Source organism: Rhea pennata, chromosome 3 (assembly GCF_028389875.1).
Source record: "Rhea pennata isolate bPtePen1 chromosome 3, bPtePen1.pri, whole genome shotgun sequence".
Lineage (NCBI taxonomy): Eukaryota > Metazoa > Chordata > Aves > Rheiformes > Rheidae > Rhea > Rhea pennata.
In genome coordinates, this window is record NC_084665.1 from 14,071,860 (window position 1) to 14,137,247 (window position 65,388).

Genomic DNA, 65,388 nt, shown 5'->3' on the forward strand with positions numbered 1-65,388 from the left:
CCAAACTTTATCCATTTGAAGTTGTCAGCTCCAGAATTATGTAGGATTAATGTATTACTCCAAAATAGCAACTATGTTTCACATCCGTGATCCAGTTTTTAATTATTTTGAATAAGTGCTACTCAAAATATCCTAAAACTAACATGGTGTTAAATCTGAGAAATTAGGAAGACAAATGGAAATAATTACTGCCTTCAGTGATGTCTCCTCTGGCATGTTCTACAGCAGTAGAATTTATCTGATTCCCTCAGTTCTTCCAAGTTCCGCTCAGCCATGCAAGACAGCTTGCCTTTCTGTCTGGATTACTGCTTGTCTCACAGGCACAAGAGACCAAATGATAAAATCTGTGATAAATGTGCTGCTCAGCTAGAAGCACTACCTGGGCCAAAGAAACAGAAGGTCCACTAAGGAAGAAACTGAATGGAAAAGAGCATTCCAAGTGGGCGGGAATCAAATGACAACTGAGGAGACCGTAAATTTTTATTTTAAATGTAGCTAGCTAGGTATAACTACATTTCCTGTATATAAAAAGCAAGCCAAAAGGCAAAACAAGAAAGGCTTTAAGGACAGTTGTGCTCTGGGCATGCAGCACCTTCAAAAATTAAAGAACATGCATGACATTTCTTATAATGTTTATAATACGAGAACAGTGATGGCTCTCTCCACATCAGAAGTCTGACTGTGAAACCACTTACCAAGCTACCAACCACATCCCAATCCTTTGGGATTCAACACAAGTTTAATTTAAAAACCTGCTACAGTCTGACTGCCAAGTGGTATGAGCAGGTGACTGTACTAAAACACGTTCAAGCCCCTTCATCTATGCTTCAAACACTCCTTATTGCTGTTTCACTAGGCCTAGGGAAATAGCTGTAAACATGTCAATATCACAGTCATTACCAGACTTTAACTGTACCCTTTTTAATTTTTTGTTAAAAATGTCATAAAGACACAATGAATACAAGTACTGCAGTTACATCAATACAAAAAAAGCAATACAAATTAAGCAGCTGAATACAAAAATACATTGAAATACATGAACACCACAATGTAACTTATAGCACTAATCAGAATTGTGTATGCGTGAAAAAATTAAATAAAAACCTTTTTTGTATTAGACAACTTAAGTATTCTCCACTTTAACAGTAACTTTCTTCTAGTTATGTACTGCACAATTTCTTCTATATACAGTATAGAATAAAATACTTTCAAAAGATATGACATTTGTACTCCTCAATATGTGATATAGGTATCTTTTACACTAAGAATATTGACTGCATGAATAAAAACCAATGTCTTACATCAACTGATCTGAAAAGGAGGATCAACATTTTCCTTTTAAATCATTTATGTATATTTCAGTTAGTAGGTTTGGCTTGATGCATCAGACAATCTTTGTCAAACAGTGTCTCTCACAGTAATGTACATAATATTGCTTGTGTCTATACAATCATACAAATGTGGCAATCATATCTAAATGTTGTTTATGAAAGACAGCTCACACATATACAGGTCTTTAGACTTTCTTAATGACGTATTTACAATGAAAGTGCTTTTATCAGCTCTAACACGATACATGTTTTTTCTACATGTCAATTATTAGTCTCCCTGAAATTGGAAAAGTATTATATAGAAAATACCACAGCTTTGCAAACACTATAGCATACTGTATAACTGCATGTGGTTCTGAGATTAGCAGCTGAAAAGTGTTGATAATTATAATTTAAAAATAAATAAAGCAAAGAGGTAAACCAGTTACAAAACAGCAGAAAACTGCAATATTCACAACAGTAAAAAGACTTAAAATCAATTGCTAACAAAATGGTGAAGCAGTTGGATCAAAAGTCTTGAAAACATCTTTTAATGACTTATCATCTGATTCCCCATTTGGATCATTATCCTGTGTTTGATTTACCTGTCCAGGTGGTCTAACCTGCCTTGGATCACTGTACTGTGGTCTGATTAATCCTGATAAAGCTTGGATAGGAAGATTATGCACTGCAGGTGCAGCACTGGAGTGTTTAGCCTGAGATTTACTGGTGCTATTTCCTTTATCTGAAGAGGCTTCTGTTGATCCTTCTGTATTTTTTTCCACATTAGAGGCAGCCTTTTGCAACAATGAATCTTCTGAGAGACTAGGCTCATTTTTACCAGAATTTTTCAAAATACTTTTTTTCTGGTTCTCTCCATTCTCGCCTGAATTAACTGGAGTTGTGTCCAATGATGAGCTGTGATCTCTTGGATCATACAAACTAATACCGCTAAGTATTGATCCAGGAGTTCCCAGTTTGACACCACTTGATGATAACTTGGGTGCATATGGAGGCAGAGTATCTGAGTCAGCTTTAGAAGCTGCAGCTTCTGAGGACTGTGATGAACTGGCAGCAGATCTGCTGAGGCGGGGGTCAAACTTCGGAGGGTGTGAATCCTTTGTGAGTCCATGATGTGCATCTGTACTAGACAGTCTGTGGAGTCTGGGATCAACATTTTTTTGTAAGCGAGGATCTCCTAATTTGCTTGAGCTACTGGCATGCGAGTCTGCAGGCTGATCCAAATAGCCACTCCTACCCGCTAAGTTATTTTTTGCTTTTGCAGCTAGTCTCGGGTCCACTGGCATTGCATTTGGATGGGGATCATTTTTTAAATTCCGCAGTTTATTAAGTCTCTGGTCAGCAATGAGTGGAGGAAGAGGTAAATTAATTGAAGAGACTGGGTCAGGTTTAGGCAAAGGTATTGGGAGCAAGTCTTCAGGAGCCCATACAATATGTTTAGCAAAGTTTGGTTTCATCAGGGTAACATCCATTTTAATGTGGCTGAACTGCCTCAATTGAGATCGGGGATCCCTTAATGTTACTCCAGGTAAAGGTTCCAACGGTATTAGGAAAGCTCGTTCTCTCAATTCTCTTTCTGAATCTTCATCATCATCCTCCATCCCTTTTTGCTTGACTTTAACACCAGTGTGCGCATGATGTAAATCCAGCTTTGCTCCCCCGAGAGATGAGCTGGCATGGCCACCTTCATTAATCTTTAACATTCTGGGATCTCGTGCAAGCCGTGGGTCCAAGGATGCGGATTCTGAAGGCTTTCTGGGGTTTGACCTTGGAGAGGCCCTAAGTCTTGGGTCAGCAGCCTGGGGTCCTGCGCCTTTTTCTTTTGCCAGCCTTGGGTCAGTAGGAATACCAAGCATGTGCTGGTCTGTGGAATGTTGTTGCCGACTCCTAAAATTTTCGCTTTGTTTCTTTAAGGTTTTTAGTATTGATTTAACACTGCTCCCTTCTTCCTCTTCACTACTAGAGTACCAGTTCACATTGTCATCTAAACAAACAAACAAACAAACCAATATATATATATATATATATATATATATATATATACAGGCAAATGATCACTGGGAAATGAGACAAAACATACATTGCTATAAAAGGGTAACTTCTCAATAAAATGGAAATTAGGTCTAATATTAAGCCATAGTTCACTACATTATAACAACCTTGATCTAAAACCAAAAAAAAAAAAAAAAAAATCAGTTTAAATGAAGAACTGAAGTAACAAAAAACCCTGCAGTTAGCTGTGATACTCCAGAACTCTACTGAATTCCCTCCATGTATGTATCTCAATATTAATCTGAGAAAATAACACACTTTCAAACAGTGATTTCTACCTATACTAGTAAAAACAAAAACAAACCACCCCTCACTTACAAAATATTTAAAATCTGAGTCTCAATGAAAGTGATTCGTTATTGTGCAGGAGGAAAAGAGATGGAATCTTATAGTTGCCTTAAAAAAATGGATAGATCACAAATGCTGAATTGCTGCTTCATTATGGTCCAAATCACAAGGTTTTGGGAAGGGGTCAAGATTCAGAAATGGTAATAAGAACATTTAATTTTACAGAATAAACTCCCAATTACCTCTGCAACTTATTGGAAAGCAATATAGTGGAAACCTCATTCATACAGCTGTGTGCTCAGGTCCACATCCTAAACTTATTCAGCCACCGACAGAGACCCTTGGTTTATTTTGGCTCAGTAAATGAGAAATGATGATGAAATGCACTAGAATTACCACTGCCTAATTCACATAATGTTTGCACAGTGCTAGCTGTATCACATAAATATTCAACAAAAGGCAGTGACAGGGTGAAGTTACAAGGAGGCAGCTAAGAGGAATGTTCTTCTGTTATGCTGCTTTGTGAAATTCCTCTATGTTGGAGGACCAGTCACTCCAAAGAACTGGTGAGAATCCTTCAGTAAGGGTAGGTAACTCTGGTTTTCTATGAAGCCTTCAAGGGCTGTGTTTCTGGATCTTGCTCATCATGCAAGTAGAGTAATATTGGTGGTATCATTGTAATCATTTGATACAGCAAATCTCTTTTGGTTACGTAAAAAATGCACTTTGGTCACAGCACAGAAGTACTTCCAGGAACCTCAGAAAAGAGTGCAGCAGGGAGCAGTCCAAGGAACAGACACATTCTGTCCGGCTGAAGCTGATCTGCAGGCTTGCTGCTCTCCATTCTCTACTTTACAGAGACACTCAGTTTAAACCTTGCAAAATTCAGATATTGCAGAGGAAAGATACTGCTCTAGAGAAGAGGAATGTGGAAAAAGATCAAGAGATGCCATGGAATAAACAGAATCTAAGATGATCTTATAGCACTGACAAGTCAGAAATAATAAACTTTTCTGTTTCAATCGGGGATTTTAAGAAATAACTGACTCAACAACAGAATCTTTTAAAAATACAAACTATGCAGAGATTATCTACAGATCTTTCTACTTTGAATGGAAGTGCATTAGCTAACCCCATACTAAAATCCTAGAATAAGCTGGGAAGGAAAGTGAGTATCGACAGCTGAAATCAGTATTTGAATTGGTGGTCATGCACACACAATAATTGTGAATGGTAACACAATGAAAATCCAAACCAATGGATTTGTTCTAGGCTAATATATGGTCAATATGAATGTTTCAAACTGTAACAACATTAATTTTACCTTCTTCTTTGCTCATTGCCCTCTGACCCTGGCTGCTGACAGAGTCTCCATCTTCCTGATGCTTTTGACTAAGTCTTACATAAAGGGCTTTCTGCATTGCTGGAAGAAAATCCGGCACATTAATGGCTGGTTTATGGCCCATTTTACTGATGCAGTCTGACTCACTTCCACCTGTATGTGACTCTTGAGCCATGAGGTGAGCCTGGTGATCTACAAATTCGCCATGCCATGTTCCATCTGCAGTACCAAAAAAAATCTTGTTAGCTGACATCCTATATAAGCCATTACAGCAGAGGAGTTAAAACACAAAACATCTAGATCAAACCAAATTAACTTGAATTATATTACACATGATAAGAAAGCATATACACTGAAGACATTTCAGGAGGAACGGCTTTCTCTCCAAAATTCTTTCAGTGCTCAGCTTTGGGGCTACAATGCCTTAATGCTGCACAACAGCAAAGCATCATGTCAAGGAACAATCACTTTGAGAAGTGCTTACCACCAGAGTTATTAGTTGGCTGGAAGTTATGTACGGCTTGATGAGAATAGTAATTGTCATAGAAATCAGCTGGGTTCTGAATAGGCTCATAATTCATATTCGGCTGTCGTTCACCAGGAATCTGCTGATATTGTGGCCCTGGAGGACAATGATTCTCTCTTGGCATATTCACCATATGTCCTTGAACTCCTGGGGCATTGTAAGATCCACCAAGACCTGGCGGTGTTAGAGGCGGACCACCTTGCTGTGCTTGCATAGGCAGACCAGTCTGATTCTGTGGTCCTAAAAAGCCTGGTGGAACACCCTGCATAGGAGGACTCTGTGGCATTCCTGGGCCTTGAGGCCCAGCGCATGGATGATGTCCAGGAGAACCTGGGTGCATCGGTGGTCCATTGTGTCCTTGTGATATGCCAGGTCCTGGCCCTGGACTTGAACTTGGATTATACATATGCTGAGAATGTGGGTCATTCCCTTGAAATGATGGTCTTGGTGGTGATGTGCTGTTATAGAAGGTTGGAGGCCTGTAGGCAAAAAAAATGGATCAAATTTTGCACCTACATAGATCAGCAGCCTATTATCTATCTCCTCATCTTCCTCCTTCTTACAAATGTCTGTTCCAACTTACTGGATCAAGATTTTCATATAAGTCTGCAAGGAGCAAAATCATTTTCAGCAATATTAACTACCTACATTACAAACACATCCCAACACATAACAGAACACATTTTTTTTCAGTATCAGCACATGGAAAACTGAACATCTGCTGAAACTAACAGTTTTAAACATCCTAAGGCCAACAATCTCCATCAGGAGTCTCCACTGCTTTCAGTCAAGAAAAAGCTAACCCTAAAAGATTCTAGAAGGAGAATGAACCAGAGCTAATGGAGTGAGATTTTAGAAGGTCAAGGCTCAGCAACAGTTGTAATTATTTACTTACTGAATGCTTTCCATAGCAGAAAATAGCCAATATTTGACCCATCATTAACTTAGCAATATACTCAGAAGTAAATGCTTTTGATGGAAATGCAGACAATTGTTCAAATAGCCATGCTTTCTTTTTACGGAAGACTACAGAAAGTACCAAAACTTACTTTTTTCCAATTTTGTGCGCTAAATCCACAGTAGGCTTCACAACTATTTCAAAGAGAGATGGGATTTTCTTATATTCTCCTGAAGGATCTTGAAAATTTTCTGCATCAGACTCAGAAAATGGATATTGCTCTGGTGGGGTTGGCAGAAGTCCAACGCCAGGTGGTGGCTTAGGGAGAGGAACTATGCCACGTTTTCTGAGTTCTTCCAATTCCTTTTCATCTTCATTTTGTGGTTCCTCCTCAGTATTCAAAACCTAGAACAAAAGAATGTAGAAAATCCTTTGTTAAATTTGAAGTGTATGCAATTCAACTTAATTATACTAAAATGAAAGAAGGAAAACTATCTGTTACAAAACTACCACCTATTGATACCAAACTTAGCTGAACTATAAATCCATTATTACTTTTGTCCTAGAGGATATTGATTCAGTAGTCAGGAAGAAAACTTATTTTCTACTAAGGGGTCAGGAAAGGACAATTTTACAAAGGTTCACTTCCTTTGACCAGTAATTTTAGGTAACAAAATTAATTATTCTAAAATTCATGATGTTTTCAGGGTTAAATTTGTGTCACTTTTCTGCTAAGTCTTGTTGCAGAGTAACTGGAGACATACAGGAACATCCCACCTAAGACACAGGTCAGGATTTGACGAATCATTCCTAAGAACCACCTTGTTTGTTTCTACATCCTGTGTGCAATTGTAATTCAGATGCCAATTTAACTTCTAGACAGCTAAAGCTAGGCATAAAGCCACACTTCTTGCTAAAGAGTTCATGAAAATTTCAAAAGAAAGGAGGCAAAAGAAAGTTCATGGGCAGAAACATGAGCTGTGAAAATAGATGAGTCTAATCAGGGAAAGAAAACTGATGGCAAGGAGAATTCACTGCATGGAATCTGGTCACAGACTTGTCGTGCTCAAGGAAAACAGGAACATTTAACATCTTTAGTATTTAGCATCAAAACATCATAGCACGAGGCTCCCACTGAAACTTCCAGCCTAACATTTCAGAAACAGATCTCATTTACAGACTACAAATTACCTTATCCAACAGCTCTTTTGTTTCTGCAGTCAGAGGTGCATGAGAAAATTTGCACTTATCTCCTTGATAGCATTTTGCTCCTGTATGGTAGAACTTGCAAGGGAATTCATGTAAGCAATCTATTAAGGATTTCTAACAAAGGTTGATCCGTAGTTTGCGATACTTAGTAAATTTACAATATTTAGCTTTCAGCTATCCTTCAGTTCCTCCTTGGTACTTAATCTTTCCAAAACAATGTTTTAAGAATTTTGTAAATTAATAACCAACTTACCTCTTAGTTTCATTTAATGTTCTCCCAATTAGCTACATTACTGTGACATTAACATTATTTTTGACTTGATCTTAACATTGTCATTAAAAAGTTGATAGTCTCAACTCTGGAATAAAACACACATCCTTTACAACAAACAACACTAGATCAAGGTTTTTTAAAAAGATATAAACGCATCTAACTCAAAGTTTTTTAATCTTTAAAAATGTTAAAAATCTGAAAACTAAATGAAACCAGTGATTTTATATTATTCTCTTCTCCAGAGTATCCAAACAGAAAAAAGAAAAAAAACTCATTATACTAAATCTACATATCCTCTGGTACTGTCTCTTATGGAAATAATAACCACCATTTAAATCAGTTACAAGTAAATATAGACTTTTAGTCTGGACTTCAGATTTCCTATTTATTTACTTAAAATTAAACCTGATGTAGTTCCAACTACATAAATGTGCACAAAAGAAGAAAAACAATAATGAAAAGTATTTGGGAAAAATCTCATTTGAGACCACATTCTGGTCAATAAAATTAAGGGATGGACTATATGTAAGAATATCTGCTTACTGCAGGTAAGATGGGAACAGAATACTGGAGTGGAAGACCAGAAAGGGAAGAAAATACAGCTCTCAGCATCTTGCGTAGGTATCTATAGCTTAGATATTTCCTTAGTTTACACAAAACAAATTGTCATTGTGCTCTTAAAAATAACTGCAGAAATACTACTGTGATGTTCCAAATTTTCATGTACAATTTAAATCCATCTGTTTTGCAACTTTTCCATCTGACAGACTTGCAAGCCTAACCTAGGTTTTAAGAGTCCAAATATGTATTCTTTGTCACAGACCATCACAGAAGCAGACATATCACAGTATCAGTTTACTTATTGATACATTCATGGCATATGAAGAATTACTTTAAAAAATGAGATAGAATCACATGCACATCTTTGAAAAACACCTTTTCAATCACACATATTACCTGTCTTTAGCTCTACAAGTCATTTTATAACAAATAGGTAAAAAGAAAAAAAAACTAAATGAAAGTCAAATTATTCTAAAATAAAATATAATAAGGTTTTAATTTGAGTATAGTTTTTGTTAAAGGATATTGTGCAAATAAATGCAGTTCTCTCCTTTGGTGCAGTAACCCTGTATGTAAAACTTGCAGATTTCCTTTTTCTTTTCTATCTCTGCATCATGATCAAATTTACACTGCTCTCCCTGTAAATGAGAAAACAATAGAAACATTATCAGTCTGAAATGTCAAATAATTCCATTTCATACTAAAGAGAAACATCCTCCTTAGCTGAATTTAAACTTTTTATCTTTATTAACACAGAATATCATAAGCATGTCCTTGAAAAACAACAAATGGGGGTCTGTCCATAGAGAAACAGTTCCTGAATCTGGATTCAAAAGAATAAATGCTGATGGTCCACACAAAACAAGCTGGTCTTATAGCACCAGTTCTCTTCTCTCTGTCCACCTAGGAAATAGCACTTAAAAAGGCATTAAAAAATTGTTATTAAAATTATTTTTCCAAACAACCAACTGCTATAACTGATCAGAAAACATGACTCTTTTTATAAGGGATTGAGGGAAAACTGGAAGAGTTCAAACAAACTATTAGACCTCTTTAACACAGGAAGAATAAATTCCAAACAATATGATGTTTTATACCAACCACATCATCTTACATATTAGAATTAGTTTTTCGGAAAGGTTTTGTACAATCTTTGTAATTACTTTCAGGAAAATACATACTAAGTGCTCTTACAGCTATTTGTTTTAAAACTGAAGGTGGCAGCAAATACTCATCTTACTGAACATAATGGACGTTAATACTAAAATATATAAAGCCATCAGTACATGCATTGCTTTCAATTTCCCCCTGGTTTGGGAAAAGCATACTAATTTTCACTTTTACTTTCACCATCTGAAAAAGAAACAGAAAATGGTCTATCACTAAATATGCAGAGAAACTAAAAATAAATGATGCACTTGCTTGTCAAGAAGCATGGAGTTTTTCTCAATTGCGTTTTATAACTGACTGGACTATTCTGACATCAGAGCTCCACAGCAGCATAAGCTTCAAAATGAAGCAACAGCAAAATTGTTATGCAAGAGCAGACTGTCTTGCTGGGGCTCTTGCTTGACAGCTAACTGCTCTAAATAGTGTTCTCTTCTTTCTGTTGCCTTCCATTTGCTGGCTGAAGGAAGATGACTTCAATTCTTTTACTCCCCCAATGCCACTTTATTTCAGAGAGATGAATAATTCTGCGTAGTTAAGTGATTCCTTCAATGTTTCAAAATTAGTAGTACCACATAACAAAAAATAAACTAATATATTCAGAAATCATTGCCTACTTACACATTCCATACTTGCAAGATTTGATACATATTTACAAATGATATATTGTCAGCTTACATCAGTACTGTATATACTAATAAGCAAACATAATCATTTTAATATAACTTGTTATCCTTTTAGATTTGTAACATAAAAGGATATTTTTACACAAGCACTTCTGCTGGCATTTATCTATAAACACATAAAACATCAGAAGCCACAAAACACTGAGCTTCATCACGCAAGTTTGCTTTGCATCAGCTGAACTAAAGAAAATGGCACATCTTGTCCTCTTCCTCACAGCAAGAAACAGGATCGAGAGACGCAGAGCATAATTACCTTAATACATCTCCCTTCAAGGAAATATTTACAAATTTGTTTGCCTTTATGTTCCACTGTGTGCTGATTTATGAATTCCTGACTCATATTAACCCATTTCTTCACTGGTTTGCCATCCTGCAAGAAAAATGAACATTCTATTGATGCTTACTTATTAAGTGCAGCTGCAAAATTATTATAGTGTGTTTAATACAATATTTACCCAAAACAGGATTAACTACACCATGATATAAGTTCTTAGTATTATTATACCCACACCCTAAAGTAAAGTAAAATACACATACATTTACTTAGCTATCTTAACATTGGGTCTCATACTCTTTTATAAATGCAACCAAACCAGAAACTTCTTACAATACAACAGGTACAAATTACCAAACGGAGAAAGTATCTAGCACTTCATTTTAATGTGCTCTAAAGCAAGACTGACTCATGGGCACCCAGTAAGCCAATGCCAGCCACTCCCTGATTAAGGGCTCTGCTGCATGCATGCTTTAGTAATTGCCCCTGTGGATGCCATCACCTCCACAGCTCTGATGTAAAATAAATAGCATTCAGTTACATGAGAGCCCAAATACAGCGTTATTTCTGAATGCTTTCTGGAACTCCACAGTGTTAACAGGTTGCGGTCCACAAAAACTCAGCTCTTAATCCTAACCAAGTAACTTGATAAACATGTTGATTAATGCCTAGCATTTTCACCTTAAAGACAAAGATCAGAAAGATGACATCTAGTTCCAGCATTCTTTATTCTGGTCTGAACGCTCCTTCGGTGTCCACCTTCCACTGCCCTTCTTGCCTCAGATTGAGAGAGGGTCACTACACTTGTGACACAACTGCTCCCTCATGTGAGGAGTGGGAAGATTTTAGACATATGCATGAGAATGGCAAACCATTGATGCTTCTGGGAAGAAAGCAGGCAAGCAAGGCTAAGCAGAAACTTAGGTGCTGCAGGTCTTGCTAGCATTCTCTTGGTCCTGAGGAAATTGTGAATTGTCATGGTAGATATGAGCACTTAGGCTCCTGGCTATCTTTACAGCTCCTTCACATGTCTACTGTGATCAAATCCCATGTTATACATATAACCATGTTACCACCAGGCATGTTGTGAAGTTCAGACAAATTAATTTACTTTTGTTATTACTTTAACAAATCTGCAATTGAATAGATAGAAGTATTGCTTGTGGCAGAGTCAGAAGATGAACTTTGATCAGCAGATTTCTGTATTTATCTTAACCACAAGGCAATATTTTGCCGATTCTTTCCCTCTGTGTGCCTCTCATGTAACTATTACGTCCAGATTATCTTTATTCTTCTTTTCCCCCTCATCCGAAGAAAAACAACTTGATTGCTTATAACATATGAAGAAAAAGCACAGAGGAAGCACAACTCAGTCATGATTCATCATGTAAGATTAATTATATACCTACTGAGGGCAAAGATTCTTCACTCTTATGATTTGATTCTCTTGTGGCATCTGCACTTAAGATAAGCTAGAGAAACTGTTGTAAACTCATTTAACTAGAGATAGAAGCAGCTGAGCTGAGTGTCAGTCTCTATATGGTTACTAAGCTTACACTACAAATGGGAGTTTGGAGAAGAGGAGTGAGTGAGAAGCCTGGTCAGAATGGCAGGGTGAGCAGCTTGTCTGGGACAGGTTTTGAGGGGCTCTGCTAGCTAGCGAGGAAGTCAAGGAAGTAGATAACCTTTAGTAAGCTGCTGTATGTGACACACAACAGAGAGTAGAAAAAAACGTCTTATTTGCAACACTTGGTGGTTGCCTACTTATACGATTACAGTGGGAAGTCAGGCTTTTCTGGGTTTCCATTTTTTACAAAAGTCCAGAGGGAATTAACCTCTGAGTAGGAACTTCTGAAATGGAGTGGATGTGGCTCTCCAAAGTAATCACACTGTGAAACATGAGCATCAGTATATCAAGCGTCTGGTCTCATTTTGCTTGGCAAATTAAACAATGTCATAAAACATTAACACTAAGAATTTGATTAGCAGATCTGTGTACACTGAGAAGCAAAATCTCCAAGCTAGAAATACCACTCCTGCATCAGTCGAGATCCATTCTCTAGCCTGAATACATCAAAACTGAGGAAATTGTAGTGCTACAGAAATGAAACTTTGAATCTAATACTTGATCTTCTTCAAGGTTAACACAAATATCATGTTAAAACAATCCCCCAAGTCTTCCTGGGAGCACTGTAAACCAATGACTGTTCTACTCCACAAAGTGCTTGAAACAACAGCTTTACAAAGGTTGAAATGCTCCAACTGTGTCATTCAGATCTCAGGGACTTAATTGTGCAGCTAAGGAATTTTGACATTTAACCCAACATACCAGGGAACTCAGCATCTGTGTTGCAGAATTCATTATTTTGCTGTAGCCAGGAGCCCAGCTTTTTGTTTTCTGTCTTCTAGCCCTGCTGGGACCTGCCTGCAGCTGCCTCTTCGTCTCCACCCTTCCCCACAACTTGGGAGATTTAGCTGGATGACAGGGCATGTTCTACAGAAACAGGAAGGAGGAGTTCTATAAACTAGGCATCGTAACAGATCAAAAGGCTTCCCTTTCCCCTACCACATAGAGGGCAGGGAGAGGAAAATCTGATCTGGACCACCCAGAAGCCCCAGACAGCTAGGCCATCTGGAGAACACAGGGAGAAAAAAAAAAAGAAAAAAAAATTAACATGGCTGAATTATACATTTTAATGAGAAGCCAGCCAGGCAAATTCTTGAATGTAGGAGGCAGGAGAAGCATCAATGTTTTAAGGAGATATATAAACTAACGTTTCCTTAGAATCTTAGCTCATCTGGTATATAGATTTAGATACAGTTTTAATTAAATAATTCTTTGGCCATGGATAGATTTGATCTGTTAATCATCAATTTTTTATTTTTTTCATTTATGTAGCTTACATTTGACTGAAGTGACAAATTTATGAACACAAGTGCTGATACTGAATGTTATGTTTTCTCTATATTTTGTGCAAACAACTATAAAATGAAAACAAAGGTCATATATTACCATTTCCACAGCCAAAGTTATGAAAAAAGTAGTAGAATTTTTCATGATTCAGATGAAAACAAGCAAAAGATGTGAAAATGGCCATTTAACTTGGCCCCCCCCCATCTGAACTAGTAGTAGCAAAATGTCATCTTTCAGAAATAAATTAAAATTCCGTTAAGTTGATTGAAATTAACATCCCATTCAAAACCAAAGCTCATAAACCACTTTCTGCTAGTCATACTCATTTCCAAGAAAAACAAGAAAATGTTGCATTAGTTTAAAAAAAAACTATACAAAACATGAAAAATATGTTTAAATACTTTTCTGTTAAAGCAAAATATCTGGTCATTTGCAAAAAAAACACATTAGGAATTTAACTTAATTCACATACCTCATGAAAGCCATCAGATCCTTTATTGCCTCCTCTTCCCCTTCCACGATCTTTACGCTTCAATTTCTTTTGCATTCCACGTCCTCGACCAACATGGTAATTATTACCCCTTTGAGAAATACCTGAAAAACAGAAAGAAACAGTTCAGATAACTAGTAAGAGGGAAGGTAGAGGATTACTTTCAGGACTATCCTCTCTTTAAATGATGTCAGAAACTATAGAAAATGGCCATCTATTCAAGTGATATCAAATACAGACAAATTTAATGGAAACAAAGTACTTCTTTCTGCAGTCTGAATCCCTAAATATTATCTTGAGTCATGAGTTGGCAAGTAAAACTACACTAGCCAATTATAATTCTGTGCAACTGCCTGCTTTTTGAAAAGCTCTTCAAATCACTCACAGACTGGCAAACTGAATATATAATTCATTTTGTTTAAAACAGCTTCTTACAATTAGAAGTGCAGGTGTGATTTCTAATCAGCACACGTACTTGAAATATTTTCAGGTGGTAATTTTCTAATAATGCTACATTTCAACTCTTGAATTTTTCAAGAAGACAACATCATGCTATTACCTCTGCAATATCCAAGTCATTGAAAGAATCCACACTGAAATAATTTATGGTTTGTAAAATGTGATGGTTGTGCACCCCCTTCCTTCCCCAGGCAGTCTGCAGTTATCAGTACAGGTAAGCATATTTTACAAAAACAATTCTCAAATCTTGGTGGTTTTAGTGCTCCTGAAAAGGACTACATGTACTCCATCCTCCCTGCCGCAGGACATGAATGACAGAATTACAGCTGAACTGCACTATGCTATTAGGTCTACTGATGCCATAGTAAAATTCATTCATGAGAAATCCACTAGATCACTGAGCCGAACTTAGCAATATATTTCAAAATAATTTCCAAAATAGAAGCATTTATCTATTGTTGAGGGAAAAGAAATGGTTTACTGAAGGGGAAAAAAAAAGTCTGTGTTACTTTTTGCCCTTTCTTCCCTTCAGAATATATTCCCTTTCTTCTCTCCCCAGTATTTAACTGCAGATTTTCTTCCCAAATAGCAGAGACCTAGTTCTAACAAAGCAAGACATCCTTTATAGCCTCCCATCATAGATAATCAAGTTATATCATTCAAAAATGTAACATTTTCATCTTATACCTAATTTAGCTTTTACTTGCACTCCTATTAAGGATGCAAAAATATTCTGAATAGAAGTGGTTTAAGAACCATCTGTAAGTTTTCTTCAATTATTATCAAGCAAGAAAGATTTAAGAAGGAAAAGAAAAAGACATTTAAAAACAGTCAGATGCAAATCCTTAGCTGGAGTGTGAAAAGAAGAAACAGAAGGTATTGATGTAGCTGTAGTAGAAAATGTGCAAGCAGGAGTACAGGCTGAGAAAGCACGCAAAATCATCAATCTGCTTTCTACTCCTTTGGAGTCAAGCGGTACAGTGCTGTCATGCCAGGATGAAGAAGCTTAGCTTCTCTGTCTGAAATGCACTACGTGATTAATAAGTCATCTTAGTACAAGTGATCCTTTGGCTTCCTCGGGGGGGGGGGGGGGGGGGGAGAAAGGAAGAAAAGAAAGCCTGCCACTGCAGATACAGGTAACCTGTGGCAATTAACTAGCTGTAACTTGGTAATTAACTGAACAAATGCTTTTGGAATCCAGTAACAACACGAATTTGCCACAGTGAAGGAGAAGCTGTCGATCTTATTTCAAAATGGGAAGAACATGAGGTCATATGAACACCATGACTGCAGAGAAGACAAGGTAGAGGGTAGACTTTTCTTCTGTTTGGTACTGCTATGTTGTAATTAACGCAACCTTTCCTCAGACACTTTGTTAGCTGAACTTCCTTTCAGGCTTATCTATCCTTGTGTAACAGTGTCTATTTGGGGAATAGACATCTTTAATTCAGAGCACTAACTCAATTCTCCCAGGTAAGAAATGGAAAGGAAACCACCGTAATTACTGGGCAATCACCCTCACTCCTCCTCATCCATTTAGGAAGTGATCTCCTTTTTTGTTTTTGTTTCTTAATGAATGCTTTGTTACTAAAGACAACTGATTAAGATTCTTCTATTCTCTCAGGATCTCACTGAACTCTCTTGTAATCCCCTTGGGTGTCAGGTCTCATAGGGAGCATAACATTCTCTAAAGTAATCTTGGATTGCTTAGCACTTTTAGCAGTTACTCTCCTGAATTAGACCAACGTCAAAGGTTCTTGACTGACTGTTTTTGCTTTTCTGATGCTATTGCTGTCATTGCTCAAACACATGCACTTTTGAAACTGCTTGGTTTGCTGTGACCATAATGAGGCATTCTCTTCTCTCAATCATTATGTTTCTTCATATTTGCTCCTTAACTCACTTCTATTTAAAAAAATCCATCTTCTCTCATCCCAAACTAAAGACAAACAATAGGAAAGGTCACGAATCACGGAAAAAATTATCACCCTCCCATTTCTAGACAGAATGCATAATTTGGTTTTTCACTCAGAAATGTTGCACATCATCTTCAAATAAACTTTGCCACTTGCAGAACCAGAAATACTGATTTTGCTACAGTTTGGTCACTTTCTGAACACCTAATTAACCAGCACAATTGGCACCTAGGTATATATATCTGGTTTCATTATCACAAACTGCAAGGAAGCTGAGGAAGCTCTCAGGTTAGCTGAGAATCTAAGAAATATGGCAAAAGAGCTTTGAATACTGAAGTGTTTAATGGCAACTGTTTGGAAGCTTCATCAGTTCCAAGTGGGTAATTATCCAGCTATGAGCAAGTGAGCAGTCACGGTCTCAACTGAAAACACTGGAGTAGAGCATCTCCTTTCCCATCAACTTAAAAACAAGAAACCAGTTAGAGATTTCTGCTGCCACTGCATCTGCTACAGGTGTGTCACTCTGCCAGGACAAGGCTGATTCTATTGAAAACACCTTGACTTCATCTCACATGACTTGCAGACAGAGATCCTTGCAATTTTATCAGGAAGCACATGAAAAATCCCTTTTGGTTCATTTAAAAAGATTCTGCTACTCTTTTGTCATTTTTTTTTCCTGAGTCAAAACAGAACACAACAAATCACCATGGTAGTAAATGAAGAGAGCTTATCTTTTTCACATACAGCATGAGCAAGTCACTATAAAGCCCTATGATTTCTAACTCAAACAGTTATACACATAAGACTTGATTCTTTGGTAGGGTTTTCTTTTTTCAAACACATATTCATTAGTGAACACTTGACCTTCTTCTTCAATATATACATGTGAACATATGATTTTATTCCCTACTGATGAACAGCATATCACCTAGTGATGGGGGACTGCTGGCTCATGGCTCACCCCTGGTAGCTTTCTTCATTCAGTTATCAACACAAAGATCCCAAAATGATGCATGACAGAACTGCTACCATCTCCTATTACTGCAGCTGCTTACTGAAGTTGGATACATTGTGGGGAGAGACCCAAGGAAGAGGGAAAAGGAAAGGTGAAGTGTCTAGAAGCCAATTAAAGGCACAAGAGTTACACCGAAAAATATATTGTATTACAGATGAAATAAATACTGTCACCAGGCAAAAGTAAAAAAAAAAAAAAAAAAAAGAAAAAAAGAAAAAAAAATCACCACAGAGCATGCAAGTGCACTGAAATACTGCACATTGCATGCTGCAATCGTTTTTACACTTTTTTCCCCATCATTACAATTGTATGATCCCATTCTGACACACAACAGAGTTAACCAACCAAACTATCTTACCTTTTTGGATTCCCTTCATTCCTTGTTTTTTCACCGGTTCTTTAGGAAATGGAGGTCCTAAATCAGAGTTGGAAGTCTCTTTAGATTGCCTATACTGTTTCAGCTGATCGGCAAAATCTTCATCTTTTTCTTCCTCGTTATAATTACCGAAGTTTTCGTCACTATAATGACCATATTCATCATACTCCTTACTTTTTACACTTTTTTTATGTTGCATTTTCTGTGAAGTCATGTAATTTCCTGATAAGTGTCCATGCTGCATAAAAGGAATTGCATTATTCAGAAGCAACTCAATATTTCAAACATCATCCCTCCCAAACTGCCAGTTATTTTTATGCAGTTTCATTGTCATGCTGTCTCCTGGATCTGCAGAAACAACTATCACAATTATACAGGGAAAATCAGTTATTCAGTAAAAATTAATATTTTTGTTTTGAATGGATCAAAATAGGAGAAAAGATCAGAAAGAAAAGAATCAGCATTTATACTCCGCCAAACTTTTCATAGGTTGACAAAGCATTTTAGTGCATGCAAAGTTATATACCCTAAGCACTATCTCATTACAGTTCTGAAATTTTTTTAAAAACAAGTAGGTATAGTAGTACTATACAAGTATAGTAGGTACTATAGCATGAGTAAAAAAATAAAATGTATTGCTTAGAGCATGTTCAGATCACAGAAAAATATTATGTATTCGATGCCTCAGAAATGTGCCTACAACACACACATAAGACATCAAACAGAGATATTTTCATAGTTAGAAAAATACACTAATTTAACTATGTCATATTAGGTGACACAAAATGCAAACACCTTTAAAATGCTTGACTTTCATACTTATTTCTGAAACTCTATACTGATACTACATGTTGGCAAGATTCTGTTATGCTTGTTTTGCAAGAATTTGAGAAATTACTTGGCATCTCTCAAGAAGCAAGGCAGATTAACCTGTGGAATCTTTGCAGTACATGTTGTTCAACAGTTTGAACAGTAACCATCAAAGTTAGTAGAATTAAAACAAGAATCAAATGTTTACATTAATAATGGAGTTATTACTTAGTAACAGCAGGCATAATTAAAATTTAACTTCTTATAAATATATGAATAGTTAATAGGAACTATGACTAAAGTACTTTTTATTTATTTATTTTTTTTAACTTCATGAGAATCACAGACATGGACAATGAAATCTGTTTCATCTCTCCAAGTTAGAATGAAATACTTGTTATAGCCATTGCTAAGCCAGCACTGTCATTTCTCCAGTTTCCGCAAACAGAATCTTCACTTCCTAATAGATTAGGCTGGCTTAAAGATTTTTGGAATGGCTTCTATCTTCACACTTTGTAATACCTCTAGGTACTCCCTCTTGCCTCTAGTCACCCTATTTCAACTTTAGAGAACAGCATTCAATTTTGCCCAGTGGTCTCATGAAGGCTACCTAGCAGCATGAACTGAGAAAAGCTGGAACAATTTCAGCTATTAGAAGGCAGAATCAACTCTAGATTTTCAAAGGTGGCCTTCTGAAAGCTGTTTCCTCTTAGTACAGCCTAAATCTAGTATAGGCAATAATAAAAACAGCTCAACTACTATCCAGTAAAATACAGCACCTCACTGACATTCATACCATGTTTGGAAATTTGCTCAAAGGAGATGAGAACTGTATGCATTTTCTGAAATCTGTGAGAATAGGCACAATGATCAAGGCAGCCTTCAAAAAGAGCATTATCTAGATTAACGTTTTTTAAATTGCAAATAAAGAAAGATCTGAGAAATCTGTTTTAAAAGTATTACCTGAGTGAATGAAGAATCATAATCTCTGTATGAACTACTACTCTTTTTATGTGGTCTTTCTGTACGCTCAATATCAGAGTCATGGCTGTAGTCTGAACTGTCATCACTGGAAGGGGAGTTATGCTGAAAAAAAGAAGAAAATCTCTGTCTCAAATGCTGTTAAACAATGCACTATATAACTGGTCTACTGTATATGAAATTAAAGGAAGCATTAGCCTACATTAGCCTACTATTTTCTTAACTCCCACAGACCTCTAAGGGAAGTCAAAGAAAGTGCACTCTTTGATTCTGATCAAAGATGTGATCCAATGAGGCTTTTTCAATGTAAACATTGAGGGTTATCGCCACATGTATTTTCTCTGGGTTGTAACAGCTTCCTACGGGTCCCTCTGAGAACCACTGCTTTGCAACATAGCAATGATACTGCTGAAAGGCTAACAGATCTGGGAGATGGCTAGAAACTTGCGTATGACCATGGATCAGATCATTTTCTGCTGGGCAGGGGAAGGTCTATACCTTATTTAGACTATTAAGGAAATCACTTGTTGTTACAAGCAGCCTCCCAAAAGACATCTAGACCTCCAAAAGACAAAGACTTCTGGAAATACCAGGTTTTCAGTCCCCTACAATTCCTTTGCTGCTACTTGCTCTTCTGACAGCTCCTTGATATTATCCATACACAGTATGCACCACTACTTCAGGCTATAGGTACACTTATTTCTTCAAAACACTCATTTTCAGTTATTACGACATATTGTTGTAATTTTCTCAATGAACAATTAAAAAAAGGTCTTTGAACAATTTAAGTAAACTAAACTGGAACAGGGTTTTATATAACAGCAACAAATAGCAAAGCGTATATATCTTATATTTTCTAATATTTTGGAACATATTGTTCCAAAAACAAAAAAAAACTTGCATCTCTAAAAACAAATATATGTAAATTCATGGAGTTAATTTATTCAATTAAAGAAGCAGTTTTATAAATATAAATGCAGCGGACCACTTGTATTGGAATATATGACTGTGTTACTGTTGATGAGACAACACCAAGAGTGCCATTTAGTCCAACTCTTTTTCTAAAAATATTTCAAAACTATCTTCTCATATTAAGCCTTTCTCCCTGAGTCCCTGTTACTTTTTCTTGCATTACAATCATATTAGTGTTCTATTGAGATAAACTGTTTTGCAAAAAATTAGAGAGAAAACCAATTTCAAAAAACAAATTCTAATTCTTTGCCTCCCCACTCAAAACTGTACCAGAATAGTATAGTTCCATGATTTTTAGAAGATGACAATTAAGTTTAATTTTCTTGGTAAAAATTTTGTGAATCTCTTGCATTTTTTAAACTCATTTAAAACATAATTATACGCATTATCTTAATGACATGTTTCCTGAAGAGATCACTTAGCTGATATGAATTCTTTTCTCTCAATGAATTAGATAATTAGCAACACAAATGAACACATGAAATTTACATTATGCTTCCTATTCTAAAATTTTTTCACTCTTAATGGTTGAGCTATCATTACTGTTTTTAGTGACCAGTGCGATTAAGTTACACTGCTGTTTAAGGTTTAAAGAATTTAAAAAGTGGTTTAACATCTTGGCCTTTTATGTCAGAACTGCCACAGAGACTGACAATGGCAGAGTGAAATGCTCATAAACGTCAGTATTTTGTAAACTGTTTTTAAAAGAAACATTGAAGATAACAGGCATGCAATAAAGATGCATATCATATAATACAGTTAAACTTAAATGTGACTTTTTCTTTTAAATACAGATGAAAATGAAGTTATGAAAATGCTTCTAAACAAAACTAACAAGTTTCTAAACTATCATTTATAAGATGCTACACCTGGATGACTCAATAATTTACCATCTATTACCGTATGCAAGTTGTCACTGAAATGAGTGAATATGCACTTTCACATTAAAAGTCTATTTAGCCAAGTACTTTAATACCAAAATGCCTTGAGAAGATAGGACTATCAAAAATAGCACTCAGTGTCCAAAGATTGCATAAGTAGGGCTAAAATAATTTTTTAGGCTTCTTGTCTGATTTCCTAGATAAGTAAAATAAACCTGGAATTCAAATAAGCATCTCTAATATTTTGTTTTACATTTCCTAACCTTATGCTTATCCCGTCTTCTCCTTTTTGACTTTTTCTTTTCTTTTTCTTTTTTGCGTTTCTTCCGTGATTTTCTATGTCCTTTGTCATTTTTCTGTTTATCTTCACCTTTTGTACCATGTTCTTTAACATCTTCAAATCCTGCATCATCTATTTCACCATCTTCTAGCTCTCCATCTTCTCTGTAGGAGGAAAAATAAAAAGTACGTAACATCATCCATCTCATCCATCCAACAGCATAGTAAACCAAAAACACTGCATATTTCTTTCCTCAAGTTAAATTTTAAAAAATTGTGTAGACATTTTAACACATGTAACACCCCCCAAACTACTAGAATTTCAGATTTTCTTTCAAAAAGCAGAATGAAAGTCATTAAATGGCCCTAAATTGTATTGCACTATCAAAAAAAGCTTTAAAACTATGTTTTGGGGGATTTTGCTTGGTGGTTTTTACTTCTAGGAACTAAGGCCATGTCTTCTTACAGTCTTCCCTAATCTGATTACAAACACAGCTTTAATATTTAGGAGAGCTGCCCTTAAATGTATTTCACACTGAAGAGCTGGTTTAACCACTTCTAGAAATACTTAATGCTTTCACTTACTCAAGAAACACACAATTTGGTTTATTCTAAAAAAAATGGAGTCACACTTCAACAGAATCAAGGAATAACCAATGCTACTACATGCCTTTATGTTGTTGTATTTGCAGAATAGATACAGTGAAAATTAAGGCAAGTAAAGCTATCTGCAAACTGAACACTTACGAGTAGAATAATGAAAAGTAGCTGGGCACCGGGGGGGGGGGAACACCACATAGTACTATGAACACATTTTCATCTATGCACCGGATCCTGGAAGTATGCAGCAGTAGTAACTGCAAAACTCTTTTTTACATAAGCAAGAAAAAGGGATTGCTTCAGAAATAAGCCTTACAGCATTCTCCTACCTAAAATCACCAGATCTGAAAAGAGGTTGGATTTAACAGTTGTAGGTAAAGCAGGATGAACAGCAACTAATATCTTCCCCTTTACTGTTTTATCTGTAATATAGTATCTATCTTTTGGCTGCATTAACTTTATCCTTGTTCTGTTTAAGTTAAACAGGGACCCTTACAGTGATCTAACAAACCCAGGCTTTATGGGCAACCTCTGCTACTGCTTGGTATTTCCAGTTAATATATTTTAATGCACCCTTGCTTTGCCATGAAAATACACACAACTGATATGTTAATAATGTAACTAACACATAATATGTAATTGTGCTTATTGGAAATCTGAAATTGAGCTGGAAGGGAAAAAATATATGAAATCTAAGGGATAATGAACAATGTCAGTTGATTCTGTAAAAATGAAAAAATTATTAGCAGTAGTTGACAGCAAAGGACTATTAGCATTTCCACTTCATTTGCTGGACTCTCAAAACTTACGGAGGACAGACATTTGACGATGCTATTCTATCTGAAGCTGCCCAGGTTTTCTTAAAATTCACTACACTGAATTTTGGGGAGGGCTGTTTCATACATCACAAAGTGGAAATATTTCATCAATAAATACTGCAATTAGAGCAATGTGCCTATGAACATAACTTCTGAATATAAATGTTAACTGGCTCAAAAGGCTTTAAAAGTTGGAGTGACATGAAAGGATAATTCAAAAAATATATATTAATAAAAATAATATTCAAAAATGCAAACATAATTCAAAAAATATATATTAATACAAATATAACACTTATAAGAGCTTGTAGAGTAAATAACAGAAACGTCTGTGCTCATTTCCACCAGTACAGAAAAAAGCTTCCAGGATTATATGAACCTCTGAATAACATTCTGTCTACCAAACAATAATAACCCTTAAAATATTTTGCCATGAAAGTAGCACTTCCAACAAAACACCAGGTGTCTTATTTCTAATGTCTGTTTCAGCGTTCCACCGCACCAATTTCTCGTGAAGCAACAACTCCTATTCTGCTATTTGGTATTTGCTGGGTTTTGGTTGTTGAAGAATGCACAACTTTCAAATTTACACAGACAGCTATATAACTATTTTTACACTATGTTTCATCACTTCAGGAATTCAGCCTTTGTGGGCACCACAGAACCTTGCAGAAATTCAGTCCTGCACTTTTACATGGAGAGTGCTAGAAAATGCAATTAGTCCTATAGAGACTGAAACCACTACTGTACAGAAGTACCAGATTCACCAGATACTTAACAGAAAAACTGCCAGACTGGGGCAACATGGAGGTAAGGCCATACATAGTAGAAAACTCTATGAAAGCTTAAAGTATGAAATTGAAGGTTTCTTTCTGAATCACTGAAAACTGGTAAAAGTCAGAATCCTCATTTATTAATAAACAAACGTCAAAAATCTTGGAAAGGATACCACCAGCAGCATCATCCACGAGACAACGCTAAACAGCAAAAAAAACCACTTAAAGCTGTGAAAATAATAGATGAAAATAAATTAAAGCTTTTAAAACTTGTATTTCTCACTGTGGAGGATTACTTGGTGGTCCTAAAGCTATTTTCAAGTTGCATATACTATTTTTTTTCTGCTCTTGGGTCCCTCCTTCTCCCCACCACCAATACATACAGTATTGTCACTGCTTTATGTTCTGATTCTAGAGTACTGTTTCTCATTCTTCAAACAAAATGACTGTAAAAACTTACTTTGACTTTTATACAAACAATAAAGGATATTTATTACCAACCAAATTACTTACAAAATGCTGAGCTACCAAGGAAACCCCCAAATTAATGGAAATTGTTTGGGAAACAATGTTTTTCATAATGCAAACATCTGTTGGTCTGGACGCTATTTGACGAAAATGACACAAAGTAAAATATTTGCTTTAGGAGAAATAAAATGTAAAGCAAAATAATCTTCCCTTTGACGGAAAAATATTGAAATTATAGTATTTCTTGCGTAAGACCAGTCTGAAAGACACAAGTCTTAACCAGCAAGCATCAGGGTTGTACACAACACCAGGACAGCAACTCTCAACAGTGTCTGTGAATAAAGTTTTAGTTCAGTTTTTGCACAGCTGACAACTCCATTGATTTCCTTGCAGAACACATTCCAATGCCCCCCAAGAACAGGGAAGGAGTGGGAGACAGGGAAAACAAGTGAACTCAAAGATTCATATTGAATATTGAATTATTTTTGGCATGCTTTTACATATTTCAAACTGAGAAAGTGGTATTAGAAGCTTTCAAAACCTTTCATAATTTCTTTATTGCAATGAGTACTAACTAACTTGCTGCCATAAACAAACAGTGAGCACGAATTACTGGATTAAAAAAAAATCATGAAGTATATTTCCACATGGGGGTCCTTCTTGTATAACAGTCATGAAAAAAAAATACAAGAAATCTTAAATTAACAACTTTGTAAACAGAGGACTGAAGATTTCATACTAAGGCTTAATGTTTAGTAAAGACCAGTTAATCATCTGTAACCAACTCTGAAAGTTCAGACAGATAAACAGTTACCTAAGGTTTCAGAATGTCATTTCTAGGGAAAAAAAAAAAAAAGTATTTTAATGCAAAATTAATTCAATGCAAAAAAGCCAAAGCTGTTGATATTTACACTCTCAGAGAGGGGAGAAGCAACAAATTACTAGAAGACACTAAAGGCTGGTAAGCTTATGAAAGCTGTACCTTAGTAAGTCTTGTGGCATTCACATAATTAAAGGTAATCAGCCTTCTCAAAAGAGAGAGAACTTAAATAAGTCAGTATCTGAATACACTTGTCACCAAAAAGAGATGATGTTCACTTTATGTGCCTATGACTGCTGTTGTTAATACAGGCACAGGTCTTGTTGCTCTTGCTCGCACGCGTATCTAGATGAAAACAAAAAAACGATTTGGCATACAAACCAAAAGACGACTGAACGGAACCCCTATTTCACTTGCAGTCTGCCTGGGGTAAGTGGCTAACAGGATCTACCAATGGCCACATCTGCTTTTCCTTTTTTCTGCTGTGCTTCTGCAGCTTCTGAATGGAAGGAATCTGAGGGATTCATAGGTAAAGATTTAAACAAGACATTTCTGTTCAGCACTTGTTCCTGGTGTGAAATAATACAGCAGTATTAATGGAATGAAGAAGGGATCTAAAGATATTCTTGGTAGCATTGGAATAATATTAGTTTAAGATAACTTTATACCTACTATTAAAAGAGTGGTACTTTTATATATTTATATATATATATACACATACATACATATATATATATACAAAAAACATACAGGCACATCACTAAAAAAGAATTGTTTAACTTTGGACTAGCTGAAACCAGAGCAGGAGTATTCCTTACATTGATCCTGAATATAACAGAAATTCTTCCAAAGATGATCCACATTTTTTTAAAAAAAAAAAACTCTGAATTGTTGATGGCTCAGTTTTCAGCAACAGCTATTTCACATAACATGATGTAAATCCTATATATTTTCATTTGACCTTCATCAATCTGGATAATATTAAAACACAAATAATAGGACTCCATTAGGAGAAACATAGTAAGAACAAAAACTTTTCCTTGAATTGAAATTAAATCAATGATAATAAAAGCAGATGGGAAAACAAACAGAAGAAATTTACTGAAATAATAGCATGAAATCCTATTTTGAGTCAGGCATCAAACACTTTTTATTTTGAATCCTCCTTCAACTAGAGATATTGGTTGAACTGGCAGATGATCTATTTTTACAAAAAAAAAATTCAGGTAAAGATCTGCAAATGACTTCACAAATCTGACTTCTGTGTCACAACATCAGAGAAATACTTGTGTTAAATGTTACTAGCTATTTGGTAGCTGCGATAATTACACCAGACATACGTTTTGCAGAGTGTTTAAAATCTATTCTACTTTCTTTAACAGACCAGCTCAGTTCTCTCTATGGATTTCCTTACAGTGCAACTGACATTTTTGGTTGCTGAAGCTAAAGTAGCAGCTTAGGCTTTCCTCCATCCTAATGTCAGAAAGCTAATTCTTTTGAAGCTAACAAGAAGATATTTCAGATGAGCTTCTTAAGGCTCAACTTGTTGTTTTCTTACAAGGACATTTTAGCTCTGACTAAAAAGCTTCACAGGAAAAGCAGGTGACTTGGACTGAAGTTATTTCAGGGCATTTTTTCTGAAAATTATTTGCAATGACGGAGACAAAAATTATGTTTCCATTACAGTAATTTTATCTGTGCCCAAAACACCATGAAGAGCAATCTATACTCTCACAGAATATGATTTTTTAAGCAACATTATGGAATATTTAAATTTGCAACAACTGTGAAACAAAAACACAAACAAAATTTTTGAAAAGCTCAACAACATGAGTATTTTTGCCAGACATTCTGAACACCTGATCCTTCTGGTCAGCACTCAAACCTTTTGAAATATGTGAATCAACACCGAAGAGAAGGCACTTGGCTTGAGAGGACAGAGCAGGTGTACTGCTGAAGCTCAACTATATTGCTCGAATTACAGTTTTCATTTGTTTATCTTTTGTAAGATTGTAGATTAAAAATAGAGTAAAGACACACACTGTGATACAGCAACAAAAAGATTTCCCTCTCTTTTGAGCAGAAATATCAAAGACCTGTCCTTTAGAAATGAAATTGGCTTCTGGTTTTTCAGTCCGATTTGGACTTTAACCACTTTCCAGTTCCTGATGCAACATCACAGAAACCTGAAGTGCTTAACAGATTGCAAGAGAAAGATGGCAACAATCCTCCAGGAAAAGAGCCAGAAAGAAAGCTGACTGAAATTCTCAAGGTGTATCATAACAATAAGACTTAAAAGGTTTACAGGGCTAGGAAAAATATCTCCAATTCTCACAACTATTTGCCAATGAACTTCTCTAGGACAACCTTGACAGATGAAGGAATTGCATCGTTGGCCAACATGAACATGGAAATTGATGGAGGTTGGAAGACATAGAAAAGAATTTCTACCTATGCTGCACTGCAGAGTGCAGCAAAGAATCTGTCAGAATCTGTGTCACATCTGGGCACTTATCCTTCAAAGGAAGACAAAATTTTCCATCTGCAGTGCCCCACTCATACCAGGATAAACCATGCCACTTCCTGCATTCTGCTTTGTGGAGAATTGCTAGCTCACTAAATGATGGTGAGGCTTAGTTTGCTCTGGTGCACATGGAGAGAAAGCTGGAAAGACAGAAATGCAGGCTTACCTTTTCCTGAGAATTCCAGCTATTTGGTCTGTCTGTTGGCACAGGCAGGCTGGCGGTATGGGTTAGACCGCTCTGCTGCATTGTTCAGGAAAGCCAGTTTAAGGTGTGCTAAAAAAGGCAGGCTGGGATAGGTCCCTGTGACACATTCTGAGCAATGGGAACCGGAAGGAATGAAGATTCAGCATACAGGATCTTCACGCTGCTCTAAAAGGAAGATCAACAGGTTCCGATTACTGAAAACATATAATCTGGAGGGCCAGTCATCTCCGAGAAAAAAAATTCTCAATCAAAATGTGTTGTTGAGAGCAAAGAATCTAGGATTGCTCTCAGATGGAGATAGAAAAAAAAAAGCAAGGTTGGAACACAGTGCTTCATTTGTCCAGCAGCTGCACTCAGGAAGGGATGAACAGGGATGAACTGGAAGCCTGCATTATCTTAGACTGTGAAGAAATAGGAAGGTCTAATCCACACCTAGCGTCCAGATCAGTGAATGCACGTGCATGAAAAAACCCTTATGCTGGTAATACAAAGGTATTACACAATAGACAAAATGGAAGAACATCTTCCCCATAGACAACAGATTGAGGAAGTGAGGAACTAAGGCTACGATACTTTGCTAAGGTTTATCAAATGAAAATAACATGCAGGCGATATTTTTCTCCAACCACAAGCTCTACTGGCAAATGCCTGTTAAATTAAGATGCCACTAAACAATGATTAGTGCCTTTAGTGTTTCTGAACAAGACATGACTATACTGATCTTTAATATTAAATGTAAGCCTATTCTATACTGAACTGACTTTGTAGTATAAGGTTTTAAGCTTTTCATTAACAAGAAGCAAACTATAATTTTTGTGAACTTGTATGTTGTTTTTGCTCTTTTTATCTCATGTTTTACTGATATGGACTGAAAATTATTTAAAAAAGAAGTAAGGCTGCAGAATTTGATCTTTCAAGGGCTTGAACCTGCATCATGTTCACATAATTTTCTGAACTATAGCAAAAATCCGCAGTTTAAGATAATAATTAACTCTTGAGGATACTGTTCCACACAGATTATTTTATCGAACTGAGAAAACTCCAAGATTCTAACCAATGTTAATACTGGATAATCAAATAAATACAACAAAGAAAATTATCACAGAACGCATTAACCTCATGTAACAAGCAATTAAGTTTGAGAACATTACCATCACAGCTGAAGTTTTATGAGGTTAATTTCTGCCCATAGTTTTGTCAGGTTTTGTTAATATTTTCAGGCATTTGTAAATGAGCCAGAATATGTTTTTCCTCTCGGGCAAAATATCTGACTCTCCCTTGCCTCTTGAAGCATATTACAGCAATAGAAATTTAAAACACTAAAATGATCAGACTCCGAATCTTTCATGTTCAAAGAGGCTTCTATCCAATCTCCTGCTCAAGGCAAGGCCAACTTAAAAATTCAATCCAATTTCAAAGCTTCATCAGGTTGTACTGGGTGAAGCCTAATCAAATTTTGACCGTCTCAAAGGATGGAGATTTCACAGTCTCTTTGGGCAACTTGTTTAAATATCTGAACACCTCTTGGGTTACAAAAAAGGGAATTTCCAGTGCTGCAACTGTTATCTGCTGTGTCTTCTCCTTTCACTGTGCACCTGTGAGAAGATGTGAGAAGAGCCTTGCTCCGTCTCTTCTATAGCTGCCTCTGAGGTAAAAGGTAGCAAGAATTCCTCCCCATTTTGTCACCTCCAGACCAAGTAAACCTCTCTCCCTCTTGTACATCATGCATTCCATCCCTTTACCAATCTAGGTGGCCCTCCACTGGACTCAATCCTGTAAGTCAGTATTTTTCTTGTACTGATGAGCCCAAAATTGGACACAGTATTCCAGATGAAGTCTCACTAGGACCAAACTGAAGGAAATACATAATATAATACTATGTGAGGTTGGTGTCATCACCACAAGGGCAAACTGCTGACTTCTGCTAAAACAGATAAATGCTTGTGTTCTCTTTATATGCTATAACATGCTTATAGGAGAGAACAAAGTAAACTGAATTTATAATCATCACTTATTATATTCCCTAGCTAGCAAACTTTAAAAGTTTTATTAAAGGAATTGGTGGTAAAGTATCTGACGATCCCAGTTCAAGTCAGTTTACAGATGCAGCTGCATCCGTAAGTTATTTTGTGATCTGTCTGCCTTAAATTTTAAATTCATGTAATGACCATGCAGAATCTTAACCTCTTTTTTTCCCAAAATATTAAGAATAAGATTAATTGTATCACAAGGCATGAAGTCGTACAGATACTTATCCATGAATACTGCAAATCTATGCCCATATTCCATTAGAGGAAAATAAGGTTCAGGAAAATAATTTTAAAATCTTATGAACCAGTCTTATCTTAAGCATGGATCTGAATAACAAATTAACACAGCATCTGGGCAAATTATCCCTAATTTTGTAACTCTTAAATATCAGAAGAGTAGAAGGAAGAAGAATCATAAGACAGTATAGCTTATTCTGGTTTAGAAGAGAAAGTTTTAACTTCTGTAAAGCAGAGAATCTTAAGACTATTGAAGCCCTTATGCACACAACAGTTCTTAAACTAGTGCAGGGGGCAGGATAAGGTTTAGGTACTAGGTCATAAGCAGTAATTAGGCTACATTAAACTGCTTTGCAATTTGCCCTCCTCAGTCCTGTATTATTGAGAACGTATTACCTACTACGATTATGAATTCTGTCCGCTTCAAGGGACTGTAAATGAGTAGGAAGAGGGAAGAACTCAACAGGAAGCTAAAGACCCGAGATACCATAGTAAAAAAAAAACGGTTGTTGAGATAGAAACAATCCAGCTTTGTTTTTTTTTTTCAAAACAGGAGTAAATGGATATGCCTGAGAAAAGAACGAGGGAAAATAAATTATTGTTATATTTAGTCACTTCAGATCTCCTGGAACTTCTTAGAACTAAATACTCTTTAACAACAATAATACAAAAATCAAGATACGTTTGTGGATCACTAGCAAGCCAAAAAGTGTGAGAAAAAAAAAAAAAACTCCAAAACAGAACACTCAGATTAATACAAAGGCCTTGGAGAAAAAATAAAAACGTTTAAACAGTTTCAACTGACTGCTGCCTCAACCTTAGTTCTCAACTATGGATGGAATTCTATATAATAACTACAGCATCTGCAACACTACACCTCTTTTCTATCATCTCCTTGCAACCCCCTGTTACCACATAACACAAGATATGTGCAGCCAAAACCAACAAGGATGTTTTGCTATAGTCTATGACAAAGAAAGGTACTCCAAGAACAGTTCTAACCAATGCATAAGTACAGCAAGGCTTCTAATAGTGGAAAAAAGATATTCCCAGAACACAGGAGAAAATAATCTGACCTGCAGGGCATTTTTTTATCTTGTTATGCATAACAGAAGGTAGCACTCAATTCTTGTAAAAGTCACTGGAACGTGATGATCTTACTAAAATATCAATAAAACTGTGGGAAAAAAAGGTCAAGATAACACTGAAGAGAGCTCACTGAACACTCTTAATGTCAGAAATGTTAAAAATCAAATATGACATATTGCATTAAGGGGGGGGGAAATGACATTCAAAAATACTTTAAATCATCCTCCTGAATTCTTGATTTAATGCGAGTCATTTGGTCTCAAAAAAGATACTGCAGAAAAAGTTTTACTGTCACACTCCTTAAAGACAGAAACCCAGAAAAAACCAACTACAAGTCTAGTGAGGTTCTGAGAACAAAAAGCTTTAAGATTTGAGCTCTTAGGGTCTTTTCTTTTTCCATATACAACTCCGAATTCGAAAGTGCTAGAATAAGCCAACTGTACTTCCCTTCCACCTTCAATTCAAAAACCCATATGATTTCAAAACATTACATTTAATATCAGGCTAATTTATGAGATTCTGCTCTAAAAAAGTAATAGTTAAATTACTGCAACTATTTTTCATGACATGAAATGAACAGAAGTAAGATTTGTGTATAAAAATTCATGACAAGAAACACACGGGAAATCCTAAAGTTATTTGATGGAATAGATCAAGAAGGCTTCAGTGTTTATTTTAGGCCAGTTATTTAAATACAAGGCTACAGAGTGACTGCGACATTACTGTACCCATCTGTTAGTGCTGATACTCTTGTCTGTTGCAAAGGATAACTGGACTGATGGCCATATACCTATCTTCTGCATTCCTGTACCAATTTGAAATTTCTTTAATGATTTTCCATTACATTTCTCTCCTTTTCTGAGCCTGTCCTTCGGTTTTAATGGTTTGCATTTATTTCGTAGTATATGTCTGTACTTTTTATGGTTCCCTCTCTATCCCCAGCCCAGTTTAGGAGGACTGTATGTTTGGAATTTCTCAGTAGTTTTATTTTGCTAAATTAGGTGGGGTTTGCACCTAACTAGCTTCTGAGAGCAAAGAATCTTTACTGTTAAGTTACCTTTACATTCTACATACTCCTGCAATTAGTTGCATCTGCTGTAATAAATTTATACCCGCACAGACAAGAGATGGATCAAAAAAATTTCTCTGCCTCCACTGCTATCCTCCTCTCCTACTCTACAGGAGCTCTGAAGCCTGGCTTTCCATTCTGTACTAAACACTGAATTTGACAGAAAATGGAATGTACAAAGCTTTCAACTGAGAATTTTTACTATAAAATAAACCTGAACATCTTGCATTTATTTACTTATGAGTATTAATTAGCTCAAGAAGCTGGCATCTCCTAAGTAGAATGTTACTCAAACAATAGAAAAAGATCACTCATCCAGTCTGAAGAATATCAGACCACCACCTTCAAAATATCAGAAAGACAATGTTTCAGAAATATTCTTTTTTTTCTATAAAAATAGATAAATATCTTTACATTTTTTGAATTCTTAGAATAAGCTATGTAAAATCCTGGTGTGTGTAACTTTGTTATCTAACAAGACAAATTTTCAACATATGCAAATCATCAAAACTGTATGACCTCATATTGTATCTTAAATATTAAAAAAATAGAAACCCCAACATCCTAACAACAAAAGCCATGCAGAAGCTGTTCAACATACCAGAAAGAGTAGAGGTACAGCATTATTGTCATTTCTTATATTTAAAAAATTGCAATGCTAACAAAAAAGGTAGGAAAAATTGGTTAGCTGCTATTTCTCAAGATTAGCTACACTGCAAATGTAAACAGAACAAAACACTGTTTTTGCTTATGGCACTAAAACCGGAAACATTTTGAAAAGAAAATTCTTCTTCTGTAGTGCAAATATAAAACAATAGATGGCTGTGGAGTCAAAGTCAGCTTTAGAACAAATATCAGAAATAAGTAACAAAAAAATGCCTGCTATCCAAAAAAGTCAAGTACACTGATAGCTTCAGAATACATTTTCATGTGATTTTTTAAAGGTGCTTATTGAGACCTGTTCATGCACATTTCTTTCACTAAACAGTCTTATACTTAATAAAAGATGAAGAATCTTCAAAATATCCATCCCAGGCATGCAATAAATAATCTCTTCAAACACTGCAGTGTCCATTATCTCCAGGATTCCCTGACAAATTCTGAAGTACATCATCTACTATATATATATATATATATATATATATAAGGTATTTGTCACATCTTTCCAGGAGATTTTTCTGACTAATAAAGTATGCATAATAAAATCAGAATGTAAATTTTAATGAAACACTTGTAACTATTAGAAAAAAAAAGCTTTCATTTTTTGACAAAACAAGCAAAACTCACTCTGTCAAGGATTTCTGCAGAACTGAAATCTGCTCTTTACTCTTTTAAATATAAGGTATTTATCAGTTCTCTGTGGAATTGCTAACATATAATTACACTTCTGGGATGCATCCAGGACTCAAGTGACTTTCCAGGTAAAATGAGCCTGCAGAATCCCAGTAATATTATCCTTTGGATTACGTGGCAAAGGTAGGATTATGGAAGTTCCTGGAATTTTCCAAGCACTGAACTTCAAAAATGTCAAACAGATGACTGGGTAAATTTGACCTGAAAAGAAAATGGTCAAAAATGTATCATTTCTGGCAAATATCAGAATTCTCCCTCAAAGAAAGTTTGAGGGGAGTAATACGTTCAATTTTATGGACTTTTTTCCCCTATTTAAAATCCATACTGGAGTTGTCAACTAGAAAGTGAGTATAGAACATTTAAAAGTTCACTTCCTAAATTTACTCCACAGATTTGGCTATAGTACGCAGCTTTGGAAAGGGTTTTCAGTGACCCAAATCAAGATCTTCTCCTTTTCCACTATGAGTAATAATAATAATAAAAAAAACCAACAAACAGATGTGGTCTGGAAACAACATAGCTAATAGATGATTTTCTAGGAAATGGGTCTGAATGTTACGTTGTTTTCCCTTTGGCAGATATCTACACTCACAACATCGATTTAGTAAGAGATGATCTGAACTTCAGTTTTGCAAAGTACAGTGCTTGCTTACACAATATTCTGGCCTTGCTTACTACATTAGTAACTTTCTACTATTGCTGGAAATGTCTGACACACAAAAACAAAGTTTTCTTGATCTAGAACAGCAATGAACAATTGCTTTGCCCACTTTCTATAGATCCATTTCACACTCAACCACCTTACCACACAAAACAACACACCACAAAGCTTTCTTTACTGAAATAATGACAAAACACTGGGGGAGAGCAGTTTATGATGTGGTTCTTAGACAATGCATACCTCAGGAGTGAAAAAGATAGCCTCTGTGTTGAAGGAACAAACATCAGCAAATTTTTACTTTCTACCAATGCATTATTTTCTTCTCTTCCCGAGTAAAACTATATTATCTTAAAAGGTAACATAAATTATCCTCATTTTGACAAGGGATCTGATCTTCAGAGTAAAAAAAAAAGATATCACTTCAGAAGGAACAGATTTGAAATTTTAGAGCAATACTAGTTTAAATAGACATACTAAAGACATGCTCTGCTATATGACCACAAAAATCTTCTAACTGGTTAAGACATAAAAATCTGACATAAAAGGTTAAAATTAACTGCAAACTAAGAGGTAAGGTTCTATACTCTTTATTTCTTCACAACACACAGTAAGATCAACAGACATAATGAAACAGAAGCCATTCCCTGGCCTATTATGCTCTAGACCTGCAATACAAACTTCTGGCATATAAAACAGTAAAAAGAGGTTACTCATCTGTAACCAGAGATCTCAGCTATCAATATTAAACCCTTTCCATTGTGGTGGTGTTCAGCTCTTTTTCTCTTCTCTGCCAATTCTCTCTCAGCTCTGTATATGCCTGGCCAATAATCTTGCAACATTAAGATGCAATGGAAAAAGAAAGTATGGGTCGGACATGCCAATGTGTAGAGGTTATTCTGAAGAACTCTGGTTACAGGTGAGTAACTTTCATTTCTCTTTTGAAGGCTAGTGCACGTTCCCACTCTGGGGTGCCTAACACGCATAACTAATCCCCTCATGTAGTCTGATGAAGACACCTTGGCTAGATATACATCACAGTACTGCTTCACCACATTTCGCACCTAATCTAGAACATTTTGATATAGTACAAATTGGCCCTCATGTGGCAGCCCTACAGCCCAGAGCAGGCCACATAAGCAGTTTTCACTCCAGCCTAGGGCATTCTAAATCCTTGTGGAAGAAAAATGAAAGTGCATTCACTAAAAATTTGCTTCAAGTTACCTGAAAGGTACTTGGATACTATGGCTTGACCTACTGGCATTTCTTCATAAAGGATAAAGAGCCCAGAAGAACTTTAATGTTTAAAACAAGCTGTCAAATAGTACTATTATTTCCTGATAACCCAGGAGACAGAGAAGGCAATCTTTATATCCAAACGACAAGAGATGCAAAATTAAGCAACACCAGCCAAATTCCCTGAACTAAACAAAACCTGTTCCAGAGCACTAGAGCAGGTTGCCCAGAGAGGTTGTGGAATCTCCTTCTCTGGAGATATTCAAAACCCACATGGATGCAATCCTGTCTAACATGCTTTAGATGATCCTGCTTGAGAAGGGGGGTTGGGCTAGACGATCTCCAGAGGTCTCTTCCAACCTCAACCATTCTGTGAAAACCTAACCAGATAAAAGGCCATAGCATCAGCAATAATCCTCTCCTACGTGCCCCTGTACAAGGGCTAAGTACAAACAACAACAAAGAAAAAAAAAACTGATTCCCCCCCCCCCCAAAAAAAATCAAACCCCATTCCATTCATCTTCAAATGGAGAAGAACTAAAATTTCTGATGCTCATTCCATCTTCCTCAGCCTCCAGATACTCGCAGCTTTACAGAAGGGGCAGTATGCATGAAAACAAGCATAAGGCATTTCTACTGCCCAAAGTGCACTCCTAGTGCATCTCAAAAAATGGATTAGAAAGGAATAAAAACTGAATTATTTTTCAGTGAGAATTAGTCTACTAAAATCACTGAAATACCAGTTATACAAATATTTGGCACAGAAAATATTAACCTACACAGCAGGTTATTCTAGTGTTTACATTTTAATTCAAAACATTCAAATTCAGCTTAACCTTACCTTTCTCGGCAAAATCAACTGTTACAGATTGAGCTGTTTTAGCATAAGTGAATTGTCCATGCCCCTGGACTCAACTTAGCTGCCTCTATGGCAAGGCTACTCCTCTAGGTTCACCACACAAACCAGTAACAAATGCATATGGATGAGCTTGTCCTAGCAACCTGCTACACTAGAAAACTTCTAAAGTAATAAGGAAAGGAACTAGAAAAAAGTAGAGGTTCTTGCAGTTAGTACAGCAAGCCAATGTGTAGAAAATTGGCACTGGCTTCTTGCACAATGTTATGCAGGTTAGTTAAGGCAGAGTTTTCAGCTGGCCATTAGTTTCGAGCACTGTTAATCTAAAGTTCTTTTAATCTACAGTTAGGCAAGGAAATCGTTTCATGAAAAGTTTCAGATCAGAATACTTGGGTTTTAACCTGTTTTTCTCTCTAGGCTGGCTTCAGCTAGATCCTACATCTCAGTATTATGAAGAAGGAAACAAGAAAAACAGCAGTAAGATATGCCAAAAAAATGGTTTCTTGTGGTGGTGCAGGAGGCCAATGAGCTGCTAAAAACAGAGAAAATCAGAAAACCCACTTTCTCACCCTAGCACCCAAATCTCTCCTTTTGCTGTGTTTTATTACTGTAGACTTAAGTTAGAAATTCACACAGATCACCATCTCCTTCTCATTAAGATGAGGAGTAATTGCTGTGTAGGTTAGCTGCATTTTTGCCACTCCTGCAATGCTGGCTGTATAGTAAGCAAGCTGTGCTTTCCCATAGGATATATTTGGGAGTGATTAATTCTGCATTTTCTATTTTCCTCGTGTCAAAGAAACTCTTGAATTTGCGCTCAAAACCAATAAATTGAGACAACATTGCATTCAGTGATCACAAACAACTTTGGCTTAACATGACTGTGTTCTTTGGCGATTAACTATTATTAAAAAAAATCTCTAAGATGGTCCTAAGTTAACAATTTAAACCAAAATGTATGCAGAGGGCAGTAAACCATAACGTAGAGCACATGGACTCTCAAGTTTAACTGAAGATGGATGGAAACCTTATGGCAAGGAAGACTGGGAGAGCAGTTAGGTTGGACAGCAGCAACTACAGATAATAAGAGATCTTTAGCTGTTCAGCTCCTGAAGCTCTTCCCTGATCTACAATGATCCGGTGCTTCATGGAGCTGAGGAGCCATGAGGATCAAGACAAAAGATACAGAAACAGAAGCTTGCAAAATAATGTTGACTAAGAAAATAACAGATAAAATATATAAATAATGTATACAATACAGACTCAAATTCACTGCTATCCATCTTACAATCAGCCACTAACATTTCTCCCTTCGCCTCCCATTGACTGTGTAACTGAACAGAGTAGAGCTCAATTACAGTAAAACAGACAAACCTGTTACATCAGCAGCATTTAACATCACGCCTGCAAAGAACATGAGTGTAGAATTGGCGCACTGAAAGGGAGCAGGTAATTCCTAAGAGAGGTGGAAGAGGAGAATTGGGAAACAAAATAGATAGGAAGAGGTGACTAGGGCAAATCTCTATCCATCTAGCTCATCAGGCTACATGCAGGGCACAACACGATTAGAAGCAGGCAGACTTATGCAACTGGACACTTCAGCTAAGTTTCGTGAACCTCAGTTTACCTTGAATAAGATAGTGACTACAACAATTTAAGTTAAAAAATTTAAAAGTATCTTACATCAAATATATAACGAAAAATCATACAACGATTACCATGGCTCTTGGGAAAAGAAACCAAAATTGCAACGAACAAGTCCAATTTTGAAGTGACATTTACAAACACTCTCTGCAAAAAAATCACTAAAATTTTCTACAGAAACTTTGCACAGGACATTCAGGTGTCTCTTGGAAAGCTATGTCTAATGCACTCTAATTTATTGTGCCTTAACATATAGATAGGGGCCTCAATGTAAATCGTAAGACCATATTAGCTACAGAAGCACTAATTGCACCTTCATGATCTGTGACAGTTAGTGTCTGAATGTTCAGACCTTTCACTAGGTCACTGCTATTTTTACAGCAGTTAATGGTATAAGAAGTTTCCAAGTCTGGATATTATATGACAGATATGAAGAAAGAGCTAACAGAAAGAATCAGTACCCAATCTGAAGTTTTAAATAAATAAATAAGACGAGCTTCAACTCACAGAAGAGTTCTTAAGTTTCTGGCAATTGTAAATCTGGCACTGACTTCAAATGCAGAACCAACTGGAGCAAATAATCCTTCTCATGCCTTTCATAGCTCAATATTAGTCAGAAAATCTGAGTTTATACAAGTCTGCATAATGGCTGAATTCTTTCAGTTTGCAACAAGCATTTAGTTTTTATTTTAGGCATGTATGGATATAAACCAGTACATAGCACAACTCAACAAGACAATGCTTATAAAAGAGAGTTTAAAAGATTCCAACTCTACAAAAGATAACAGCAGCCACAAACTATTGCAACTAATCTAACTTTGCTGATCTCAGGAACAGTGCAATAATCTGCTCATATATCAATTTATATATCGAGGCTCCTTTCTTAACGTTACACTCCTCTCTTTAACATACTCTCACTCTGCTGAAGGTAAATAGGTCATGTGCATGAAGTCCAACAGAGTTTTATTTTTGTCTATGGTATTTATTTGATGTAACTGAGTTTGCTTGCACCCTGCCTCTGACTTTTCCTTTAAAAATAATCTTTATTAAAAGAACTTTAAAAAGACGTTATCTGCGTATATATAAAGTCTCAAACACATCTTTAAAGAGAAAGTTCCCACAATGAGTTAACTCAAAATATTTAAAGAATGGAAAAAACTTCCTCATGTAATCAGATTCCCCATCTATAAACCAAGCAAACAAAGACTTTGTGTTAAAATAGTACTTCCACCCTAAACATATTAAGCTTGGTTAAAAAGTTTTTTTTTTAGTATTTTCTATGCTCAAAACATGAACCTAACAACTTCTTTATAATTCTACAGATCGGTTCAAAAACAGAACTGCTAAATATTAACAGAAATGTTATTAATTTATACAGCACAAATTGATCTGATCTGTTGAGTGATTTCAGGAACGTACACATATAACACATATTATGGGCTGTATTTATAGTACACTAGTCTTACTGGGTTACCAACACAGTTAAAATAAAAAAGTAAGATAAAATGTATTCAAATTACATGTTAATTTTAAAATACGAAGTTAATACTATAATAAAATTCCAAGTTAACTTAGAACATAAGCATACCAAATATTCACATATTTCCTACAGAACTGACCTAAAATATTGTATCTAGACTTTTCAACCTAATATAAAGGAGACTTGACAAGAGCAATTCAGTACTTAAGAAAAAGTTCATTGAAAGCTGTCCTGCCCCTCCCCCTTGTGAGTCAACCATGTTTTCTGTGGAAGAGAAAGACTTTTTTTTTTTTTTAAGGCCTTTCAAGTTATCAGCTCACCAAGAAAACTCTGTAAATTTTAGTAAGTTAAAATATTACATTTTGACAGGATTAAATTTGCCTACCTAATACAGTATGAAGGCTGCACATAGTCTGTCTTATATTTTTTCAAATAAGCTCCAGGTGTACTAGAAATACACTTTGCTACAAATGTCTCAGTTTAGAGGGAAAAAAGTTTTATAAAAGTCCTGTTTTTAAAAAATATTATTTATAAAGTATATTTTTTGCTCTTCTAAAATTAAAATATAAAGCAATGCTTGTATATGTGCACACACTAAAAGCGCATAAGACCAGTACTTATTTATTCTATTTCATAATTTATCAGTGCAATAACAAGCCTATTAGTGAGCACAGCTGACAAGAGGAACTTTACTTGTCAACATAATATGACTAACTCTAAATTCAAAAATCTATGCTTCCATTAGAACAGTGGATAAGGTTTCCAGGGCCTATCCTCAAAGAGAACACGAAAAAACACCAAAGTAATTTCAACACTGAAACAATGTCTACAGCAAAAAGTCCCAGGCTTATTAAGGGATGAACTCCAAAAATACATCTGCTGCTACTGTTGCAAAGATATAACAAGTAGTAATGCTGTAACTTCAGCATCTCCAACCTATTCACATTTTGCTTGTTCCACAGGTTTTTTGTTGACATACAGGACAGAACTTGCACTGTTTCAAAATTAAAACAATGAAGGTGGAAGTAATAATCAGGAGCTCTGTGGTCTATCTGAACCTATCACTAAATCACTGTATGATTTTTGAACAACTTACATCACAGAATTTATGATTCTTACTCCAATGAGGGAACTGTGATATTCACACAGAGGCTCTTAGAGGTTTTTCAATCCTTTGAAACAAGCACTGAGCATGGTTATGGAGGTGCGTGGGGAGGACAGACTGAAACCCAGTTGTTGAAAAACAACATTTTAATTCCTGCACTTATGTTATGAATGCTCTGGGTAAATGTGCATTGAAAGACTGGTAACTGTCATCCCAGAATAGCATTTTTGAACTAGTTAGGAAGGCCAGAGCTGCCTGTAGAAAGGATTTGAATTTCCAGCAGTTGCAGGAGAGAAGGAAAGGGAGGAACAGAAGTCCTTTCACCAGGAACAGGACTCTGGTTTTCTGCGCATGGGGATTGAGAGGTGGCAAAGATAACGTCAGTCAGACCTTAATCTGCATAAAAAAGATCCAGTTAAACGTGTAAGGTGTAATCTGGCAATAAAATGAGGTTAAATATGGATCTAGTGAGAGATTCCTTCTGTAAACCAAAAAAAAAAAAAAAAAAAAAAAAAAAAAAAAAAAAAAAAAAACCCACCCCAGAAAACAAAACACCCCTTCCTACCTGACTAGCAGCACCAGGGCGAGGGAGAAAAAGAACAATGGTGACATTCAACAGACACCCGCTGGAAAGTGCATTTTATGGAAAGAAATGGACACCCCCCCCAAACATACCCAGCCAGAATAAGTAAATGAAGATGTAAAATGCATGCATTCAAAAAAGAAAAAAAAACTACTAACAATGCACTTCTAGTTCAGTGATTCCCCCCCATATTTTGCATTCCCCCCACCCGTCTTCATCCCGTTCCTCCAGCCTGAAGGTGACCTGTCCCCACAAAATGCTACCAACATTATTAACCCCCTAGGCACATTAACACACATTATCATCATCATCATCATCAGCATCATCATCACCCCACTAGTATCACCATTATGAGAAGCGGAGAGAGAGAAGAATGTTACTCGACCTTTCGTCCCCTGCATGTTGCCTGTCAGAGTCGGGCATGTTTGGGTCAAGAACTGGGTTTGGGGGTTTGGAGAACAGGCTTTCAAAGGCCATTGTGCTGGCTGTGGTGTGGTGAGGAGGAGGGAGGTGGAGGAAGGCAGGACACTGCCGCTGCCCGTGGTGCGGAGGGAGGAGGAGGAGGTGGCGGCGGCGGCGGCGCGCACAGCCGCGCTTGGGGGCGGCTCGGTGAGGAGGAGGGTCGGGTCCCTCAGTGAGGAGAGATGATGAAGGTTTCACTCACGGTTACTTAGTGAGACACTTAACGGGCACTCAGTGCAGGGCGAGGCTGCACAGGGTGAGCCCGGCCGCCCCGCGCGGGCAGGAGGAGGAGGAGGAGGAGACGGCAGCGGCGGCGGCTCGGAGGAGCAGGCCCGGGGCACAGGAGAACGAGAGGACACACACACGGGGAAAGGGAAGTGCTGGTGGCCGGAGATGGCTGCCCTATTTCTTCCTTACAAACATGGCGCCCGCTCGAGGCACTCTCACAAAATGGCGGCGGCGGCGGCGGCAGCAGCAGCAGCGACAGCAGCGGCGGCGGCAGCAGCAGCAGCGACAGCGGCACCGGTGCTGCCCCCAACTCGCTCAGCGCCCGCGGCCCGCACGCAGCGCCGCCGCCACCACCACGTCTTCCGCGCCCGCCGGGGCCGCGATGGCGTCGCGTCGCCTCGCACTCGCCGCCGCCGCCGCCGCCGCCCCGGGCGCAGCTCCTCCTCCGCCGCCGCCCGCCCGGCCTCCTGCGCGCACCCGTTGGCTCGCGGCTCCTCGCGTCACGCCGCCGACGGCGGCGCCCATTGGTGGCGCCGCGCCGCCCGTCACGCCGCCGTGACGTGCGCGAGAGGGCCGGGCCAGCGGCCCCCGGCCCCCTTCCCCCTCCGCCCTGCGGGAGCGGCGTGCGCGCACCCGCGGGGAGGGGGGCGGGGCCCCGCCGCGCCGCGCGGGCGTCACGTGCGCGCCGCCGGAGCCGTTATGGCGGCCGCCGGCCGTTAGCGCCCTTCCGGGCCTCTCGAGCGCCCTCCAGGGTCGCTGTTCCGCTCCTCGGCCCCCTCGCCTGTGGGAAGAGCCGCGCCTCCGCCCGCCTCGCCCCCGTCCCTTCCCTTGGTTCCGCTGTGCGGAAGGGGAGGAGGCTGCGGACCTGCGCCGGCCCCTCCTGCCGGTGGGGGTTGCGTGCCCAGAGGCACGGGCGGGCAAACGCCGGCCGCCGTGACGGGCGTGCTCGGCAACCTCTGGAAAACAGCTTGACTGAAGGCAGCGTTTCCACGTCTGGTGGCTAAAATCTGCTTTCCTAGCGTGGAGACGTTAAAATGCGTGCTTAATTTTGTTTAGTGCAAATAAGACATTTCTGAGATGGTTCTTTTTTTTTTAATAGATGGGAGTGATTTTAGGTGTTCTGTCATAGCTCAACTCTGAGGAATCGCTGTGCTTTTATAATCCCATTTTACTGTGCTTTGGAAGTATTTTCCTCTAAAAAGGTTAAACAACATCACAGGAAGCAATTAGGTTTGATAAAGGGTTCTAACTACTCACCAACAAATCCCAACAGAAAATGAAACAGCTACTTTTCTTTTGGTTGCAGCCACCTTAATGATGACTTGTTACCATTTAAAAGTGCGACTGTCCTTAAAAAAAGTGATGAACTTAATAACAGTTATGTTAACCCTGTGGTAAATTTAGTAGATAAGGATTTGTTTTTCTTTTCTGCAAGTGAAAAGTAGATCCCACTGTCCCTGGCCAAATGGTGTTGCTATACCTAACAGTATATATACTTACAATATAGCAACAGAAGAGCATGCTGCCCAGTGTTGAGAGAATATATTAACACTGGCATGCTAGAAGACATCGCTGGAACACTAGCGACTCTATCCATCACCCTGTCAGTAGCTACTTTGCTCTCCTTCTCCATCTTTTCATGATCCAAGAAAGACCATGCAATCCCAGGGTAGCCTGGTTGGAAGTATAGAAGATGAGGGGGAGAGCTCCCTTGTGTGCTTTGTTGGGCAGGGGCAACCAGCTTTTTTGTAAAGTCCTTTTCACTTTTCCAGACAATATCTAGAAGGGCAGTGTATATCATTGGTTGAAATACAAGTTGGAGAACATGCTCTGGCTGCTATAAGTATTACTATCTAGACCTAGTATTATTAAGAGCTTTTAGATTACAGTTTTCCAGCAACAAGTGTGATTTTCAGGTTTGAAATTAAGATCTGTTCTAGTGACCATATTGGGAGTTTCTTTCTAATGATGCTATAGAGACCCCCGTCTGAAGTTGAGCCACACCTAATTGCTATGACAGAAGCTCCAGCTATGCCGGTAGTTTCAGAAGCAACCTTGTTTTCTGAATTAATAAAAAAGAAAACCCTCTACCATCCTCCTAGCCTCCCAAAGGTAATGACTGTCACTACATTTTTTTCTTAATCTAGGAACATTTAAAAATCTCCCAGCCAGAAATCACTTCCCTCACCTGTGTCTGTTTATGTTAACACAGAGGATTAGCTGCTCTTCTGCATCCTTAAAAAAGCATAAACTCTGTTACAGGGCCATGTATACCATGTACAAGTGTTAAGAGATACAGAGCAAATGTTAAGCTCTACCCTTTTTACCCACTTTCCTCAAAAAGCTACTGACTAAACTGTCTGACTTTGTTTTGTATAGCACTCCATTCATACATGCAGCTCATTATTACTACCTTAAGCAACCTATGGCCTTTGAGACTTTGTTCCAGTCATGAATGTTTTTGCACCATGTTTATTACTCCTATAATATCCTGTTTGAGGATGTAACTACTGTTTACCAGTATTTCCCATTCTTCCACATTTTAGTCCAGTCCTTGTATTAGTATATGAGATACCTCAGTTGCACCTTACTGGTCCAGCCAGTCACCTGACTGGATTATAAACAGTCCTTTCATTTATTTTATCACATCTGGATTTTTTCTGTCAACGTTAGTGCTTTCTCTTTGATGCCTTTCATTCATTCAGTGATACTACTTCTCTGAATAACTACTTACTCTCTTTGCACTGCAGCCAGATGTGGAGACACAGTAGGAACCAACTCCCTCCACTGACATGACACTCCTTAAGAAAGAGTCATAGGCCAAAAAGCAACACGTTGTCATGTAATATTTGCTAAGGAAATGGGGATATTTGTCAGTCAGGACTGGTGAGGAATTTCTATCAGAGTTAAATAGGAAAGAGCAGTGGACAAAATGGTGCGACAAAGAAACTCACTGAGGATATGTGCAAAGTGCTGCTCAGTGGGAACAGGAAGGGAGCTAGAACAGACCTTTCAGGTGTCTAAAAGAACTGTATGGAGCCCAAAGGAGTATGGAGACACTGCTGCATACCCTTCTGTCCAACAACAGTCAACATATTTGAATCTGAAAGAAGTGTTGTAGTGAATTATATGCTGATTATTAAAAAAGCTGAGTTGATGCCAATGTCATGGTCTTCTGTGGCTGCTGTGTGTAGTAATAATCATCTTGTCTTAAAAATTATGTTGCTGAACGAGAGAATGAAAAAGGGCCTAGAGAAGTTTTTGTGTTAATTAACACTGATAGCAATAAAATTGTTACTTAGAGAAGTCACAATTGGCTGGGACATGACAAAAATCTGTACTTAATAAATGGTTCAGGTGCTTCTGTTCTCATCATTTCATTGACTGTTCTTTTGTTAGATGAAATTCAAAACTCGTTAAGCAATCCTTAATAAAACTATGGAGCAAAATGCTAAAGAAAGTTACTGAAGTCAATAATATAACAAGATCTAAAAAAGTCTGCAATTTTTGTATTGATAGTTACAACATAGGAAATTTGTGCTTCCAGGTTAGACAATCTCTAATTTATAGGGATCAGAGTGAAAATTGGTGGTATGTAACTGAATAAAAAAAGGCAGTTACCTCCCATGTGTGATTTACATAAGAAAAAAACTATCTTTACAGAGCTTATATTAGCATTGAGTGTACTCCATAGGTCTGTTTTTACCCTTAGCTGTAGCACAGATAAAACCTCTTTGGCAGACAAGGGTTTTGCAAAGTAATGGTTCATGCGGGCCTCACCTCTCCCATTAGCAACACTCACTGGATTGTATGACTCAGTCTGTTGCAGTCTGGCAGTTCATATTTTCTTGTTGTTTTACAGTCCAGCAAAGAGACATTGAAAACTGTCTTTTTTGCGCATGTTATTTCACATTTTCATTGAATTTCATCCTCTACTCCAATACCCTGTCCCTAAGTTAAGTGCCTTAACCATAGGACAGACTTGTCCAACCCAAACAAGATACCATCAGCTGCAAATTTTCCCACTTCATTGTTCATCTTTCCTTCCATAAACTTAATGTATCTATTTACAGCAACTCTGGCACTAAGATGGAAATATTCCACCTGCTAGAATTTTGCATGCTGAAAGCTGGCCATTATTCTGGTTCTGTTGACCCTCAGCAGTTCATAGTCCCCAAGATAATGTTATCTGTTGCTAAGTATTTTAATGATATTTCTTTAACATTGCCTTTTGAGGGACTTTGTCAAAACATTTTGGAAAATCCCACATAAATTACATAACTTATTTTCCTTTACAGTCTCCCTGGCTTAGTGTGCTCTTCAGGACACAAGACTTTTCCAGTGCCAACAGATCTAACAAAAAAGTGAGAACACACACATTGGTTTCTACTTGGGAGGGTTGTTCCTCCAAATGCTATGCTCTGACACAAGACATTTTTCCTCTTGCACAAAAGCAAGGTCTCTTCTCCTGTTTCCTATGCTTGAACATCTGCAATGGCATATGACCATGACTGTGGTTTGTTATGAAGTCAAGGAAAAGAAGTAGTTCACTGAGCAGTGAAACGAATAATGCTTGCCATCCATTGCATCTGGGACTCCTGGTTGAACATTCTCAATACCCAGTGAAGTGTGATCTGTGAACAAAGGTTTTCCCATGGTGGAAGCATTCCCCTTATCCTTCTCCCTTACAGTTTCATTTGTGCCTGATAATGGTTTGGCTCATGCTGCAGCTTTTCAGTCCTTGGTATTACATCCTTTTCCTCATCCTGGCTGCCTATTTCACACTCACCCTAGGAATACTCCCCTTGCTGAGTGAAAACAAGCACTGCAAATAGCCTTCTCCAAGAGCTCTGTTCCTGTATCAGACGGGGTTGCAAGTGTCCCACAGACTTGCATGCTCTTCAGCCAGACCTCACTGCCTAAGGAAAAACAGGCTGTAAAGGGTGATTGCTAGAGTTTTGTGACATAGCCTGAAGTGGGTTAGCACCTTGCTCATTTGTTGCCCACCAGGTGGCAACTGTGAGCTGTTCAACCCAGGGTGACTTACATCTGGGGTACCCTTATCCCACCCTCCATCTAGTGAAGAAAAGCAATCCTATGAGCAGTTATAACGCAAACAGTTCCCTCACCGAGTTACCTCTGGAGAACAAAAAAGCCCAAGGAAACCAGCAAAGACTATTTTTCTTGATGCCTCGAGTATTGCAGTTGGGACAGTCCCTGTGCCTACAGTTCCCTATTTCCAGACCCTGGTTTGAATTCAGTCAGGGGAGTCTGGTTGTTCTCCAGGCTGTAGGTGAGCCATCTCCCTCTGACATAGGGATATGTCAGACCCATGTCATTGTGGTCCCCTATGCCTGGCTGGTCTCTGAGCCCTGAGGACATCAGTTCCCAGAGATGGTCAAGAATGACCCTGCTCCTAGGACATATCCCACTTCCAGCTAGCTGAGGCATAGGAATCCCATCCTTCTATTTGGTACTTCCAAAGCTTTCAGTGGTCATTTTTCCATAAACAGATCTAAATTCCTAGTTTGACCTCTGCAAGCTCTTTGGGTGATGAATCTCACAGTATAACCAAGCACCATGTGAGAAAATGCCAGCTACTGGCTTTCAGGCTCAGATTTTGGGGCCTGAGAGTCAAGATCCATTTTGTGTCCCACTGAACTTGCAAACCTTGATGCATGCAACCAGCTCGTCTCCTCCTCTCTAGATACCATATTCTTGGTACGAGATGAAGTGCTGACAGCCAATACAGCTGCTCTCTGCTGGCCCTCACTGTTCCCCATTTTATCCAGAAGAGTCACATTCATCCTGTTCTTTAGTCCACTATTTTCATGCAAAGGCCCATCTTCAATGCACACTGTTCACATCTCTTCTTCAACCCCCCAAGGACTTTGGTGGGCAAAGTGCCTTCCCCCTGTAAAGGAACTGACCCCAAGGGCCAACAAAACACCTCAGGTAAAGCGGTAGAGCCCAAAGCTTCAGTTTGATGAGTTTTTAAAGGGTTTAAAGGAGCCTGCATCAAGATAGGCAGACAGAACTTACTGAATGGTGGCATTCCTTCAGTTTACCTACTGAAGTGAAGGAAAAGGGACCTGTGGATGCCTGGGCATCTCTTTATTTGAATGGAGGCCAAAGAAATCCCTGTCTCTGGGGCCAGCAAAGAACCTGCAAGGCTTGCCTTGCACCTGTAGAGAGGGGAGCTGCACAGGGCTGGAGAGAAGTTGTCTCTGTGATGTGCATGTCTGAAGCAGTAAGGGCCAGCTGGTCCTTAAAGGACAGGGAGCCAAGGGGAATACCACAGATGGCAGCACAGGACCTTGCCAGCAAGTGCTCAGTTCCACAGTACCAGAGTGAGGTGAGCAGAGCAGGCCCAGAGATCATGGTCGGGTTCAACTTGAAGTCCAGGTTACGAGGCTAGTTCATGGTGGTGATACAGATCCAAGGTCAAGCCAGGAAATCAATCCATAGGTCAGAGTCAAGTCTAGTGATTACTAGGTAGGTCTTGGATGACAAGGCAGGTCTGAGGTCAAGCCTAGAAGTCAGTCTGAAGATTGGGATCAACAGGGTCCATAGCCAGGACGGACATGGCTATTACCAAGCTGGAGACCAACACCCTTACCACACAGCTCAGGCAGGAGCTAAAGGCCCCCAAGCTCAGCTTAAATGGGGCTGTTGGGCAGGGATGTGAGTGGAGATCCCAGGTGAGGCTTGTCAGGGCCATTAAGACTTAGTAGTACCCTCAGGCACCAGCACCAATGGTAGTGTTGTACCTGGAAGGTAATGTATGCAGGACTTGGAACCATCTTCTCAGGCAATGGGGAAAGAAAGGCATTTCTAGATATGAAATAATAAACTGCTGGAGCAACTAGGATGTGAAATATGTTCATTTGGTAACTTCCAAAAAGATGTCTAAGTGGATTCCCTATCTTAGGACAATATCCTAGCACAGGCTGATGTGCTGATGACTTTATTATGCAATGGTTTCTCTTCGTAAGTTAGAATTAATGCAAGAGTTAAAAAAGCAAGGTGTATCATAGTACATCAGCAGCCCCCCAGAAACTGCAAATTCAGAATAAAAGCCTGGGTCCTGCCTTCCTTGAAGTGCACACACGTGACTTTTTTTCAGGGTGGAGTTCTCTTTATTCTGACCTGTAGACATGCACGTTACTGTTTTGAATACTGGCATTTAGTGGCTTTCTTACCCCTTGTTAATTTTCCTGCTGAGATGTCTCCATTTATGATTGCAATAGCACTGTGTCAGCTTACTGCTGTAGGTGGGTAACTCCTTGTTTACCTCATAGGTTTCCATAAAAAAGTGTCATGTATACTCTTCAGGCATATTCTCATCCACCATCACAAAATTAATTTTAAATGAACAGAAAAATGTATCAACATAGGCACTGTAAAGCTGTTTGTTTAAATATCTTTAAATGTGTTTGTGTTGTCAAGGGGAAAGGTACACTTGTAAGAAGCAAGTGAATGACTCTTTTTCATCATTTTCAAAGTGTAACTAAATTTGGCAATATCAGCTAAACAAATTCCCTAGTATGCTCTCCCAGCTATCACAAATATACTGGGAACCTGGGGTATGGTGCATATAACTTAGCAACATACTTAGCAACCATAACAAATAAAAACATTATGGTTCAACTTTTCATTAAAGACTGTAATAGGATTAATAAGTGTTATGGAATGTGTGCTTGTGCTTTTGCTTTAGTAAAGATTCAAACTGTGATATAAAACTGTTAGATGGGAGGACACAGCCACTAACGTATGTGTTGCACTCAGAATGTGCTTCTCAGAGATACCTGCTAGGTACAGATGTAATAAAATTCAGTTTTTATCCTGAAGTTTAAAGTAACTTTGTTGACATTCTCTTACATGTTTAACACAATCACCAGTCTTTCATTGACATAGATATATCTCACTAGACTGAACTGGTTATTCATATGTGGTGGTACAAGTGGTACCTACAAGACTGGTTGGCAACTGTGCTCATAGTGTCCAATGCGTTCCACTATACAGAAACCCTCAAGATCCTGTTGTTGGGGCTCTCTGACATCTGAATGTCTTGTGTTGTGACTCAGCAACTCACTGAGTTGTAGGAGGGACACCCTTTGGGGCTCCCTAGCAACCTCTTCTGAGATGTCTCAAGAAAAGAAATATTCACTGTCAGTCCTTCCTCACTATGATGTGCTAGCCGTGCCTTGTTTCGCTATTGGAAAGTCAGGAAGGTCTTTAGCAGTGCAGATGTACTCCAGATTTTCCTGGGCTATCAAAAGTCTGTCTGGGAAACAGCTGACATAGTGGGATGAGCTGGGATGTGCAAATGCAAGACACAGGTTCTAGTGCATTCCTCTGACTGCATTACTATGGGCTTGAAAAGAGTTGTTTAGGAAAGCAGATGGGAAGAAGATGATTCTTCAAGCCCTCAAACAGATATGCAGACCATGGCAATGTGATTCCAGAGATGGAATCCATAAGCATCAACGGGTGACATCTCTGCCCTGCTGCTGATGCACCAGGCAGGAGGTAGAGGAGGAGGGGGACAGGAAAGTGACTCCTCTCTTTTTAAGAAATACAAATAAATGCAAACTTGTTTAAAAGTATTTCTCCAGGCTACAAATGCATAGTTATTGAATGCCAGGCTCTCGGCTACTCCTGCAGCTATAAGGATAACCTGGTGCCATGGGGTCAAGGTCTTTCCCCCACACAGTCTGAGGCTCTTTGCATAGCACTCAGAATGGCATGCAATAGGAAGCGTTTTGGTGCACTGACCTGTGCATTTAGTGAGTGTAATGTACACTGTTCATAAAGAATCTGTAACCCAGTCTGAAGCTCAATACAGCAAATTCAACTTGATAGCAAAATTTTTTATTCCCATCTGAATGGGAAGGTTAAGAGAAGACAGAACGACTCCATAAAGCTTAGTAAGGAAGCTTGGAGTGGGTTCAGACATGCTCTATGCCTGCTCCAGGCCTCTCACTGTAAGAGTATTGCTCAAAGGATTCCCTTTTGTTTAACATTGCTGTGAATTCTCTCTCTAAAAGTAGAAACAGATCAGTGTAGGTCAGTTAGTAAAATACTCAAGAGGCCTCGGGCCATGGCCAATGATAAATCTTAAACAGTTTCTTTTGGAGTAAATTTTCATTTCAGTTCCTTTTTCCTTTTATGCACATTTCTGGGTCCTTTAGGCTTTCTAAGGTTTTCTATATATATTTAGATTTTTGGATTATTGCCTCCAAAATGATGTTGGGAATTTAGTGTTAGACTTTAACTGTCTAAGCTATTTTTCAGCCACATTTACCAAGAACATTCAAGTACCGTCTACCACACACCAGGGCTCTTCACCTTATATTAACTACACCTGCACTTCCTTCTTCATTGATTTCTTCGTCTCCACTCATTACATTGCTGGAATGAGAATTGGTGACATAGGATGGGAAGAGTCCTGCTGGCTCAGCATATCCCTTCTCCTTCTATTGCAGGCACCTAAATCATAGACTAAATTTGTGAAGTGCTACTACCAAGCCAGTTTGCTATTTGATACTTGAGATTCCCTTTAGCCCCAGCAGATAAGAGATGGACAGAGCCTTAGGAGAGTGGCTTCAATTGCAGTGATGCCCAAATCTGCAGGACTCCAGTTCTGCCAGACTTTGCTGTAATGGGGAGAGTTGGTGCAATATTAGCTCAGGCTTTAGCCAGACCCGAAATGGGGACGTTAGGCCCCAAAGGTGGCAGAGGAAAACAAAAACTTTTCTACTAGCTCTAGTGACTTAAGAGGCCAAATGATCAAGCAGAAACCACACCTCCAGCCTAAGCAAATGATTCAAGTACCTTCCAAATGGCCCCTAAACTGGACCTGGCCATTTGAAAAAAAAAATGCATCTGCTCTAACTTACATCAGTGAGGTCAGAGGAGCTGTACCAAATGCCTTCGTCACTCTGCATACCAATTCCATGCCTTGGAGTCTCATGTCTACCTGGCATCCTTTGATTTGCCTCGTGTACCCTCTGAGAAGAGAAATCAGACCTTCCCCAGCCTGAAGATGTTTAGCTTCCCAGTGTCACAGCCCAGAAACATCTGTTGCAGAGTGAAGGATTAAAAGGCAACTGGTGTTCCCAGAATGAGGACGGGGGTAGGGGACAATTTTCTGCCAGTGGAGTGTGTTAAACTGGCTTGTGGAGCACGAAAACTAGCAGAAGATAAGTGGTGGGAGCACACGGTGGGGCGTGAGGATGAGCATAGTGAATGGGGCTTCTCCATCACTGTGTAACAGCTCCTGCTGTTCCACCTCCTGCCCTGCTCTGTCAGAGGGGTGGTACTGACTCGGGCCAGAAATATCTCCCATGATTTCCAGCTTGATTGAAACTGTTATCAACAGGAAATATAAAAATCTTTGGAAACAAAACAAAACACTGAAATGATTTAATTGAAAAATGACATCATCTGAGCCCAGCTGGTGAGCTGAAATTCCTACCCTGCTGTTCTGCTCTCCCTATTATGTCTCTCTGCTATATTCATACTTGATAGAAATATCCTAAAATGCAAAATCCACAAACAGAGATGGTCTCTAAAATTCAGGAATGAGATTATTCCTGGCAGATTTTCCTGCCATGATTTCATGAGCCAGGAAGACAAAATAAGGAAAGAATGAGTGAATACCATCAATCCATCCCCTTCTTCTACAGCAGTCATTTTCCTTTTTGTTTGTGTTCGTCAAGAGAGACTGTTGACACTCCTTATATCCCCCAGATTTTTTTCCAACATGCCAGAAGATATTTTTTCCATGAAGGTTTTGCTTAAGTTCACCTCTCAGAGTGAAAGATATCTACAGGATCCTGAACCTGCAGCTGTAGATGCACTTGGTAGAAGTGAGAAAAAAAACTCAGAATCACAGAATAATGTTATTGGGAAGGGAAGGCCCAACCTTCCCTACCCAAAGCTAGATCCAACTTCAAATCTGAAGGAGATTGTCAGGGCCTTGTCCAGCAGAGTTGTATACTTCTCCAAATAAGAGGGGTCCTACAACATCTCTGAGCCCCTGTTTAGTGTCTAACCACCCTCATAGGGAAACAGTTTTTCCTGATACCTACTTAGAGTTTACGTTGAAGCAACTGATGTTGATTGCTTCCCATTTTTTCACTCTGCACCTCCAGGAAGAGCCTGGACCTACTTCTGTTATAACCTCCCACTAGGTAATCCTCAGCCAGAGGGGTTGTTTTGTGACAGCCATGGGTGAGAGAGGACAGCCAAAAGAAGTGGGCTGTGCCCTCTGTTGGGACATGAATAGGTCAATGTACTGTTGACAGGGGGCACATCTAATTCATGGAACCTCTCCAAAGAGATGCAGCCAGCACGGTTTCTCTCAATGCTTTCTGTCTTTCATGGAGGCCACCTCAGACCTGCAACCTGGGCTCACATTCAGTGTGCTCCAGAATGGGCCAAGAGATAGGTTATCCATGGCTCAGGGCTTTACAGGGCTACTGAAATAATACCCCTAGCCAAAGCCTGGGAATGGAGGCCAGGGAGGGCCTCTGCCTGTGTGAGTCAGGAGGAGAAAAATGTTGTTCTGGACAAATGCAATAGTTTGTGGCTCTTGCCAGGGATTAAGTGGTTGTCAGTTGGTAACATGTATCTTGTCTGATGGCTGAGTGCCCCGGGGAAGGGCCTTAGCTCCCAAATTCCCACTCCTCAGCACACACAGGCAGCTCCAAGATGCTCTCAGTCACTGCACATCTGGACTGGAGCAGGCTCTGCTTCTATTATTGTGAGTCAAACATAATTTTCCAAGTTGGTTCATTGAACCTCAGTCATCTTGTATCTGACCCTGCACACATTTGGCACTGGCATATATTAAGCATGTGAGTTAACTTCCACCAGATCAAGCTCCTATTTTGCTTTAGAGGGAACTGAAGAAATTTCTGTATGCAGAAGTCAACATGTAGCTCTGAGCTGTGGCTTCCATTTGGTTCCCTCAGAATTACCCAGGAGACAAGAAAAAGAACCTTGCAAACAAGTGACAGCTCTCCATTTTTACATCAGATTGTGAACATATTAGGTGGAGCATTTGGCTCTCAGCTAAGAGCTCTGCAGTGCATTTACACAGAGAAGGACTCAAGGTAGCTCGTGGCTTAAAATGATGAATTGAAGAGTCATTTTGCGTGACCTTTGCTGAGACCTGGAGGCAGAAGGCTTCAGTAGATAGAAGTATGGTACATGATTCCTACGACTGCTGACCTCTTGTGAGAGTGTGTCTTCTTCCAGCAAGAAGCAAGCTGCAGAGAAACAACCCACAGCACTGGGGTACTCCATGCTGTCACAAGAACAGTCTTAATAATAAGGATAAGCAGGATTTTAGAAGTTTTCTCTTAAGTTTAAACCTGGATGAGGCTCGTGGGCTCACTGCTGCCTTTCCATCCGGACTGATGTTGGCTGAGCATTTTTCTTTGGCCAAAGTGAGGAAAAACACAGGATGCTCAAGAGTTTGAACAGTCAGTAAGGAAAGGCCACAGCAGGAGTTCATTTTGGAAAGAAAAAGGTGAATAGAAGGACAAAATGAAACATAAAGTTGTGGTCTCTCACCCTCACTCATGTCCTGAATTTCAAGCCTTGTCTCTCTCACAAGGTAGGAGAGGAAAGGGAGAGCACATAGACCCAAGAAATTCAAAGAAACTGCATATTTTGTTGTATTAAGTCCCTCCATGAGTCCAAACGTCCTCTTTGGTATCTCTGAAACTGGGATATTTAGATCTAGTCAGCAATGTTGCACAGTCTACACCACTGAAAAGCTTTGAAATAAGTCAAGTGTTTGAGGATGGATATTCTACCCAAAAGAGGTCTCATGTAAGCTTCACTGTCCCTCCATGACTCCCATTTGCGCAGTGACACTGAGGGCAGCCACAAAGGACTCCCCAAAATGCTGAGAGCCTACTTAAGACTGGCAACAAGAACTTGTCTAGTGTTGTATAGCATCTCTCTAAGACCACCTCCATGTGAGGTCTTGAGCATGGGTCATAGCAAAGAGTGTGTTTCTAGGATTTTTCACAGCTTCAGGTTCATGCCCTTGAAGCATGAGAGGAATTACTACCTGGGGACCATGCCTCTGATAGAGCCCATGACTCACTTCTGTGAGTCATCAGAAGTGTTTCCCTGGTGTTTCTGGATCATTACCAACAGTTTATTTTGTTTGCAGTCTCATATGCTCCTACATGCCAATTATTTGTGCTTTTCAAGCTCCAAGGGGCAGATCTTTCACAGGGCAGGAAATGGTGCAATTTTGACTGACAGCAGTTGGGATCTGGGTGTTACACCATCACCAGCCTGCCTCCTTGATCCCTGGAAACTGCCTCTCGTCTGGCTCTCCATATCTCGTTGCATCTCCTTTTTCCTTGAGATACACAGCACAGTTACCCAGTCTTCCTGTGTTACTACAGACTCCCAGTGTGCCAGGGACCATGCCAAAGGCTACTAAGAGAAAAAGGTTCTTGCATCAGCTTCACCCTGGAGAAAAGAAAGAGGAAGAAGAGATCATGTGCAGCAGATGTTAATGATATGGTTCTGCTCTTTGCTGAAAGAGTTGGGTGCTGTGATTGAGCACCGTATGCTACCAGGAGAGGTTGTACTGTTACATCTGGTTTTGCTGCTAAGTAACAAGTACGATACCAATAGCAGAATCACCTTCTACTTTTCCACTCCCATCCATCTCTGCCAAAAGAGATCTAACAGGTATTTGTGCCCAGTTTGCAGACTTTGTGATATCCATTAACAACTTCTTGATGGGGATGCACCTGGTGTGTCTCTCCCAAAGGGCAGGGCAGGCTGATAACACATGTCCCATAGAAAGGACATGGCACATATAGGAGATACATGCCTATATAGGGGAACAGGCCTTTATCGGGTGGAAGAAAGGAAACTCGAGTCCTCTGCAGGATGCAGAGGACGATAGGACATTTTTGTGCCCGTGGCTGGAGTCCTACCCCAAATTCCTCTGCAGTGGCCACTGCTTCCCCCTCCAGTCTGGAGAGACAGGCTCTGAGACCTTTCAGGGGGAGTTGGGATTACTCTAATTGTGCACTGGAGAGGGAGAGGGTCAGAGATTAACCCTGTTAGTAGATACTTGGCATTGTTGCTGGTGATGGTATCCTAAGCAACACTCCTTCTGTAGACAAGGCAGCTGCTGGTGAATTTAAGCTAATTGAAATGCCTGCCATGTGTGTAACTTGGCCGGGGCAGCTGGGCCCGAGAGCAATTCCCTGCTCTGATGGGCAGGCTCTCTCTGCTGGAATTGCCCTGCCTGACTGACATAAGCGACTGTGGGACCATGATTCAGGGCAATGCTAGTGTGGGTGCTGTGACTTCCCCATATCAGCATCCTTCCCCAGCAGGATGATGCTCCAGGCTGGGGCTGGTCTGCTGACCAGCACAGGCACCAGGCAGCCTGCCCTGCTTGGCCCGGGGACAGTTTGTTTCCAGAGGGATGGAGAGCTCTCATTAGCTGGCTGGGGTGAGAGACAGTGGCTCTGGGGATTGTGGCCACTTTGGCATTTGGACAGAGTGGCCATGGTCTCCTAGAGTATACAGAGGACATCTGGAGTCAAATACATTGGGGGACCACTTGTTTTGAGCATGTGTAAGGGAGACAAAGTCAAACCTAGCTATTTCTCGGGCTCTAAAAAGTTATTTTCCCTAAGAGAAGTTATATTTACCAGGACCTCAAGAGCTTCTTCACTGCACATTCCAGTCTCAATAGATCTGCAAGATGCTGGAGTCGCTACTGTAAGGAATGGATTCTCCCTAGTCAACTCAAATGCTGCTCAGAGGTTTCCAGACCCATCCAGACACTGGAGAGCCAACCTTAAAACATTTCTGGGTCTTAAAAAGAGATCTGTAGCCAACCAATGCTAGGAGATGTTGCTTGAGTTTCTCAGCTCAGCTCCTGACCCTTGAGGAAAATCAGGAAGGCCTGGGAAAACAGCATCTACTTTGGGACCCCCCTGTGGTGGCTTAGAGACTCTCCTGTCTACCTCCTGGCAGCTGTATATTGCAGGAGTCCTGGGATGTCCTGTCTCTTCTTGAAGAGGGGAAACCAGTTCATCCTGGCTTTAGAACTTGGGAAAATGTCAATGCAGGATTATAGTGCAAGGAAAACCTCCAACGCAAAGGTTCAAATACCCATCTCTGACTTCTTTAGTCAGTTAAAGTGTCAGATGGAAACTATTCTGTCTTGTCAGAAGCTTGTTCTCTTACAGGCTCCTATTTCTCAGGCAGTAACCACAATCGCAGAGCTCAGCAAGCCAGTTGCAGTGGTGTGTTTCGCCAGCTCTGCACAGCCCCGCGTGACTCATAGAGCAGGACTCAGACTTTGCCATCATTTGACATCTGTGGAAAAACACTCCTTGGAAATCAAGCTGATGGCTGGATTTTCTTCTTTTCCCCAAAGGACTCTATTTAGGTTGACAGTTGCTAGAAAAATGCGGATTTCCTATATTTTGATACTTGCTGCATCACAGCAAAGCTTGCAAGCACCAATTACAAAGAGGATATCTGCTGTGGTTGCTGCTAGAAGTAACCATTCCCTGCCATGGAGAGCATATGATTGATATAAACAAGATCAGAGGTATATAAAAAAAGAAAAAATACTATCACACTCCCTCATCACAGCATCTCAGACCAACATCTCCTTGGGTTTGAGCCATCTTTTTCCCCCACCAACAGATGGCACAGGCCCAGTGAAGGGGCCAGTTCCCACTGATGCTGGGTACTGTTCAAAGACCTAAAGAAGAATGCGCTTTGTTGCCCCGTGGTTTCTGCCATAGTCAACGGTGGCAAAACTGAGCATTGCAAGCATAGCTGTTTTGGGGTACTAGACCATGATGCTACACTTAAAATCTTGTGATAGGCAAAAGGAAATTCATGGGGATATGTGGAGTCAAGAGTTTGTTGTTAATCTGATTAATGTCTTCACAGTCAAATAAAAATACAGCAGTTATTATTTTCAGTTCTTCTGACTCCAAAGATCAATAGTGCTGGTCGTCGTAATGGTGAATGTGGAAATTATGACAAGTATATGACATCCTTATTTTTTTGCTAGGAGCACTATGATGCTCATTGTGGGTTGTGTCTTTGCTGGTCCTAGAACTCCTTGGTTTGTGCATTTTCTAACAGAGTCAGCATACTTGCACTTCCTTAACTTGTTTCCAGTTTCCTGCTGCACTATTTTTCTGTCCTCTTTTTTTTTATCCCTAGAACCAGTTTCCTTAGTACCTGTAGTCTTAATGTCAGTACTGATCGATAGCTTTGCCTGCTTGCAGTGACCAGGAACTTAGCACTGGGATGTGCATTCCCAGTCTGGCTCTGGTATCATCCTGCACCTGCACTCTGCTATCACTGCATCTTATTTTACAGTTGTCAACAGTTCATTCTGCACAGAATAAGTACATGTTATTATTACCTACATATTAACAGCAAGCCTTACACCACACCAGACTAAAGCAAATTTAGGCTAGGTAAGTGCTATTACAGCTGGAATCAGCTGAGGCTGTGACAACTCTGGAAACCCTGGACGGTTGGTCAATGCAAAGCTTATGGTCTTTTGCTACTAATGGCAAAATTATATTTCTTGTGCTCCAATGTGCTATCCACCCTCCCGGTCTCTAGAGCCTGTCCACCCCAACCTCATCTCCCTCCAGAGACTTTTTCTCACTGTGTCAACAGCCTATGTCATCCCAAAGGAGCATGGCAGGGGCACCTTCACTCCACATGGGTGGAAAACAAGAAACCCAGTAACTTTGTGCCCCTAGCCCAGCTCTGTGAAGCTGCACAAAATGTGTCTCTCTCTTCATTTTCCTTGTTCTGAGTAATGTCAGATTGGTGTCAGTGATGATCTTTGGAGACACCCCATCTTCAGGCTGGGGACAGTCAAGGAGTCCTTTCCACTATGGCATCCCATCAAAATAGGGATGTGACAGCTTTGGAGCCATCTCCCACCACTCTTTCCCCAGCTTCTTGCATCTTTGGGGTCTGGCTGGGCCCCACCAAGAAAGCTTTCCCATGGTGTCCATGCAGAAGGTCTTTGAACCATCTTCTCCTGAGCCATCCCTGCAGTCCCAGAGAGACAGCATGAATTTCAAGGGTACTCTTCATCAGAAATCCATTTCTGCCTGGCCTCTGGTATAGCTCTGCCTGCTCATCTCTCAGATCTCTCTTCAGGAACAAGAACTGCCTCTTTTTAATTGATGCAGGGAGGAATGGCCTGGCAGGTTTTGGCTACATTCCCTTCTCTGAGGTGAAGGAAATATTCCTTGCGCCTGCCAGAGGAAGGGAACTTGCAGCGAGACACACGGCTGTTGAACGCCTGCTTTGTAAGCAGTGGGCCTCACACGAGATCAGGATTGGCGGAACCCGCATTTTCAGGTTAAGAAAACCAAACAGCTGTTTGTGGAAAAAAGGAGACAGAGTGTCCCTGGCATGGCAGCCTGAAGGGACTCCTCGTGTCTGGCAGGTGGAGAATGGGAAGTGAGGCTGGCCCTGAGCCCCGTGCAGCAAGTCAGTGGGAAACATTTGCACAACTTTCCATGCTCCAGGGATGGGATATAGGCTGGCCACTGAGCTCAGACACCATGTAGTAGAGTCAGGAAGGAGACAAAATATGTTCTCTAGAAGTTTTTGTGCATTTCCTAAGTGTCAGTCTCTGGAAGTCCACCAGGATGCAAGATGGTTATTAATTTTAGCATTCTCTCTTCCCTCTTGGGATATGTTGATCTGTAGGGCTTCTGTTGGGATTTGTTTGTAGTGTCAGTGACTGACATAGCTGAGCAGAGACCTCTGGAGGTCTCTGGTCTAAACCCCTGCTCAAAACAGGGCCAATTTAATTTGGTTGTTCTGGAGCTGCGTCCGGCTGAGGTTTGAATACCTCCCAGGACTGAGAACCTGTAGCCTTTCTAGGTCCCTCCTACTGGTTAGACAACCCTCATGGTGAGCTAATGTTTCCTAGTATCTGTTACGTAAACGGGATATTGGATCAGTCTTCTCTTTGGCTTTTCTTGGCCAACAGTCCCAGCAAAGTGCCTCACTTCCCCTGCTGAGCTGAGTACACACGACTTCTCCTGCTAGCCCTGAGCCTGTCCAAACCAAGGGTCTGTGGGCACCACATCCCCAAGCAAAGGGGTTTCTTTGTTTTGCCTAAAGCACTGTGACAGCATGTTGCAGAAGCATTTCAAACCAGGCCATGCAGCCACAGCAGGGTGGATCTACTCCAACAAACCACAGGCTTCTGAGCCACCCGATCTGTAGCCCTATTCTTTTTCATAACTTAGTTTTCTTTCCCCAAAGCTGCCTGTCCTTAGCTTTTCCTACAAAAGCCCTCTCTCCTCTCAGCACAGCTCCTTTCCTGGAGTCTCAGGTCTCAGGTCTCGTCTGAGCCTCTTCCTTCTGTCCTGATATTGGGTTTTCTTATTTTCCCCCTCCTCCATCAATGAAAAACTAAAATCCTAAGATAATATTTATATGTATTTTCACATTTTCATTTCTCTGGACAAACATTAGCCCTGCTCTACAGCAGAGCCCAGTAACGTTGACTTCTCCATAATGCTGGTAATGACTTCCCCCAGCTGCTCAGCTTGCAGACTTGCTGACTCCAGGCTTCGGAGACATGAGCACACATATTCCACAAAAGCCCTCTCTCTCTTCTGCTGCTGCTTGCTCACACATGCACTTTCATTGCCAAGCCATCGGTAGCAGCAGCTGGAGTGGCTGGGTCTGGCCCATGGGCTTCATGAAGTTAGAGCCATTTCGCAGGGGACTGCAGGAATTTGAGCTGAATTTCTGCTTCACTTGTAGTTTTAAGTTACTGGACAACAGTGTTGTTGGTAATCAGCAAACCCACATGCCTCGAAACTCCCTCTAGCCAGCCAGGTTTCTGAGCTGTGGGGCAGCAACAGGCTCTATAAAAACGTGAAATGCTGGAGAAATCCATGCCACTGCCCTCACTGGTTTACAGCCCGCTTTTGGAACAGATCTAGGTACTAATGCATCTGCATTACAGCTCGGGAATGCAAAAGGACCCAGGAAAACAGTAGCTTTCTTTTGCAAAGAACAAAGCTCTCATGAGATGAATTTTGAGTTTGCTAGGAGGGAAAGTAATTCCAAGCCTTGCTCCAATCTGTGGGATGTTTCTGCCCTCCTCATTTGCTTAGGGCACAAAACAGTGGAAAGACTTTGTGTGAGGACAGGAGAGAGGGGCAAAGATAATCTTGTTTGTGGAGAGCTGATTTTCTAATCAGGGTATGAATCAAAGGGAAATCTGAGCTACAAAATGACATTTCTTGCAGGTCTGGCCCTCAAGTGCAGGCTCATTGCAGTTACCAGCTGCTTATAACTGTGCATGGGGAAACTGTTCACACCAAAGCTTCTCATTAGGACGAGTGTGATGAGATTGCAGTAATCACTTTCGCAAAAGCAACTAAAAAAGCAAGCACATTGCACTTGATAAATAAGCCATAAATGTTTATGGCTTTTGTTTTCCCACCAGTGATTTTTGGTAACGAACACACAAGTGCAATTGTTGCTCCCAAGGATACAACCAACTGCTTTTCTATCATTATTTTCTTACGTAACATACTAATTTAAAACACACTTTGAGCTTCACTTGCAAGTATAACTTCTTTTATTTCCTGGACAAAACAAGACTTGGCTGGGATCTAGTTAGCTTCAAGGAAAATGTTATTATCTGCTACTCTAGGCTATCACAAGATGCAGGCACATGGTGGAGTTACACAGAAGCATGGCGACATTTCCTGTTTATTCTCTATTCCTCTTCAAACAATTCCTAACATTATCTTCTGATTTTAATCACGGATGTGCACTGAGCCGATATTTCCAGAATACGATGCAAAGACTGCCAAATCTCCCTTCTGAGTAGCTGATTTTGAATCTTGCTGAATATTGGCAGAGGTAAGGTTGGTCTTCCCAGATATGTGCTTCCACATACCAAGCTTTCTCTGTTTCCCCCCCCCGTAGTACCAGGAGAACCTCCTTCAGCTACTTACAGAGTGTTTTGCCAGAAGGGCAACTATTCAGGGTACTAAAAATCTAAACTATTCAGACTCCAGACTATTCTGATTCCAGCTTAGTTATGAATATGCAGAATAGTAGAGGCCCTACCAGAAATCACTGTGCAAATCCCACTTGCAATCACCTTCTCTCATAAAAACTGATGATTCAAAGGCTATTCTTTCTCCAGCATCTTTTCGCTTTTCATTAATCCACATGAGAAATTTCCTTTCTGTCTTTTCTTTCCCCCACCCCCAGGGTGACAAGCTAAACTCAACATATGCAAAAATTATGAGAGAAATGGGTTTGGTGCCATGGGTACATAAGAAGAAAAGATAACCAGAACTCTGTCCTGTAGCAAAAGGTCAAAGAGAAAAAACAATCAAACAAACAACACCCCCCCCCCCCAAAAAAAAACCCCCAAACTCCCGTGTCTTTGAACAGGAATTAATTCAGTCTGGTGTGGGACCAGGTGCCTCAGTCAAAATTACAGAAGAATTGGTTATATACAACTGCTTGCACATGTTAATGTGCTGGGGGGTATTCAGGTTACTTCTGAATTTCTGCATTTAAAAATGTGTTTTGGGAACAAGCACACTACCTGTATTCTGACTTGAAATGATTCAAATGTAATTTCATTTCTACCTTCAATTTTGTATAGCTGTCCAAGATACACTAGAGCAAGAAACACATTAAAAATGTTTTCTTTTCTAGATAAAGGACTACACTTTCACCTAATGCTCCAAATCTCTTTTATTGTGCAATTATAAGCAGTTGCCTATTTGCAGCCAGATCTGAGATGAATAAAACGTGGGTCATCAAGTCCTTTACCAGTGCCCTCATCTCCACAGCAGATGTGATGGGAGTTGTTAAAGCCTGTTTTCTCTTTCACTGACACATCCCATAGATCAACTATCCAATAAATAAATAAAATAAAAAAACCCCTCTTCCTCCGCCCCCCCCGCCCCGGACTATCTATGTGATAGTCTATGTGATTAGTGGTTTTTTGGAAAGCCTCCTTTGCATTGGCAGAGTCTCCATGCAAGCCTTTTCCTAAAAAAAAAAAAAAAAAAAAAAAAAAAAGAAAAAAGAAAACATCTGAAAACAGGTCCAGGATAAAACTGTCTCAGAGTAAAATTAATTACTTCTTGGTTTTGTTTTACTAGCATCTGTCAGATCTGAGTCTCTTGACCTGAGCAGCCCTGTTACAGATGAATCCTGATGAAGCAGTTGGCTTTCACATGTCAAGGCTTCCACCTTAATGTTGTTAGATACTGGATTTAGGATTTTTTGTATTATTGTTTAATACATACAAATATCCTGCTGTTCAACCTTCATTTGTTGACCTAGTATCTGACCAGCATGCAAACAAGGAGACAATTGTTCTAGGACAAGAGATAATCATTAACTACCCATACACAATTAACAAAGCAGCCTGCAATAACCCCTGGAGGTAAGTTACCAGTTTTAGAGGAGCTCAGGAGGCATTTTCCCTCTGCAAAGGAGGAACCAACCAGGTAGTAAAGAAGCTTTGCTAACAAGATTCTTGCACTAACAAAACAGAGGTCATGTAGTCAAGGTAAAGAGCACAACTCCTTCCATTTCAGCTAGATCTCCAGAGTAAGAGAGGTCTGCTCAGGGGAGCCGCATGAGCTGAGTCTTGCTGCTGACAGCAGAAGAAGGCAACACAATTTGCAGAGACAAGGCATCTAACATTTGGTTGGGCTTAACCTCCCTTTGCAGCCCACGTGGGATGACTGGATACATTTCATTCCTTTCTCCAAGTGAAAGGGATGAAACAACTCTAGTAGAGCTTCTCTGTAGACATCTATATCAAATGATAGCTTTGCCAACTGTCTCCCTGTTTGCCTGATGAGCATAGAGAACAGATGTGCTATTACTTTAGCAAAACCAACCCATCCTTCCAGATTCCTAAACTACTGAGAAGCAAGGGGGTGAAAGAGGACCATTGATTGCATCTCATGCTACCCCACTCCAAAAACACGCCCTCTCCCAGACACCTCTGCATCCTACTTATTTTATTCAATACAGCTTCAGCCTACAGTGGTGGCAACACTAGTTTAAATGGATTTGAGATGAGAAGTTTGAGTCTGGAGTTTAATGCTCCCAATAGATGGAGATGCTGAGGGGCAGGGAAAAATGCTGGTCCCCTCTTTTTGCATCTCCTTCAACACATGCTGTAGGCAAAGCTGGACACTTTGGGTTGACTTTGACAGAGGAAGGGCTGATTCCTACAGCAGAGAGCCACAGCAGGCATCTAGCACTGCAATGAATCATTGTGCAACAAATACAGACATCGCTCAGCACTAGGAGGAAACACAAAGCAGATCTCCCATGTTTCACTCTGACCTGGCTCTTTGAGCCTTTGCTTAATTCTTCTTAGACTTTTTTCCTTGAACAGATACCCCTATCAGGTAGGTACCTTGAACTGATCAGAGGGAGGCACCACACGGGACAAAATATTTGAAAACCAAATGTGCTTTCATTTGACCACTGTTGTCTGAGCTTTTAGGTGTTGGGTTGTCCAGCATACTTTGGAAGAAGATAACAGAGCCAAAACTGTATCATGGCTCTTGTTAGAAATGAGGTCACACAAACTTGAAACAGGAGGAGCTGGGATTTCAGGCAGCCCTTAGCTATTTAGAGGGTGTTCATATGGTAGTTAGATTTTTATCACAGCCATTTGGTCTCAGCTCTGTACTGTCTGTGGGTGTGTCTGCCCCATCTTTGTCCTTATGCTATACAACCATGTTAGAATCACATTTTTGGCATTATAGATATAAAAAAAAGTGAGAACCTTATTACAAATGAAAAGGCAAAAGTCTCCTTCTCCCTTTCAGAGAATGGCAAGCTTGAGAAGAAGGAAGAACTTTCCCTGCTCAGCTGTGACATTAGCATGTGCAAATGAAATCCCACAGAGACAAAGATGGATCTGGTGGGCACCCTTATGTTTAGTTGTAGTTAAATGACAAGTTCTGGGGAGGGCCATACTTATCTCTTGGGTTTTCTTGTGTGAAAGCTAGGGTTGGGGAGAACATTTCACATTCCTCACATTTACCCTGGGCTAGGCAGCATGAGAGATCAACCTGAGAAGATGAATCTTAGATGATTTTCCTTGGAATTATTTACATCAGTTTCCTGCTCCAAGTGGGACCATCAACAACAGTAGACTAGGAGCCCTTACCTCTCATTTGTTTGCATAGTCCCCTCCCCTTTCTCCTCCTTCACCTTCTGTTTCCTCTGATGTTTTTCTGCATCTGCTTGCTCTTTCTCTCTCTCCACACATGGTATTGCCTCCTCTTTCTCATCAGCTAGCCTTGCTCAGTCCTGTCCTGTGTCTTTAATCCTACCTCTTCTGGGCAATCCAGAAACA

The 65,388-nt window shown here is 39.4% G+C and overlaps 1 protein-coding gene across 1 annotated transcript; it reads right to left on the reverse strand.

Annotated features, from left to right (window-relative positions):
- Window positions 1-478: 478 nt before the first annotated feature.
- Window positions 479-42,344, reverse strand: ZC3H6 (zinc finger CCCH-type containing 6). Its single transcript, XM_062571649.1, has 12 exons — window positions 41,638-42,344; window positions 21,686-21,866; window positions 19,552-19,674; window positions 17,761-18,016; window positions 13,995-14,116; window positions 10,588-10,704; window positions 9,006-9,119; window positions 7,629-7,736; window positions 6,589-6,842; window positions 5,498-6,018; window positions 4,996-5,232; window positions 479-3,315 (listed from the first exon to the last, which is right to left on the reverse strand). The coding sequence occupies exons 1-12, from the start codon at window positions 41,727-41,729 to the stop codon at window positions 1,814-1,816; spliced, it is 3,627 nt and encodes a 1,208-aa protein (XP_062427633.1). The 5' UTR covers window positions 41,730-42,344; the 3' UTR covers window positions 479-1,813.
- Between the last annotated feature and the right edge of the window lie 23,044 nt (window positions 42,345-65,388).

What these genes read in the sequence shown, in the direction of transcription:
- ZC3H6 (XM_062571649.1), bottom strand. Translation starts at nt 41,729, where the DNA reads ATGGCCTTTGAAAGCCTGTTCTCCAAACCCCCAAACCCAGTTCTTGAC. An exon ending in CAACATGCAGGGGACGAAAG is followed by an intron (nt 21,867 to 41,637) that starts GTCGAGTAACAT and finishes TTCCTCCTACAG; the next exon opens with AGAAGATGGAGAGCTAGAAG. An exon ending in GATCTGATGGCTTTCATGAG is followed by an intron (nt 10,705 to 13,994) that starts GTATGTGAATTA and finishes TTTTTCTTGCAG; the next exon opens with GATGGCAAACCAGTGAAGAA.